Source organism: Sprattus sprattus (genome assembly GCF_963457725.1).
Source record: "Sprattus sprattus genome assembly, chromosome: 5".
Classification (NCBI taxonomy): Eukaryota; Metazoa; Chordata; class Actinopteri; order Clupeiformes; family Clupeidae; genus Sprattus; species Sprattus sprattus.
The window spans coordinates 395252-467340 of NC_137924.1; the positions used below are offsets into that span (position 1 = coordinate 395252).

The 72089-nt window shown below is 43.8% G+C and overlaps 1 protein-coding gene across 1 annotated transcript; it reads right to left on the minus strand.

Moving 5' to 3' along the window:
• Positions 1-7127: 7127 nt before the first annotated feature.
• Positions 7128-41769, minus strand: LOC308365539 (guanylate-binding protein 6-like; the record flags this gene model as incomplete). Its single annotated transcript, XM_080839006.1, has 10 exons — positions 7128-7133; positions 8729-8941; positions 12770-12811; positions 13004-13284; positions 37011-37253; positions 38066-38250; positions 39835-39944; positions 41022-41071; positions 41318-41395; positions 41580-41769. 10 exons carry the CDS (start codon positions 41767-41769, stop codon positions 7128-7130), a joined length of 1398 nt encoding a protein of 465 aa, XP_080695132.1.
• Between the last annotated feature and the right edge of the window lie 30320 nt (positions 41770-72089).

Consider the following 72089-nt stretch of genomic DNA (forward strand, 5'->3'; position numbering starts at 1 on the left):
AGCGTGCAGACAGACGGTGACAAGACAACGTCAAATAAACAGACTGGGAGCGACTGTCCGACTCAAGCTGGAAAAAAGCTGTGAAAGTTGCCATAATCAGCTGCTCGATACAAAGGTATATACAGCGCATTAAGTTTAAAATGGTAAACTAAACGAAATGGTTAAATCATTGCGGATTTATTATAGATGTCGTGGCTCTTTTGATCATGCCGGTTCATTGATCCTGTGGGTATGCTAGCCTACTCAGTAGCTCAGCCAGATATAGCTAGCTAGTGAATTCCAGCCTACAACGTTAACCGTTGATGCCGCTCCATGTTAATAGTTTGAATTATACTGAGGATTGGAAGAAGAAAGCGCCGGAGAAAAGTACTCGGACTGCCTTTATCACTAAATACACACACCCAACAAGGCCCGCCCATTACAGCTGCCCCATCGTAAGTCTGAGCTACAACTGCAACTAATCTGTCTCTTTTCATTAAATGATTATGCTACAGTATAATAAGCACCTCTCAGCAGATGTCTTCAATATGTTGTTGTGCCATATTTTAAATCTAAATGTGTTAATTTCTCACCTAAAACCCACTAGAGGACACTATTTAAAAGAATATTTTCAAAAAAAATCTTCTGGGGGAGCATGCCCCCAGACCCCCCTAGTTCTGTTGGGTTACAGGAAAAAGAATAGGATTTCTCTAGGGGCTTAGCCCCCCCAAAGGTCGGAACCTAGATTCGCCGCTGGTTCACACCAATAAGCAGCCCAATGCTTCTATCAGTGGCAATTCAACCTCCTTCAAGTATGGCCATTTTCTTACGTCTTCCTCTTTGAGTATGTTTTCTTTGGTGACAGGGATTGACTTTTGTGTATACACATCAGGCAGTTCCAGGTAAGTATTTTCATTTAAAGCAGAAACTGTCAATCCAGAGTGTTTATAGTGTTTATAGGTACTTACAGGCTTTTCCTGTCCCATGGTTTTAAGCAGTATTTCCTCTTTCTTTCCAATTCCATTTAACTGCATCATCAATGCCCCAGTGCAAAATGTGGCAGAGCTGCCCGGATGGAGGAAGACATACGTCTCCACAATTTTGGTTCCTTTGTCCAACTTTACTTTCACTGGGACAACAGACAATACATCCTCTTTTGCTCCGGCCCCACTATTGTTCTCAGCTCCGAAGGACACCAGAGCTGTTGACATTAATGTTAACAGGGGATTTCTTTGGTCTTTCCACTGTTCTCAAAAGCTTTTGCACAGTTTTGGGTGGCAAAAAAGACTGTGCTAAAGCCTTTGAGAAAAAATGTCCAAAACGGCTACAACATAAAATGGCAAAGTAAACATTTGCCGATAACACACGCAGTCCGAAAATTAACACCATTACGATAACTAGCTAGCTAGCAAATAGCTAACATTAGGGATCTTCTTAGCGAGCAGGGGCGCCTGCAGCTGCAGGGGGCGCCAATTTTCAAATTCCCCACACATTTTCGCATATGTCATGAAAAAGTGCCGCCTCGGGCGGCTGCCCGGTTAGCCCGTGCCTAATACCGCTTACACACTCTATGCACACACACCCAACATGCCTAACACACTCCATACACACACACACCAAACACTCGCCCAACATGTCTAACACACACACCAAACACTCGCCCAACATGTCTAACACACACACCATGTTCTACACCCACAAACATAAGAAACACGCACCAAGACTGTGACTGTGATTGGCTACCTTAACTTTAGCGTTTAGCACCCTGGTCTGTGATTGGCTACCTTAACTTTAGCGTTTAGCACCCTGGTCTGTGATTGGCTACCTTCAGTTAAGCGTTGAGCACCATGGTCTGTGATTGGGTACCTTCAGTTTAGCGTTGAGCACCCTGGTCTGTGATTGGGTACCTTCAGTTTAGCATTGAGCACCCTCGTCTGTGATTGGAGCACCCTGGTCTGTGATTGGAGCACCCTGGTCTGTGATTGGGTACCTTCAGTTTAGCATTGAGCACCCTCGTCTGTGATTGGAGCACCCTGGTCTGTGATTGGAGCACCCTGGTCTGTGATTGGGTACCTTCAGTTAAGCGTTGAGCACCCTGGTCTGTGATTGGTTACCTTCAGTTTAGCGTTGAGCACTCTGGTCTGTGATTGGTTACCTTCAGTTTAGCGTCTAGCACCCTGGTCTGTGATTGGGTACCTTCAGTTTAGCGTTGAGCACCCTGGTTTGTGATTGGAGCACCCTGGTCTGTGATTGGGTACCTTTAGTTTAGCGTTGAGCACCCTGGTCTGTGATTGGTTACCTTCAGTTTAGCGTCTAGCAGGCGCTCCAGATCCTCCTTGGCTCTCTGGCGCTCCTCCGCCATCTTCTCGGCCATCCTCCGCTCGTTCACCTCTATGCTCCTCTTGTGGTCGAGGATGGCCTGATCATGGATACGGTTCTGCTCCTCCAGGAGCATCTGCTGCTGCTTCTCCGCCTCTCTCCTCCTATTCTCCTCTGCACAGAGGAAGACAGGAAGAGATGAAGGGACAGAGTGATAAAGGAAGAGAGGGATGAAGGAAGAGAGGGATGAATGAAGAGGTGAAGGAAGAGAGTGATGAAGAAAGGTGTAGGAAGAGATGAAGGAAGAGAGTGATGAAGAAAGAGGTGATGGAAGAGATGAAGAAAGAGTGATGAAGAAAGGGATGAAGGATGGAGGAAGAGAGGGATGGAGGATGAGATGAAGGAAGAGATGAAAGAAGAGAGGGATGAAGAAAGGGATGAAGGAAGAGAAGGATGGAGGAAGAGAGGGATGGAGGATTAGATGAAGGAAGAGATGAAAGAAGAGAGGGATGAAGAAAGGGATGAAGGAAGAGAAGGATGGAGGAAGAGATGAAGGAAGAGAGGGATGAAGAAAGGGATGAAGGAAGAGAAGGATGGAGGAAGAGAGGGATGAACAAAGGGATGAAGGAAGAGAAGGATGGAGGAAGAGAGTGACAAGAGAAGAGATGAAGGAAGAGATGAAGAAAGAGATGAAGGAAGAGGTGAAGGAATAGAAGGATGAAGAAAGGGATGAAAGAAGAGAAGGATGGAGGAAGAGATGAAGGAAGAGATGGAGGAAGAGAAGGATAAGGGAAGGAGAGAGAGACTTTCAACACCCCACTTGTAGTTCTGCTAGTGTAGTGTAGTGTAGCGTAGCGTGGCGTGGCGTGGCGTGGCGTGGCGTGGCGTGGCGTGGCGTGGCGTGGCGTGGTGTGGTGTGGTGTGGTGAGGTGTAGTGTAGTGTAGTGTGGTGTGGTGTGGTGTGGTGTGGTGAGGTGTAGTGTAGTGTAGTGTGGTGTGGTGTGGTGTGGTGTGGTGTGGTGTGGTGTAGTGTAGTGTAGAGCAGTGTAGTGCAGTGTAGTGAGGTGCGGTGAGGTGAGGTGTGGTGTGGTGTGGTGTGGTGTAGTGTAGTGTAGTGTAGTGTAGTGTAGTGTGGTGTGGTGTGGTGTAGTGTAGTGAGGTGTAGTGTAGTGTAGTGTAGTGTGGTGTAGTGTAGTGTAGTATAGTGTAGTGTAGTGTAGTGTAGTATAGTGTAGTGTGGTGTGGTGTAGTGTAGTGTAGTATAGTGTAGTGTAGTGTAGTATAGTGTAGTGTAGTGAGGTGTAGTGTAGTGTAGTGTGGTGTAGTGTAGTGTGGTGTAGTGTAGTGTGGTGTAATGTAGTGTAGTGTAGTGTGGTGTAGTGTAGTGTAGTATAGTGTAGTGTAGTGTAGTATAGTGTAGTGTAGTGTAGTATAGTGTAGTGTAGTGTAGTGTAGTATAGTGTAGTGAGGTGTAGTGTAGTGTGGTGTGGTGTAGTGTAGTGAGGTGTAGTGTAGTGTAGTGTGGTGTAGTGTAGTGTGGTGTAATGTAGTGTAGTGTAGTGTAGTGTAGTGTAGTGTGGTGTAGTGTAGTGTAGTGTAGTGTGGTGTAGTGTAGTGTAGTGTAGTGTAGTATAGTGTAGTGTAGTGAGGTGTAGTGTAGTGTAGTGTGGTGTAGTGTAGTGTAGTGTAGTGTAGTATAGTGTAGTGTAGTGAGGTGTAGTGTAGTGTAGTGTGGTGTGGTGTAGTGTAGTGTAGTGTAGTGTGGTGTAGTGTAGTGTGGTGTAGTGTAGTATAGTGTAGTGTAGTGAGGTGTAGTGTAGTGTAGTGTAGTGTAGTGTAGTGTAGTGAGGTGTAGTGTAGTGTGGTGTAGTGTAGTATAGTGTAGTGTAGTGAGGTGTAGTGTAGTGTAGTGTAGTGTGGTGTAGTGTAGTGAGGTTTAGTGTAGTGTAGTGTAGTGTAGTGTAGTGTAGTGTAGTGTAGTGTAGTGAGGTGTAGTGTAGTGTAGTGAGGTGTAGTGTAGTGTAGTGTGGTGTAGTGTAGTGTAGTGTGGTGTGATGTTGTGTAGTGAAGTGTAGTGTAGTGTAGTGTAGTGTAGTGTAGTGTAGTGTAGTGTGGTGTAGTGTAGTGTAGTGTAGTGTAGTGTGGTGTAGTGTATTGTAGTGTAGTGTAGTGTAGTGTAGTGTAGTGTAGTATAGTGTAGTTTCGTTGAGGGGAGTAGTGTAGTGTGGAGGGGAGTAGTGTAGTGTAGTGTAGTGTAGTGTAGTGTAGTGTAGTGTGGTGTAGTGTGGTGTGGTGTAGTGTAGTGTAGTGTAGTGTAGTGTAGTATAGTGTAGTTTCGTTGAGGGGAGTAGTGTAGTGTAGTGTGGTGTGGTGTAGTGTAGTGTAGTGTAGTGAGGTGTAGTGTAGTGTAGTGTGGTGTGGTGTAGTGTGGAGGGGAGTAGTGTAGTGAGGTGTAGTGTAGTGTAGTGTAGTGTAGTGTAGTGAGGTGTAGTGTAGTGTAGTGTAGTGTAGTGTGGTGTAGTGTAGTGTAGTGAGGTGTAGTGTAGTGTAGTGTAGTGTAGTGTAGTGTAGTGTAGTGTGGTGTAGTGTAGTGTAGTGTAGTGTAGTGTAGTGTAGTGTAGTGAGGTGTAGTGTAGTGTAGTGCAGTGTGGTGTAGTGTAGTGTAGTGTAGTGTAGTGTAGTGTAGTGTAGTGTAGTGTAGTGTAGTGCAGTGTAGTGTAGTGTAGTGTAGTGTAGTGTAGTGAGGTGTAGTGTAGTGTGGTGTAGTGTAGTGTAGTGCAGTGTAGTGTAGTGAGGTGTAGTATAGTGTAGTGTGGTGTAGTGTAGTGTAGTGTAGTGTAGTGTGGTGTAGTGAAGTGTAGTGTAGTGTAGTGTAGTGTAGTGTAGTGTAGTGTAGTTTGGTGTGGTGTAGTGTAGTGTAGTGTAGTGTAGTGTAGTGTAGTGAGGTGTAGTGTAGTGTAGTGTAGTGTAGTGTAGTGTAGTGTAGTGTAGTGTAGTGTAGTGTAGTGTGGTTTAGTGTAGTGTGGCGCGGCCAAAGGCAGCTCACTGCTCCGGGTTAGTTTAACTTCCCTTCACTGTGTGTGTATGTCACTTGGTGCTGTGTGTGTCACTTCCCTGGATGGGTCAAACGCAGGGGTTGAATTCAGAGTGTGTGTGTCTACACCAGGGGTTTTCAAAGTGGGTGCCGTGACGCATGCTCAGGGGTGCCGCGGAATGGCCCAAGGCTTGATCATTTGATGACATAAAAAAAACATAATATCAATTTCAAAATTAATTGTATTGTTATTCTATCAATTCAAATTGTATTTGAAGCACAAACAACAATAGGCTACAGTTTACAGTTGATTCAGGGCGTAACGTCAACAGTTCTTTCGTTGACTTCGTTCGTTATTCCGTATTGACAGCAGGTGGAGGAGTGCAGGTAGGCGCGATGGATACGTTTTTAAAGAGAGTGCATCCACCTCCAAAGAAACAGACATCGGATTCGAATTCAGCTAAGAGAAACGATTATAACGACTCGTACCTCCAGTATGGTGTCACTTGGTGTGGCGAGGTAACTTGCCCCACACCAGTATGCTTGTCTGGTCTGCAGGGAGACGTTGGCTAATATAGCCATGGTGCCCAGGCGTGGGAGACCAAGCACCCGGCACACCAGAACAGACATTGAATATTGCAAAAAACTTGAAACACAGAATACCACACAGAGTGAACGTATGCTGTCTACCGTGAGTGTGTCTGAAATGACACTTAGCAGAATCGTTCATATTACCAGCCTGCAAAAAAATTGGCAAGGTAATGCTAGGGCCTGATAACATGATCAAACGTCGCATTGATTATATGTCGGAAGACATGGAATCTGTACTGAATGAACTACGGCTAAGGGGGATATTTGCGCTACAAATAGACAAGTCCACTGATGGTGATGACCTCCGTGTTGCACTGTTCACAATCCCATTAACAAACTCTGCAGTCAGAGACAGTCACATGTGTCCCCTTAAGTTGATAAGTTGTCTGTGGAGACGAGTATAACTATATTTTTGTGAACTTTCTATTGAAGGTTTGTTCCTGATATGTTTTGTTACTGCCAGCTAATTTCTCGATTATTACCAATACGTATTTTGGCTGTGATATAGTTGTGAGAGGGACAGACGTTGTCTGTTCATATTCTGTTCACTATTTATTCAAAAGTTCTATTAAATTAGTTGAATTAAAGAGAGTGTTTCATTTGAATATAACAGAAATTAGATAAACCTCACCTTCTCAATGTAATGCCTATAATAAAAGCAGTTATAGCCTATTCAACATATCACAAGGTTAAATCAAATGACATAAAGTACAAATATGATACAAGGGATGCTGAGAGAAAAAAGTAACAAAATTTTTTTTTAAATAGGGGTGCCGTGGATGGAGAGAGATATGTTTAGGGGTGCCGTGAGCCAGAAAAGTTTGGGAACCACTGGTCTACACCACCTCTGCCATAGAGTCACTTTCACTTTTCACTTTCACTAGTGTAGTGTAGTGTAGTGTAGTCAGGAGGGGAGTAGTAAAGCGTGTTCTGCTGCTGGTACCTTCCATTCTCTGCTGAGCCTCAGTGAGGGAGCGGTCAGCGGCCAGGATGCTCTCACCAACAGCACTCTTATCCTTCAGATAGTCTGTCAGAACCTCCTCTCTCTGGGAACACACACACACACACACACACACACACACACACACACACACACACACACACACACACACACACACACACACACACACACACACACAAGATCAGCCTACCACCTTCCCAAACACAGCGTTCCCCTTCTAGATCTGAGAACATCTTTTCCCCTCTACACCTGAGAACAAACACACACACACAAAAACATTACCACACACTCTCACTGACACACACACACACACACACAAACATTACCACACACTCTCACTGACACACACACACACACACACACAAACATTACTACACACTCTCAATGACACACACACACACACAAACATTACCACACACTCTCACTGACACACACACACACACACACACACACACACACAAACATTACCACACACTCTCAATGACACACACACTGTAACGCTCCTGGATAGGAGACGCACCAAATCTTGCACACACGCCCATTCCCCAATGACACTCACCTGCAGCCAATTGACCACACGCGGTTATCTTTTAAAATACCGGCTGCTTCCGCAAACTCAGGGTGGAGACACGATTGCCACGACCAGAGAGAGAGGGGTAGAGACACGATTGCCACGACCAGAGAGAGAAGGGTAGAGACACGATTGCCATGACCAGAGAGAGAAGCGAGATATCCACGACCAGTTCATGGAAACGTATTACCCAGTCGCCTCTAAGAAGACACCTCTACAGAGAACGCGAGTATTTCCGTGCCCCGGCGCAAATCCCTTAATGTTTCGCCGAGTGGCCTACGGTAACTCAACTCTGAAAGTTGTCGGAACTAGTACAAGAAACCCGGTCCCGGTGCTAATACTTTTGTTACGCCGAGCGACGAAGTGTCTTATAGTTGGACTTGACTTTGGACTGATATTTTCCCTTTAATGAATGGTTAAACGTGGTGTGGTTGGGTAACCTCTGCCTTCTTTGTTGGTGACCCTAGCGTGTCTTTATTGCCCGACATTCTATTATATGAGACGTGGGCTTTATTTGGTTGTGCCTTCATGAAATGTTTTGTTACATTGACGTTATTTTGTTTTGTATGAGCCGGAGGCTTTATTGCATTACATGGTGAGAGCATGTTGTATGGGCCATGGGCTTTATTTTGTTTATTTTGTGACCACCTGTTTGTATTTGCTGTGGGCTTCATTTTGGTGATTGTGGGTGCTTCAGAATACTATGAATAGTTTCCCATACAGAGACAAAGACATGGACTACCAAATCTCTGAACTCTGAACTTTTGCACCCAGCCCTGGACATATCAATTCCCCTCATATGCTTTCTCCCTCATTACAGACTGTTGCACCAACCAAAACTGTGTTGTATATGAATGATATTGTGTGTTTATTGTGCTTTTGAATATAATACTGCAATGAAACCTTGAGTCTGTGTTCTGCTGAATCCTGAAAGTCAATAGTTCATCTCAGTTCTAAACAAAAAAAGGTTCAGTTAAGCCCTACACTGAATGTTGTGCATTGTGACTAATTGATTCCTGTGTAATGGTTGATTTGTCGCCTAGTCCTAGTCAAACCGTTACAACACACACACACAAAAACATAACCACACACTCTCACTGACACACACACACACACAAAACCACACACTCTCACTGACACACACACACACACGCACACACACACACACACACACACACACACACAAAACCACATAATCACAAACATACACACACACATAACCACACACACACACACACACACACACACATAATCACACATTCACTGTTCCTACCAGGAGTCCTTTGCCCTTCTCTTGTCTGTAGAGGCGAATGGCGTTGGCCAGTGCAGTTTGGTAGTCCTTATACCCCCCCGGCTTCATGAAGGACCCCCCCGACACAGCCTCCTCCAGGGGCGCGAACACACGGGAGATGACTGCTCGACACACACGCCGCGACTCTTCAACGTTACGCCCACACCACTCCTCGTACTCCTTCAACACACTCCCCTATGGAGACACACACACACACACACACACACACAGACAGATACACACACACACACACAGATACAAACACACACACACGCCGTGACTCCTCCACGTTACGCCCACACCACTCCTCATACTCCTTCAACACACTCCCCTATGGAGACACACACACACACACACACACACACACACAGATATACACACACACACGCAAACACACACACACGCACACGCACACGCACACGCACACGCACCCACACACACACACTTCGTGACTCCTCAACATTACGCCCACACCACTCCTAGTACTCCTTCAACACACTCCTCTGTGGAGACACAGAGAATGCCTGAGTCTGATAGCATGTGTATGAGTGTGTGTATGGAGTTAGATTAGTTTCATAATTCACAAACCATCGAAACGCGATTCAAACCAACGAAACGCGATTCACAAATGTATTTCATGTTTCACAAATGTATTTTGTGATTCAAAAATAAATTACACCATGACATTTGTTTGCAACCTGACGAACACGAGTTACAAATCCCTGCATTGGTTGGTGTGGATTTTTGGAACTTTCCTAGCGCACGTAGTTTCACAAATGCATTTTTTCTAAAAGATATTCTCTGCAGCCTATCAGAGCTCTTCTAATTTCAGCCAATCACGTTATTGTGTCTATATGGACTACAGCCAAGGTTATAAGACGGACACATCCTATTTCCCTATACCCTCCCAGCAGCGGTAATCTGCTCTTCTACTCAAATGCGCCTCCTTTGTAAATACAGTTGTATGTTTACACCCGCTATTTTACGCCTGATATGGGCGTAATCCTGTTAGTAAATGAGGCCCTTAGAATCTCGATACTTAGACTACAATCGCCAAAGACCTACTATAAAATAGGGGATATTGATTGAATCCCAAAAAGGACTGTATGACTGATTACTGAAAAGTGAGTGATTAATCGCCACAGGTCTGTCCGGTTAGAACATGAATTGATGATACCAAAGTTCCAATGATTTATTTCCACACACACACAGGAGACATGACTTGAACGTTGCTGATGATTGAATAATGCCAGTGAATACAATTATCCTTGTAAGGGAATTGTATACAACTGGATGACAGTGAATGATTGAAGACCGTGAACTAACTGATAGAATCCGTGAACTGATATTAATCCATGAATATAATTATCGTTGTAAGCAACTTATATCCAAGGAAGTTGACCCGTGGTTTCTATGAATGACATGAATCACAAGACGTACAGATATTAAGAATTATATATACAAGAATGAATATAGTATACACAATGGATGTTAGTATACTATGATTACTATGATGCGGATATGTTCCTTTCACACCGTGCGGCGTAACGGTGAACATTCCATATCTCCATAACAAAAGAAACTGATTGAACTGACAAGAGTGAAATACAACTTACACAGTTGACATGATAACTACACTAAATGACTTACATATATGATATGCACTGATATTAAGACCCGCCACTAAAACCCACTTATGACAACAGAACACTCACAATCTTATCGACGCAAGGCAAATGAATGATCGCTCTGAATGATTTGATTGTCCAACGAACTCCTTGATGCTCCTCTCTCCAGCTCTGCTCTTCACCCACAAAATGGCCAGAGGAGGGTTGGCCTTATATACGCTAGAGGGGGGCTGAGAAGCACCTCATTGTGTGGAGTCGTAAACAGTGAGGGTCACTGGCCATTTGCTCACCCCATGCTGGGTTTCCAGGCATGCCTCAGGAAACCCAGCATGTCAAGTATAGCCAAATATTAGTAGTTAAAGATGCACTATTTCGATAGTTTAGATTTCTTTTCAGTATTTCAAAGTGAATGAGCTCTAGGAGCACAAGAACAGTGAGCATCTAGGAGCGATGATCATAGACATATACGTACATGTATGTAGGTGTTAAAACGGCTGCCTCCACCAGATGCATCCAGGTGTGCACCTCATTGCCTCTGCTGGCCCAAGGACACAAGAAATGATTGTTTTTGCACACATGTGCATTTGTTTTGACTTGTGTCATTCACCTATTGCCCATTGTGTGTCACTCACCTGTTTGTAATTACACACTGCTTGCCAGTTAGCCAGGGTATAAATACCTGGCTAGTTTATCTGGCCCTCATCGGGTCGTTAGATTGTTTTTGTGTCATGGTTGTAGTTAGTGCTCTCAAGCACTTTGTCTTTGAAAGTCTGTGCGCAGGACGCGTAGCCCTCTTTTGCACTCAGATGCCTCTAGCTATAGCTATAGTTTCGGGTTGGTGTTGTGCTGCGGTTCTCAAGACGCTTTTGGAAGAGTGCTTCAAGTAACCATCCGTGTTTTTGCTTTCAGTTTTTTCTGCCTTTAGAGTGAGAGATACCTTTTAATTCAATTCAATTCCATTTTATTTGTATAGCGCCATAACAATACAATTGCCTCTCGGCGCTTAACAGAGCCCAGAGCCTGAACCCCCTTAGTGCATGCACAACGGCAACAGGGGCAAGAAAAAACTCCCTGTTAGGCAGGAAGAAACCTTGAGCAGAACCACGGCACATAAGGGGGGACCCATCTGCTTGAGGTCGGCCGGGTGGAGACAGGAAGGTGGGACGGGGGGAAGGGGGGAAGGGGAAGGTTAGTGTGGCAGAAGGGGAAAGGAAGCAACAGGGGCAATACACAGCCAGCATTTGGTCACTGGACATATGTGTACATACATCTGGTGGTAAATACATGATACAGACAAGACCAGATTACTGTGGCAATAGGGTTACTGTTACAGGGGTAGGGGATGTAGGGACAGAGAAACATTTTATAGCTTTGAAGTCTTAACCCTTTTACCTCCATCTCCTTTTGTGTGAAATAAATAGCAACTCTCAACAACATCCTGCAATTGGTTCAATCCCTGAGCAAATAGCACTCTCTCCTATCATTATTCTACACGTCTTGCGCGGCAGGCAAAATCAGTCTTTTGGCAATTGTATGGGGTTTGCCAAGCTAAGCAATTCTATGAGCAACTACATACGATGCCACCAGACACTGCTTTAAGACAGTGCTATGCTTGGAGATGGTGGTCTGTTGTTGCCGGGCTTCTTCCACAGGCTTCTCTTTTAGGTCAGGGTGTTATGTGTCGAGGTGCCTTTTTAATTTGCATGGCTTCATGCTGTATTTGCCAGCACCTCGGCACACAAAACACACTGAGGACGTTGCTCAGACATACCACTGACGGTGAAACCAAATGCAAATAGCTCCCTTCATATTTGCGAAGCTTTGGCTTCTTCGCAACTGGTGCATTGGTTGCCTGACTTTTACTAATCAGACACTTGTCCATAGTTGTGTTTGTTTGCTGATAGTGTGTGTGAAGTAAATAAAGTTCTAATTTCAACGGCGTGGTCTTGGGAGTGTGTTTTTATGTGTGGCTGTAAACGACTTGCACACGGATAAGGCTATGCTAGGCAATGGTTCCAAAACGAACTGTTCACAAATGTTTTTTTGTTGCAACACGGTGGATGATCAAAACATATAAAGGTAGGTGTTAGGAGAAAAGGGCTAGCTGCAGTTGGAATAAGGTAGCTAGCTAGAAAGCTAGCTCTCGAGCCCACAAGCTTTTTAAAAAGACTGTGAAGCAAATTACTCCTTAGGGTAGGCTACGAATAGACTTACTGCAAGTTCAGGAAGGAGTAAGTCTTTAAAAGGACTGTTTATAAAGCAATGAATATCTGAATGATTGCAGAAATTGTTCGATTTCTCTTGTTTCTTCCACGTGTTGTGGCGATGGTTTGCACTGTGTGCGTAGTTAGCCTACTAGCTAACTAACAACGACCTGGGCTTCTTGATAGCTTACTCTCTGGTTGTTGAAAAAACTACGGATCTCTTTTGCTGGCATCTACACAAAAGGGTCAAAAATATCAATGCTGAGACCAAAGGAAATACTAATGTGAGGCTTTATTATTTCCTGGCGTTTTGAACTGTTTACCGTGTCAGACTACTGCCAGCTCTCTTTCTGCTAGTCACGATTCACTCTGTAGCTCTGCTTTCAAGTGCTGTGAGTGTGTGTGTGTGCGTGAGTGTGTGTTACCATGAGCTGCTTCTGGTACTTGTGTTCATGGTCGTTAAAGGAGCCTCTGAAGAAGATGTCGACGGTCTGTTTCTCTGCAGCAGCGTGGATCTTAGACAGCGCCTCCTGTGTCTCGGAGGGTAAACGCACCCAGCGCTCCATCTCTTTCCGGTAGAACTGCAGAGCCTCTGTGATGGCACGGCTGTTCTGGATCATCGCCAGCGACTCCACTGCGCTATCCAGACACGGCACCTTGCCACTGCGGATCGCCTCCACATACGTCACTGCCAGGTTGCCCAGCACTGCAGGACAACACACACACACACATATTACAGACCAGTTAACCCTAACTAACACACACATATTACAGACCAGCTAACCCCTTACTAACACAAACACACATTACAGCCCAGCTAACCATAACTAACACACACACACAAACACACATTACAGACCAGCTAACCCTTACTAACACGCACACACACATTACAGACCAGCTAACCATAACCAACACACACACATTACAGACCAGTTATCCTTAACTAACACACACACACATTACAGACCAGCTAACCATAACTAACACACACACATTACAGACCAGTTATCCTTAACTAACACACACACACATTACAGACCAGCTCCAGTGTGTCAACTCCTTCAGATATATTTTTTATAGTTCAAAAAATAAAAATGGTATCTGTTTCATTCCTTGAAGGATATTTGTTCAAAGATTAACACATTTCCAATGTAGATGTGTATTTTTAATGCTTGGAAATGTCTCTGTTAAATCTGAAGGTCTCCATTTGACATAAATGTAATCATATATTTTGGAAGTTATCCAAATATTTTTTGGGAAAATCAAAACCTGGTTTGTCCCTTATCTCAAAAATCACTGACCTCTCAGACCAGCTGACCCTAACTAATACACACACTTTACACTCCAGCTAACCATAATTAACCCATCTAGTGTTGCTCGGTATACCGGTAATAGCCCAGGGCATCAGAATACCCTGCTATTTAAACTGGTATGATTCCTATATGTTATAAGTAACCTATCGGTATTTTACTGGTATGATTCACCTATGTTATTAGTATCAGTAGTTTAATGTTATTCGTATCTGATTTATCTATCTATAGTCTTAGTACTTTAAGGAGGATGGTGTTACAGTCAGTGTAAGATTGTAAGGGGCAAGCGATTTACTTTGACTAGGATGCTTTGGCTAGGATGCTATGATGCTAGAATGCTATGATGCTAGGATGCTTTGGCTAGTATGCTTTGGCTAGGATGCTAGGGTGCTTTGGCTAGGATGCTTTGGCTAGGATGCTAGGATGCTTTGGCTAGGATGCTAGGAAGCTTTGGCTATGATGCTTTGGCTATGATGCTTTGGCTAGGATGCTTTGGATAGGATGCTAGGATGCTTTGGCTATGATGCTTTGGCTAGGATGCTAGGATGCTTTGGCTAGGATGCTAGGATGCTTTGGCCAGGAAGCTTTGGCTAGGATGCTTTGGCTAGGATGCTAGGATGCTTTGGCTATGATGCTTTGGCTAGGATGCTATGGCTAGGATGCTAGAATGCTTTGGCTATGATGCTTTGGCTAGGATGCTAGGATGCTTTGGATAGGATGCTATGATGCTTTGGTTAGGATGCTTTGGCTAGGATGCTTTGGCTAGGATGCTAGGATGCTTTTAATAGGATGCTAGGATGCTTTGACTAGGATGACAGGATGCTATGGCTAACATGCTAGGATGCTTTGACTAGGATGACAGGATACTTTGACTAGGATGCTTTGGCTAGGATGCTATGGCTAGGATGCTATGGCTTGGATGCTTTGGCTAGGATGCTAGGATGCTATGGCTAGGATGCAAGGATGCTATGGCTTGGATGCTAGTATGCTTTGGCTAGGATGCTAGGATGCTTTGGCTAGGATGCTAGGATGCTTTGGCTAGTATGCCAGGATGCTTTGGCTAGGATGCTTTTTGGATATACTAGGATGCTAGTATGCTATGGCTTGGATGCTTTGGCTATGTGCTATGGCTAGGATGCTAGGATGCTATGGCTAATATGCTAGGATGCTTTGGCTAGGATGCTAGGATGCTTTGGCTAGGATGCTTTGAATAGGATGCTAGGATGCTTTGGCTTGGATGCTTTGACTAGGATGCCAGGATGCTATGGCTAACATGATAGGATGCTTTGACTAGGATGCTAGGATGCTTTGGCTTGGATGCTTTGACTAGGATGCCAGGATGCTATGGCTAACATGATAGGATGCTTTGACTAGGATGCTAGGATGCTTTGACTAGGATGCTAGGATGCTTTGGCTAGGATGCTAGAATGCTATGGCTAACATGCTAGGATGCTGTGGCTAGGATGCTAGGATGCTTTGGCTTGGATGCTTTGGCTAGGATGCTAGGATGCTTTGGTTAGGATGCTAGGATGCTTTGGCTAACATGCTAGGATGCTGTGGCTAGGATGCTAGGATGCTTTGGCTTGGATGCTTTGGCTAGTGTTATGTATGTGATTGCATATGATGTGTGTGACGTATTGCACCCTGTATGGTTACAACGCACCTGCGCCTGGCTATGTAATGAGATTCACCTGCCTGCCTGATGATTGAAGTAAAGAGAGCGACACGCTCAAGTTAACTAGAACTATGTGTCTGTGCCGTGTTCTTAAATGTTGAATGTGTGTGTATATAGTAATAGGAACATACACAACAATTGGCGACGAGGTCAAAGAGATGCACACTCGGGAGAAGGGAAACTTTACGAGGATCTGAAACGATAGTTGGGAGAAGTTCGTCGATTCCGAACGGATTGCTGGAGGAAACTAGTTAACAAACACTGGAATGAATGTCTGAGGAGGAACTAAACGAAGCGGAATATAAACCAAGGATGGCAGGAGCAATCGGGAAATTGGACGGTTTCGACAGCTCATCGGAGGATTGGGCAACGTACATCGAAAGGTTAGATCAGTATTGTGTAGCCAACGACATTGCCGAAGGTAAAAGAGTATCTGTCCTTTTGTGTGCAATGGGAGCTACAACGTATACATTGTTGCGTAGCCTCTTAGCGCCCATTAAACCAGCAGAAAAGTCTTACGGAGAGATAGTACGTGTCTTACAAGAACATCTGAATCCGAGACCACTTCTCATTGCTGAACGTTTTAGGTTCCATAAACGTAATCAGCTAAAAACAGAATCGATTGCTGTCTTTGTAGCGGAGCTTAGGAAACTGTCTGAACATTGCGAATTTGGGGGTAATTTAGCAGAGACTCTGCGGGATAGGTTTGTGTGTGGATTAGACAGAGAAAACATACAAAAAAGACTGTTGACTGAGAGAGATCTGACATTCCAACGTGCCATAGAAATAGCATCTTCCATGGAAACTGCTGCAAAAGACACGGTGGAATTGCGAGAGCAGATGGGGCAAGAGCATCACGTACAGAAAATGGAGTGGAGGCCACAGAGAATTAGGCCATGTTTTCGCTGTGGAAAGAATTCACACACTCCAGATGATTGTTGGTTTAAAGAGAAAGAATGCAGGCAGTGTCAGAGAACAGGCCACATAGCGAAAATGTGCAGAACCAAAGTGAAGGAGAAAAAGGGTTATCAACAAAAATGGAAAAATCAAAAGATCCATGATGTTGAAACATGCGAATCAGACTCTGATCAAGATCTAGCCTACTTTGATGTGTGTTCATTGAACAAATCCGACAGGGGAATAATCTGGGTTTCACCCAAAGTGGAGGAGGTTACATTGAACATGGAGTTGGATACTGGGTCCGCCTTGTCTGTGATCTCTAACAAAGACTACAAGAAGCACTTTGCACACCTGCAATTGAAATCTACTGCTGTGATGCTGAGAACATATACTGGGGAGAGGATTACACCACTGGGCGTGATCACAGTGAATGTTAAGTATGCTGACCAAATGCATGTGCTATTGCTGTATGTTATTGAAAAAGGAGGTGCACCCCTGTTTGGACGTGAGTGGCTGCGTAAAGTACAACTGGATTGGCAGTCAATTAAAGAAATGCAAACAGACACTGCAAAACAGAGCTGCAGCTCCACAACTGAAAGACTGAGAAAAATACTGATGAACACCGGAGAAGTTTTCCAGGAAGGCATTGGGACGTTGAAGCACATGAAAGGCCAGATTGTGTTGGAAGACAATGCAGTCCCCAAGTTTATCAAGGCTCGCCAGGTACCATATGCCCTTCGCCCCAAAGTGGAGAAGGAGCTCGAAAGCTTGGAAAATGCGGGCATTCTATCCAAAGTGGAGTGGTCAGAATGGGCGACGCCTATTGTTCCAGTAGTAAAGGGGAATGGATCAATACGCATCTGTGGAGACTTTAAAGTAACCATCAATCCTGTCTTGAAAGCTGAGCAATACCCCTTGCCACATATCGATGACATCTTTGCAGCATTGGGTCAAGGTAAGCGGTTTTCCAAGATTGATCTGGCACAGGCGTATCTACAGATGGAGATGGATGAGTCTTCCAAAAAGTACCTCACGATCAATACCATGAAGGGCCTTTATCAGTACAACCGCCTGGTGTTCAGCATAGCTTCTGCTCCAGCTATATGGCAGAGGGCAATGGAACAAGTCCTACAAGGCATACCAAGCACACAGTGCTATCTTGATGACATAGTGATAACAGGAGCCAATGACGATGCACATCTTGAAAATCTGGAAAAAGTTCTGAAGAGATTAGAAGATTTTGGATTAAGGGCCAACAAATCGAAGTGTGAGTTTTTCCAGGATTCTATCAAGTACTGTGGTCATAAAATTGATAAACATGGTCTACACAAGTGCAAGGACAAAGTTGATGCAGTTTTGAAGGCACCACCACCACAGAGCATTACTCAACTGCGCTCTTTCTTGGGCTTGGTAAACTATTACAGGAAATTTCTCCCCAATCTATCATCAGTGCTTCACCCACTGCATGGGTTGCTCCAAAATGGCACTAGATGGCACTGGTCAAAAGAATGTGAAGATGCCTTCAAACAGGCAAAGCAGTTAGTGATATCTGACAATGTACTTACACACTTTGACCCCCAGTTGCCACTTAAATTGGCATGTGATGCTTCCCCATACGGGATTGGGGCAGTACTATCTCACAGGTTCGCTGATGGAGCAGAGCGACCAATAGCATTTGCTTCAAGATCTTTGAATGCAGCAGAACGCAACTATGCACAAATTGATAGAGAAGCTCTTAGTCTAGTCTGGGGGGTGAAAAAGTTTAATCAGTATTTGTACGGCAAACACTTTACCCTTCTCACAGACCATAAACCTCTTGTGTCCATTTTCAATCCAGATAAAGGAGTCCCCGTCATGGCTGCTGCACGTATCCAGCGGTGGGCTTTGTTTTTGGGTGCACATACCTACAGCATTGAGTACAAGGGCACTAACCAGCACGGGAATGCTGATGGGCTTTCCCGACTACCTCTTCAGTCCCAGCCCCCAGAGAGAGCCAAAGAATTGGTGGACATGTTCCACATGGCGCAGGTGGAGCTAGGACCTGTAACAAGCCAGGAGATTGCACGTGACACAGGCCGTGACCCTATCCTCTCCAGAGTGTTCGACATGACGCTGAACGGCTGGCCACACGAGGGTGATACATCATTACCAGGTTATTCCAGTCGACGTGACCAACTTGCAGTGGACCAGGGATGCATCTTGTGGGGAGCGAGGGTGGTCGTTCCGCCAAACCTGCGTTCCCGGGTCCTGGCTGTACTGCATGAGGGACACTTAGGCGTAGTGAAAATGAAGTGTCTGGCTAGAAGCTTTGTGTGGTGGCCTGGAATCGATGCACAGGTGGAGGCACTGGCCAAGACATGCAACGGGTGTCAACAGACCCAAAAGTCACCAGCATCAGCACCATTACATGTGTGGGAGTGGCCTACCAAGCCTTGGCAGCGGTTGCACATAGATTATGCAGGACCCTTCCTTGACCGCATGTACCTGATTGTGGTTGATGCACATTCGAAGTGGCCAGAGGTTTTCTGTACAAAGACTGCAACCTCTGCAAAGACTGTTGACCTCTTAAGAACCCTGTTTTCACGCACAGGTCTTCCACATCAGATAGTCAGTGATAATGGAACGCCTTTCACTTCTGCAGAATTCCAGCGCTTTGTCGGAAAGAATGGCATACAACACACCACTATTGTGCCATATCACCCTGCATCTAATGGACAAGCTGAACGCTTCATTCAGACTTTTAAGCAGTCCATTAAGGCCATGGACAAAGACGGTGGATCGATTCAGCATAAGATTGCGAACTTCCTGTTGGCGTATCGAAACAGCACTCATGCCACAACTGGACAGACCCCAGCGATGCTCTTTCTAGGACGTCGACTGAGATCACGTTTGGACTTACTGAAACCCAACCTACAACATCATGTACAGCGAAAGCAGTCTGGTGCTGCCTTACCTTCAAAAAGGCGGTCTTTGCGCACCTTCCGTGTTGGACAGAATGTGCTGGCCAGAGACTACCGCAACAATAGTCAGAAATGGCAACCAGGTACCATCGCATCACAGACTGGGTTGTTGACCTACACCGTCAGCGTCGGCCAGGACGTGGTCTGGTGTAGACATGTTGATCAGCTGTTGGATGCAGCTGAGCAGACAGGCAAGGACTTTGAGCCTACCCCTAGCTGGGATGGACTTGCGTTCAAAGATCAAGTCCCTGACAACAGCCACACCCCTGAAAACCAGGCAGATGCAGTAGGCCCACCTGTAGTCCAAGAGCCTGCTGAAAATGTGACTGAGATGCCTGCTAAGCGTTACCCGGACAGAGTTCGTAAACCACCAGAGAGATACAGTCCACAAGATTAAGGACCGGTAATTATGTTGTTCAGATGTAGTTAAGTGCTATACCCCTCCTTAGTTTAAATAAGAACATCAATGCTGAAAGGGAGGAGTGTTATGTATGTGATTGCATATGATGTGTGTGACGTATTGCACCCTGTATGGTTACAACGCACCTGCGCCTGGCTATGTAATGAGATTCACCTGCCTGCCTGATGATTGAAGTAAAGAGAGCGACACGCTCAAGTTAACTAGAACTATGTGTCTGTGCCGTGTTCTTAAATGTTGAATGTGTGTGTATATAGTAATAGGAACATACACAACAGCTAGGATGCTAGGATGCTTTGGTTAGGATGCTTTGGCTAGGATGCTAGAATTCTATGGCTAACATGCTAGGATGCTGTGGCTAGGATGCTAGGATGCTTTGGCTAGGATGCTTTGGCTAGGATGCTAGGATAATTTGGTTAGGATGCTTTGGCTAGGATGCTAGGATGCTTTGGCTAGGATGCTAGGATGCTTTGGTTAGGATGCTTTGGCTAACATGATAGGATGCTGTGGCTAGGATGCTAGGATGCTTTGGCTTGGATGCTTTGGCTAGGATGCTAGGATGCTTTGGTTAGGATGCTTTGGCTAGGATGCTAGGATGCTTTGGCTAGGATGCTAGGATGCTTTGGTTAGGATGCTTTGGCTAACATGCTAGGATGCTGTGGCTAGGATGCTAGGATGCTTTGGCTTGGATGCTTTGGCTAGGATGCTAGGATGCTTTGGCTAGGATGCTAGGATGCTTTGGTTAGGATGCTAGGTTGCTTTGGCTAGGATGCTTTGACTAGGATGCTATGGCTAGGATGCTAGGATGCTTTGGCTAGGATGCTATGGCTTGGATGCTTTGGCTAGGATGCTTTGGATAGGATGCTAGGATGCTTTGGCTATGATGCTTTGGCTAGGATGCTAGGATGCTTTGGCTAGTATGTCAGGATGCTTTGGCAAGGATGCTTTTTGGATATACTGGTCAAAGGTGTCCTCACCTTCATACATACTGTGAAGATATGGAGGAGTCATACCAGCTTGATCTTCCGATGGCGCCACGGACGGCTGCCTTTGTGTGTTGGTGAGAAATGTTTTGTCTTGTTTTGTTAGTAAATTCAGTATTTTGTCTTAAAACCGGGAGCTCTTTCAACTCCTGAGAACTTATTTCCGACTTTCATCGCCTCATCCGTCTAAATATTGCACATTCTGGTCAAAGGTGCCCTCACCGTGATACATACAGCGAAGCGACGGAGGAGAGGTAAACGTGCTGGAGGGCTTGTGCGTCTCCGCCGGCGGGGAATTCGCACACCGCTACCAGGGATATTCCTCTCCAATGTGCGGCCACTGGGAAACAAATTGGATGAACTCCAGCTACTTGTTGGTTAGAACAAAGATACCGGACTCTGCGCTGAAGTTGGCTTCCAACTCCACAAAGCGGACCGCCACACGGAACTCTCCGGAAAGACGAAAGGTGGAGTAATCTGTTTCTATATTAACTTTGGCTGGTGCAATGACGTGACAGTGATTCAACAGCACTGTTCTCTTGACCTGGAATATTTAGTTAACAGACTATTCAAGAGACAGAACCCCCGCAAAGCTGCTGGGGCAGACTCTGTCATCCATCAGTCCTGAAGCACTGTGCCGATCAGCTGTCTCCTGTGTTCACAGACATTTTCAACACCTCACTGGAGACATGCCACGTTCCAGCCTGCTTCAAGACCTCCACCATCATTCCTGTCTCCAAAAAACCTAAGATCACCGGACTCAATTATTACAGACCTGTCGCCCTGACCTCTGTGGTTATGAAGGCATTTGAGCGCCTTGTGCTGGTTCACCTCAAAGTCATCACTGACCCCCTACTGGACCCCCTGCAGTTTGCCTACAGAGCCAACAGGTCTGTAGACGATGCAGTTAACATGGCCCTCCACTTCATCCTCCAGCACCTGGACTACTCAGGAACCTACGCCAGGATCCTGTTTGTGGACTTCAGCTCTGCCTTCAATACAATCATCCCAGCTCTGCTTCACGGCAAGCTCTCCCAGCTGAGCGTGCCAGACTTCCTGTCTGACAGGAGGCAACAGGTGAGGCTGGGGAAGCAGGTCTCTGACTCCCAGAACATAAGCACAGGTTCCCCTCAGGGCTGCGTTCTTTCCCCTCTACTCTTCTCCCTGTATACCAACAGCTGCACCTCCAGTCACCAGTCCGTCAAACTCCTTAAGTTCGCTCTGGTGGGGACGAGTCTGCTTACAGGTGAGAGATTGACCATCTGGTGACCTAGTGTGGTCAGAACAACCTGGAGCTAAATGCTCTGAAAACAGTGGAGATGGTTATAGACTTTTCTTGATAATAATTTAGGCGGCCCATTCAGTAGTTACATTAAGTTAGACGATTTACTCATGCAGCAACACCTTTTTGTCCACTATTGGCAGCAACCAACAGTAATATGTCCCCTCTTTCTACATAGCTAGAGTTGCAAGTTACAGGTGGAACGCTATGGAAGAAAGTTACATTCAGGAGCCTTAATAAGCAAACATGATGTGGCTCCACATTAATTGAAGTCCTAATCGTTTTTTTGGTCAATGTATCTTCATTAGTACGCTTACTAAAAAGAAGTTCCTGTCAAAGAGCGGATGGAGTTGTTGTACTGAACAGGTGCCATCTTGACATGTCTCTGTCGAATCTGTGTGAAGTCCTTATTGGCTTTTACCATAGGCTTTTACATCCATTACTTATGACACGACATGGAGGGGCGAGCCATAGAGAATGCATTGAGAGCTCTGTTTTGTTAAAATGTATTTAAAATGGGAGTCAATGGGAGAGGCCTGGGGCGGGCCATTTGAAGCACTTTTGCCTTGACTACCTGGCTGTTACCTGATTGAACAATGACATTTAAAGGAATATCAGACAGTCTAGTGGTAGGATCCCACAGAAAAAAAATATGACATTTACATTTACATTTAGGATTCTTTTTTCTTTTTTGGGTGCGTCGCCCCAATCGCCCTTATGGACAAGCCGCAGAGAAAAGTGCACAAGACTTCTGTGGTTGCCTTCTGATTGGTTTACCTAGCAACGGAGCAGTCAAGTGTCTAGATTGAACAGGGGAGACGTGAAGCTACACTGTCACTATCCAGTGGATAAGGAAAATAGATTGAAAGGCTACAGTAACATAGATATTGTCGGGGATATTCCGGGCGGTGATCAGTAGGGGAGAGTGGGGTGAGTTGTGCCAGTTTTTACTTAAAGTGACTTTAAAGTGAGGCCATGACAGTAATGCTTCCAACTAAAATATGTACATATATTTCAGGATGTGGTGTTAAATATAGAATTTAAGGAGTAAAGCTGTCAGGTCCCCGCGGAAATCTGCTCCGACTACGCCCCTTTCAGCTCGCTCACTCTCCCAAACTGCACAGTCACAGTCACGTTAGGTCACGTCAGTCACCAGCAGCACTCCGATTATCACCTACACCTGTCTCATTCTCTAGCCTCAGTCACCTGCACCGTGTTCATAGTCACTTCAGTTTAATCATGCACACCTGCGTCCGTAAGCACTTCCATCACATTCACCCTCACGTTAGGTTTCATCATTCACACCAGCCTCAGCGATCACCTGCACCCGCACTCAGATGAGAATGAGAACCAGCGAAAGTGAAAAAAAGTATAAGCAGTACAAGAATATATTGACTTCTATTATGAGAAGACAGAGGAAGGAGCACTATAATAAACTATTAGAGGATAGTAAAAACAATATTCAAAAGACTTGGAAAGTTATCAATCATATTATTTGGAAATAAACATAATAGAATAGAATTCCCAAGTTGTTTCCTAAATAGCTCTGGTGACACAGTGGATAGTCTACAAAACATTGCTGAAGAGTTTAACCCTTTCATGCATGAATTATGAAAATAATTGTCTAGATTTTTTTGGGATTGATTTTCTTACTCAAAATGAACCTAAACTTGAAATAAAAAAAAAATAATAATAATAATAATAGCAGGTTATATAATTAGATTTAATATCATCCGATACCTCTGATGCATGACGTCCACATACGTGGACAGTTGGTTTTAGGGTGTACAAACTATATTTTGCATCAAATTTCATTTTTTTAACACATATTTGTTCAACACACTTTCCCCTACATGCTAATGTTTTTTTGGGACTGATTTGGCCTTCTTGGGTAGAAGTTTTTAACAGATATGCCTGGAGTATTCAGCACATGTTCAGCACCGTCAGCCATCTTGACTTAATGATGTCATTACACAGTTAACATTCCAAATACAAGATTATACATATTGTTACCCTATGTGGTTTGGAGAATATTACTATGATAATGCGAAACAAAATGAAGTTTAATTAACTGTTAATTTAATTAACATCATGCACGAAAGGGTTAACAATTATTTTGTGGGTGTTGGTAGTAATTTGGCCAGAAAAATTTCAACATGTGACAACAAATCAAATATGTTTGATAATCTCATTAAGGATACTCAAAATTCTATCTTCCTCTGTGGGATCAATGAAAGTGATATATTTGAAATTGTTAGAAAACTCAAAAACAAAACATCAACTGATATAAACTCTATTGATATGGCTATAATTAAAGAAGTCTTAGATCTTATTGTAAAACCTCTGACCTATATTTGCAATCTGTCCTTTCAAAAAGGTATTTTTCCAAATAAGATGAAAACAGCAAAGATAATAAATACTAGAGAAACTATTTGCTAAACAATTGGACTTTTTCTGTGACAAATATGAATTGCTCAGTGAGCACCAGTATGGGTTTAGGGGAAACAGAACGACTACACATGCAGTTATGGAGATGGTAGAAGAAATAACAAGGGCAATTGAAAATGATGAGTATTCTGTAGGAATTTATATTGATTTGCAGAAGGCATTCGATACACAGCATATTATTGAGAAAAATGGAGAAGTATGGATTAAGAGGGGTAGCTTATTCTTGGCTGAGGAGTTACTTGGAAAATAGAGAGCAATGTGTGGAAATCAATAACACTGTTTCACAATTTGGGAAAGTCACCTGTGGTGTACCCCAGGGATCTGTAATTGGACCGAAGCTTTTTTGCTTTACATAAATTATATTTGTGATGTTACAGATCAGTTGAATTTCATTATTTTTGCAGATGATACAAACATGTACTGTTCGGGTAATAATTTACAGCAACTCTTGTCTTCTATTGAAAGAGATTTAGAAATCCTCAAAACCTCACTCAATAAAAGAAATAAAAACAATCATGGTCTTTGGAAATCGAAAAGAAATAGGTAAGGACATTAAATTAAAAATAAGTGATGCTGAAATTGAACGAGTGGCCGAGATAAAATTTCTAGGAGTGGTCATTGGCCATAAATTAACATGGAAACCACATGTTTATTATATCAAAGGAAAGATCTCTTAGACGATACCAATTTTGTACAAATCAAGAAGCATGTTAAACTATAAGGCCTTACATATTATTTACTGTTCACTTATACTTCCCTACATATCATATTATGTGGAAGTCTGGGGATTGACATATAAAACAACTGTCAATGAAATAATTATTTTACAAAAACGAGCTATAAGGATAATAAATAAGGTTGATTATTATGCACACACTAACCCATTGTTTATGAAATCATTTGTTATGAAGTTTAATGATCTGGGGCCGTATTCACAAAGCCTTTTATCTTACCACTAGGAGTGCTCCTAACTCGCGCTAAAACCTTTTACGTAGGAGTAATTTCTTAAAAGTGATTCACAACGGCTCTGAGACCTACTCATACTAAGGATAATACCAACTCCTAAGCTTAAGATAAAAACTCTGTTGCTATGGATGACGTCGCTTCTCATGCACGAGTTTAGAAGGGGTGAGGACGGTGATTGGTTGTTGACAGGCTCTCTCATTAAAAACTCATTCGTGACGTCTCTCTAACAATCCCACTATATCGACTGAAAATAAGAGAATAACCTAGGCTTCAAATTAAGTCATATTAAAATAGTTATGGACAGTGCAGTTAGCAGAATGCACACGCATGATAACAAGTTTGTGCATCCAACGGGAATGACACTTTGCACGTTAAGAGAAATATAAAGCGATCAATATAAAATATGGCAATTGCATGTAATCAAGACAGTAATAATTAAAGCACCCAGCAAACTGTAAGGCTATTATATTTCCAGCCCTTGACCACTTCAAATATCAGCACATGCGGCCCTTTAAGCCCTCCAATCTTAATTGATCAAAGCGAAACGAACGTGAAACGTATAGCCTAAGCAAGCCTACTGGTCCCAGGACCAATAGCCACTGTCACCCCAGCGGCATCCAGCTGGTAAGTTCTCAAAAACCTGCTGCAGACCGCTCTAAGTTGAAATGCACAAGTCATCGGTACATCCAACTGTTGGATGATGTGGGGTCTACAGTGCGTTGATAGTTTGATGAATTAAACGGCTGAATGATGATCCCCAGTGTCGTCATTTGCGTTTTCCGCGAAGCCAAATAGGCTATCTTTATGTGTCCAAACATTTCACTTCGGGACACATCGTTGTTTAAAGGCGTCATTGCATCCCGCGCTAATTCTACGACAATATTAATACCTTCACGGTTTAAGCAATGTCTTTTATCCATCCAAGTCGGCTGCAGCCATCTTACGATTTTTTGTGAATAGGTCTTAGTGACTTAGGAGTCCTCATGAGGAGTTTTAAGCTGTCCTAGACTTAGGTGCTACTTTTAGGGATAAAATATTTTGTGAATTGCTCTTAGTAAAAAAAATTAGGAGTCCTACATTTAAGACTGACACGCCCATTATTTTTAGGAGTTTCTCCTAAATTCGCCACTTATGAGCTACTTTTAGCCCTAAGATTCTTTGTGAATATGGCCCCTGGTATATTATAAAATAATGCAAATAATGTATCGAGCTAACTCAAACCAACTCCCAGTCAGCATACAAAGGTTTTTTTCATTTCAAGAGACAAAATATAATCTCAGAGATGTCTGTAAATTTACTGTACCAAATGCCAAAAAAGAAATTAAAGATGTATATCTGTTGTTGGAATTTCATAATGGAATGATATCATAATCTTAAGAAAGTGTAAGACATTTTTTATTTTCAAAGGGATGGTAGCTAAAGTCATTTGTGAGCTCTGCTCACACTGTTTCTTGCCCGTGCTTACCATTGTTCGCTACCCTCTGTGTTTTGTTCGTGTTTGCCTGAAGATTAGTTTTGTCCCTGCCGAGTTAGACTCGTGTTTTGTTTACCCTCCTGGTTTAGTTTGTTAGCCTTTTCCTTTCAGAGTTTTGTCTCTTTGTTTTGATTTCGCGTTCTTGTGAACCCGTTCCTTATTTCACGCAGTGCTGTGAGCCTGCGCCCCTCCAGGGCTGGACTGTCCCCGAGGAGCGAACGCGCCTTGTTTAGCAGTTCGGTATCCTAGTATATCTTTGCTGTTTACCCATTCTCAAAATAAACACCCCTTTTCCCAAAACTCATTTAGGGTTTATTTAAAGTTATACCTCCAGACACAAAAACAGTTTCTTCCCCCTTGCCGTCTCACTATTGAGCAACTCATAGTAACATACTGTATATATGTATCCATGTAGCATATATTTTTTATCCCTGCACTTCTTGCACTCTCCACTTCTTTTTTGCACTATTGTAACAATTCCCAGCTCCTGTATATACTTTCTCAAACTTTCATAGACCATTGCACTATTAGTTTTTGCATTGTGTTTGCTTTTGTATTGTGTTGTGTTTTAATTATTGGATTGTATTGTGTTTTTTTTGTATTGTGTTGTAATGTTTATTCAGTGGTGGTCCGTCAGGGCCTTCAAGGCCTTCTCTGCTGGCCTAAACATCATCAGAAAATAAATGTAATAAAATACATTTAATTTTAATATTTCCTTTTCATAAATATGTATTAAATTATTCCCCATAGTCCATTATCTTCATTTCATAGCTTCCAGCGTTGTTAATTTATGTTAGAGCTTTCATCCAATCATATTTCAGCTATCATGTGTTGCCACGCTCGGAGAAATCTTCCCAGAGAACAGAAATCTTCCCTGAGGCCTTCAGAATTCACATTGAAGGCCCGTGTACATCTGATTGGTTATCACAACTGGCTGTTTCAGTTCATTTAAGTTGAATGAACTGAAACAGACAGTTGTGACAACCAATCAGATTTCGAGTTGGCGACACTGGGCCTTCTAGAAGGCCCGGAAGATTTCTTTCCTCGCGTTGAACGTGACACGTAAACGTCCTTTGATTGGATACTGAGGCAGACCGGTGCAGTGCTCAGTTTAGCTGGCTAATGCGAAAACGACGTACATCGGTTTCAATGCTTATTATGCTAGTTGTTTCAATTGGTAAGACTTAATATAATTACATTAACCAACTCAAATAAACTAGTTTACACCAACTTGATAATTCCAGTTTTTGATACAATTACAACGCCATTTTCAAGACGGAACTTTCAAGAAAAACTGGATATCGTGAGGATGGGAAGTTTAATGAAACTGCTTTGCAGGTGGGACAATGCGATGTTTAGTGGACAAACTTGTTATAAAGCTCACATAGGCTACTTTCGGTGGACTTAATAAAACTTTGTAGACTTATCCCTGAAAATCGCTGATAGAGATCATTTCCAAACACTATTATATTCTAAGGTCATTAATAATCAAGTGCCTTGTATTAATATATTCCTTGTATGAATGATGTGCTTATGAAAGAAGGAGCACAGCTTTTCTCTGTGTGTGTGTAACTAGAATATTAGGTGCCACTAAGTCTGCCTATGAACAAGAGCATGTTTAGACCAGAGGAGATAAGAAAGGAACTGTGCTTCTTCCGACCTTGTGCAAAACTGCCACCCTTGCAAGACAGGGGGCCTCGGACGTGAGAAATCCACCACGTGATCATCCCTGCTGAAAGCCAAACTTCTTACTATATAAACCCCGTGCAAAGGGTTTATCAGGGCCTTCACTGTCAGCCTCGGCTGGGAGGGGAGCCCAATTGCAATTGTTGTTGTTTGTCTGTCTAATAAATATACTTTCATGCAGCTCCGGAGTCCTGAACTAACTAGGGTGATCTTTCACCTATCAATCGCCTTTTATTTTTAAGTTGTGACAGTAATATCCAAGCGATCATAACTGAGAGTTTACTACTCTTAATGTATTGTTTATACGGGTGTATTGATTTTAAATGCTCCGGAAATATTAATAAAGTCTGTTGTACTCGACTATGTTAAGGTGATGCAATGCTCACTTATACTGCCTTTCTGTATAAATATAATGGTTCGAGAGCCATGGCGTCATGATGATGGTATTAGTAGGTGGATTCACTCAGTTTAACATCGTGTAGAACATCGCTGAAGGCCTAGTCGTGAAATGCACGGACCGCCACTGTGTTTATTATGTGTAAGCACATTGAGAGTCAGTTCACCAGGACAAATTCCTTGTTTGTTCAAACTTACTTGGCCAATAAAATCTGATTCTGATTCTCAGATGAGTCAATTCTATTTAGAGGTAATTTACATAAACAGAACAAAATGTTCAGAACAAAATTAAATTCATATGAAGACCAAATTGAATGCAATTCTCTATACAGATAACTGGCACAACTTAACCCAGGCCCTTTGCCACAAATCACCCCAATCCCACCTTTTTGGGGAAAATGCATCTTCAAGCTGTTTTGAGCTCAAATCTGGCTAGCTATATAGACTCATAGTGTAGCTTACCAAAGCACTAAAACATGTGTGAAATGTTTCAAACTTGTCTCTAACTGTTTAGACACAACAATCAAAAAACCGTGATCAAAGAAATTATACTTTGGAAGGCATAAAACTGTTTTTTGAACTTAAACGTGCTTATCTCTCATGCAAAGAGGCTCTCTTCTTTGCAGGATGAGTTAAATGGCTGACACTTCAAAAATGTGTGGTCACTTGACCAATTCTTTCTATGGTTCTGTCATGCTTAAAAGTGACCGGGTGCCAAAAAGAGCCCGGTTGACGTTATGTTGAGTTTCCAAAGGCTCTTGAGTGACAGTTGCTATGCCAACGCTAGCAATACATCGCCCGGGCTGTTTTTGGAAGCCACAACCTGGTGCTGCATTAAATTCCTCATAACGGGATTAACTTCAGAGCATCTCCCATTGTACTTCGCTACCTGAGACCAGCTTGCTTGTATTTGACCCGCAATAAACCAACCAAAACAACCATGTGCTTGATGTTTGACTGTGGTAGGAAAGTTGTTGAGTCGCTAGTTCATTATAGTATCAAAGTAAGCACATTTCATCAGATAGCATAGCTATAAGCTATTCATCTGTTGTTATGCTTAAATTAAGAAAGTCCTTAATGTGTTGTGATTTTAAGACACATCTGACGGCACCCATAATTACATTTTAACAAAACGGTTGTAGGAGCCAAATCAAATAAATAGTTTTGTTAATATTTTGCAACTAAGTGTTTAGTTTAATTAAGAATTGATAATGATGTACAGTAGTCTTTAGTTAATGGATAACGTAGATCCACATGATATGCTCCACATGACGTAATTGACGTAACTGATGTTGAATGTTTGACTAGTTCAGAATAGACATGTGAGCAGCTGGAAGCATACAACTTTTGACCATTGTCTGTAATTTGAATATTGAAGTTTTGCAATTATTGATTTATTTTGAGATTGTTTTTATTTACAACTGCTACAAGATTGTGTTCATTGGTAAAGGAGAATAAAAGACATCAACGGTCAGTCGTCTTGTGAGTATAAACTGGATATCAACAATAGCAATTGCAAGATACGGACATGAGTCAGAACCTTTCATACTGCACACATGATAAGTGGTGGAATTGTAAACGAAAATGAAACCTGGAATTTTGCCACTACAACGGTATTGTTTGCACAAAATTTTACTAAAGAACAACGGGGGATTGCTAACAGCTTACATGCTAGCGGCGAAACCTATTGACATTGCTTACTTACAGGATACCAGCAGGCAGGTGTAGCTAAAACTTTTAAGTCGCTTAATATTGTGCCTAAACGGAATCTACGTACCCCGACACTTTTTGGCTATCAGTCAGAGAGTCTCAAGAGTTGTTCGAAAGCCATCAGCTACTTTTTAGTTTCTTGATATTGTCGCACAAAAGGAGGAATTGCTAATCGCAATATAGATGCTAGCGGCGAAACCGGTTGATATGTGTTTACTTACAGGAGACCGGCAGCCAATGTTAAGCGGCTAAAAAGTACCTGATGGCTGTCGAAAAACTCTTGATACTCTCTGACTGATAGCCAAAAAGTGTCCTGGTATGTAGTGTCCGTTTAGGCACAATATTAAGCGACTTAAAAGTAGCTGATGGCTTTCAAATGACTCTTGAGACTCTCTGATTGATAGTCAAAAAGTGCCGGGCTATTTGGTGTCCGGGTTAAGTAATGCTATCGTTGGTATAGCAACTGTCACTCAAGAGTCGTTCGAAACTCAACATTACGTCACCCGGGCTCTTTTAGCCACCCGGTCACTTTTAAGCATGACAGTTCCCTAGAAATAAGGGGTGGCACAAATCCCCACTGGCACAAATCACCCCACTCTCCCATACTCTCATAGTCTGTCTAGTGAGAGCCAGAGATTGACATCGCGGAATTTAGTCTGTCTAGTGAGAGCTGACATTACAATAAAAGACTTGACTTGACTATTATATCATGCATTAAATGCACTGTTGTTGCCATGTCGCCGCCGCGTTCGGACGCCTTTCTGTTGGCTCCTACTAAACTGTGCGATTATTTCATTTTTTTCATTATTATATTTATTTTATTTACACCGACTTCATGGTGTCATGTAGCCTACAGTCGACAGGCATTGATTGACATCGGCCTTTCCTACAATCACGAAGTTTTGGACAACTTATGTCTGGATTCAACCTGACCGACCGAGATTCTCAGAAATGCGGAGCGCAACTTCAAAAGATGCGCTAGGAGAAAGCACCGTGGAAAGCGTGCTGGAGTCCGAAACCGGCTCAGACTAAGGGCCCATCACACACCATTGCCGAGTGTATTGTTGGCTAATGTCCAGTCTTTGGAAAATAAGCTAGACGACTTGAGAGCAAGACTGAAATATCAGAGAGACGTGCGTGATTGTAACATCTTCTGCCTAACTGAGACGTGGTTAACACCGTCAGTGCCGGACCATTGTTCAGCCTGCGGATTCTCTCTCTGTACATCGCATGGATAGAACGAAGGATTCTGGCAAAACCAGGGGAGGTGGAGTATGCATCTTTGTGAACAACAGTTGGTGTAATAGCCGGAATGTAAAGGTACTGGCAAGACACTGCTCACCCGATTTGGAGCTTATCACTGTAAAATGCAGGCCTCGAGAGTTCACGTCAGTCATCGTCACCACCGTTTATATCCCACCTCTAGCGGATACTGATACCGCACTGAAGGAGTTGTATGGGACTCTCAGTAAGCAACAGAAAGACAACCTGGATGAAGCTGTGATAGTGGGTGGTGACTTCAATAAGGCCCGTCTCAAGAAGGTCATGCCGAATTTTTACCAGCACATCACATGTAACACCAGAGGGGAAAGGACACTGGATCACTGCTACACCTTGATCAAAGATGGATATAAAGCCAAGTCTCTTCCTCCTTTCGGCAAATCAGACCATCCCGCAGTATTCCTCATGCCAAGGTATCAACAGAAACTGAAACTTGAGCCTCCAGCTATGCGTGAGGTGACTCTATGGTCAGAGGAGTCTGAGGACATGCTTCAGTCTGCACTGAGCATTGTGGACTGGGAAGTTTTCAGATCTGAGAACATAGATGAGTTTACAGAAGTAGTAGTGGCATTCATAGGAAAGCTTGTGTGTGACACTGTCCCCAAAGCCATCAGGAAGACATACCCTAACCAAAAGCCATGGGTAAACCACATCATCCGCGAAGCTCTGAATGAACGAACTGCTGCTTACAATTCAGGACTTCTATCTGGAAACATGGAGGAGTATAAAACTGCCGCATACAATCTACGGAGAATGGTGAAAGAAGCCAAGAGAAGGTATGGGGAAAAGATCCGGTCCCAGTTTGAACAGTCAGACTCCAGGTGTATGTGGCAAGGACTTCGGGCGATGTCGGACTACCAATCACCAACTTCCACGATTGTGAACGCTGACCCCTCGCTGGCAGATGAACTCAATACCTTCTACGCGCGATTTGATCAAAAAGCAGAGGAAATCACCCAGGCGCATGTTGCGTGCGCATCAGTCTTGCCAGGCCCAGCGGAGAATGCGTTCATGACGCTATCAGAGCATGACGTACGGAGAGCGTTTAGGAACGTGAACACCAGAAAGGCAGCAGGTCCAGATGACATCCCTGGACGAGTATTCAAAATCTGCGCAGATCAACTTGCTCCTGTATTCACAGTAATATTCAACCTCTCTTTGGCTCAGTCAACTGTACCAACTTGTTTAAAAAAATCAACAATTGTTCCTTTTCCAAAGAATTCCCATCCTGCTGGCCTGAATGACTACCGTCCTGTTAATCTGACATCTATAGCCATGAAATGCTTTGAAAGGTTGGTCAAAAATTACATCTCCTCCTCATTGCCTCTAAATCTAGATCCCTTGCAGTTTGCATATCGGACTAATAGATCAACTGATGATGCCATTAATTGTATACTACACACTGCATTAGCCCACCTTGACAACAGGGCAGGGAATTATGTGAGAATGCTGTTTATAGATTTTAGTTCAGCATTTAATACGATCGAACCTGTGAAACTACTCACTAAGCTGGAAAATCTTGGACTGCATCCATCTCTGTGTAAATGGATTTTCAACTTCTTGACTGGTAGACCCCAGGCCGTGCGGGTGGGTTAGTTACACCTCTTCATCCCTTACCCTCAATACAGGAGCGCCTCAAGGATGTGTTTTAAGTCCATTGTTGTATTCCCTCTACACATATGATTGCACAGCAGTACATGACTCTAACATCATTGTCAAGTTTGCTGATGACACAGCAGTAGTTGGTCTCATTTCAAAGAACAACGAGCAGGCTTACATGAGTGAAGTAGACATACTATCCTACTGGTGCAAGGAAAACAACCTCCTCTTAAATGTAAACAAGACCAAAGAGATGATCATAGATTTCAGACGTGATCAGCACAAGATTTACCAACCTCTTATGATCAATGACACTCAGGTGGAAAGGGTAGAGAGTTTTAAATATCTTGGTGTCCATATTGCTGAGGACCTGACTTGGACCAAGCATATACATTCATTGGTGGGAAAGGGGCATCAGCGTCTGTTCCACCTCAGACGCCTCAAGTACTTTAAGTTACCTCAACAGCTAATGAAGAACTTTTATAGAACCACCATCGAAAGTATTGTCACCGGGAATATAACAACTTGGTACGGGAACAGCACTGCATTAGACCGTAAAGCCCTAAAGAGAGTGGTGAGATCAGCTGAACGAACCGTTATGAGTGCCCTACCCAACGTAGAAGACATTTATACCAAGAGATGTAAGTCAAGAGCAAGGAACATTATCAAGGATCCCAGTCACCCCAACAACTGCCTCTTCTCCATCATGCGGTCTGGGAAGCGTTACCGCTGTCTCAAGGCCAGTACTGAAAGAATGCGGAAAAGTTTTTACCCCCAGGCTGTCAGGATTCTAAATGAGGATTGTTGTCGGAGCACCAGCACATAGCCTTAACACTTTGCACTTTGGACAGTTCTTTCTTTCCTTCTTCCTTTATTTATTAATTTGCACAGTTTTGGAGTCAGTGGAACAAGCATTTCACTACACTTATAGGCTACCTATATATGTATGTGACAAATAAAAATACTTTGATACTTTGATTAAGTTGCATTATTACTTCAAATGCTCACGGAGTCATGCATAATATAGAGGTGGTGAATTGAATGAATGGTGCTGAATGGTGAAAAAAATGTATATGTATTGAAGTCAACACATACTGTGGCATCCTAGTCTGGAGCTGAGCTTTGCACCAATATTATCCAGCAAATACGAGTAAGATTCATTTGTCACTCTTTCAGAAAGGACACTGTAGCCTACATTAACTTTAACACTCGTAAGTCCATATCCCTTGTCCGGGATATTATAATTTTTTTGTAAAAAAAAATGTAAAGCTCCGCGAGTTTTCGTCTAAGAGACAAAAAAAAGAACAACCACGGATCTCTGTATGTTTTCACCAACAAGGAATTTGTCTGGGTTGTGTGACACATACAAGTTAACATCTCTTAATTGTTTACCTTGTGATGTTCACATAAATATGATGTGTCACAACATATCAAAGGTGCTGAAACAGCAGTCAGTAAACTTCTTGTTTATTTTCCACGGACCGTAGCCTAGCTAAAGCTTTTGATGAACATTCACCTTCTGAACAAAGCGTTTATTTAAAAAGGCTATTCATAGCAATGTGCTGGACTATATTGATGGACATTTATTCTTTTTAACTGATATTTATGCTGAACAATATTTATGTTTGAATGTTAATTGATATGTATCCCCTTTGAATATGTATTCTAACTGATTGATATCTATTCTGATTGCTATTTATTCCAATGGATTTCTAATGAAATGTATTCTGATTGCTATTTACTTTAATGGGTATGTATTGGAATGTATTCTGATTGCTACTTATTCTAATTGCTATTTATTCCAATTGCAGTTTTTTTTTATGTATCCTATTTTTCCTATCCTTTGTGGTGCCTATGCTGTTGTAGTTTATAGTATATTCAGTGTAATATAAATGGGATCCCATATAGGCCTAGGCTAATGGAAATCAATGGTATTGTTTATTTGAATTGAAAGCTGGTATGAAATTCTGACATTCCCCAAGGCATCTTATACATTTTTTTAACATATTGATCATTTTAATACATTTGATGTATTGAACAATTTGAAGTTGGCTCTGTTGATTTCCGGAACTCTGTAGAGTAGGTAAGTACAGCGATAGGCTACTATTATCTTCCTTCCACTGACGGTAGGTACTCCATAGCTACACACACTAAGGGAAACACATTTCCTTGTTGCCCTCACGGTTACAATTGGCTGCAATCTGCCACCTCTACAGGACCTGTTTGCCTCCAGGACCCTGAGGCGTGCGGGGTAAGACTGTGGCCGATCCCTCCCTCCCTGGACACAAACTCTTTGAGGTACTCCCCTCCGGCAGGAGGCTGCGGTTCATCGGACCAAAACCTCACGCCACAAGACCAGCTTCTTCCAGGCTGCACTTGGCCTCATCAACAAGTGTCATATATGTTGGCTATTCTGTTCATAACTGGCAGCAATTTCATGGTGCTAACTCTCATACTATTTGTATGTACTGTACAATCTATAAAGTATGTAGGTAGATGACCTATTCATTTTTACATAGCATGTATAGTAACGCGACCTATTATCCCGCGGGCCACCAAAATATCCGCTTAACAAATATGTTTTCATCAATATAAATATGGTTTAATGAATCAACCTTACATATTTCAGAAGTGACAGGTGTGTAGAACATGCACGAAGTCTTGTTTGACTCTCAGCAGGAACATTTCTTAACGTATTTTCCGATTTGTTTTGTACAGTCGTGAAATGGCAACAAAGTTGGCGACGACCTATTATCCCGCATTGATGTAAAATGCCATTGGGAATCAAGCTCAACAAGAAAAAGAATTTACACCGAACGTCGCGAAATCAAAATTCTACTATTTGTATCAGGCTGGTTTGTACACGCAGTATTACAACACTATCTTATACACTTCAATACGCTGTATATGTGCAATTTTTGCTACAAAGCTAATTTAAATACCCTTTTTGGGCAGGGACTTGAGTTTTCCGAAATCTGCGATCCTGGATGACACCGAAATCAATATTAAGTAACGTGTACCAGCGCTTGCGGGATAATAGGTCGTGCGGGATAATAGGTCGGGCTACGATAATGTAGAATGGTTTACAGAAAAGGGAAACTGAAATATGAAAATCAATGGATACCATGGAACAATGGTTAGGGTATATGGATACGGAAGCTAGGGTATTACTGACGGGGCATTAAAGGGAGGGTATTAGTGATTGGGCACTAACACTAGGGTACTTGTGATGGGGCATTAACACTAGGGCAGAAGTGATAGGGCATTAACATTAGGGCAGTAGTGATGGGACATTAACACTAGGGCAGTAGTGATGGGGGATTAGTGATGGCAATACCCACTTCTTCCAGTGACTCCCAGGCCTCCCCTCATGGCTTTGGGCTTGGAGTTGATGAAGATGTAGCTGCAGAACTTCTGGGTGTCCTCCACAAAGCAGGGTTCTAGGTCCGCATCCGTGAGTTCCTCCATGCGCTTCATGTTATCGCGGTTGGCCGGGCGGTCGAATGTGAAGCAGTGTCTCGGTGCGAAGAAGTCCTTCAGGCCCTGGCGCACCCCATTGTGTCTCGTGATCTCAGGGGAGGAGCCTATTCAAAACAAACAACAACACTTCCTAAACCATTCATCAATGTGTGTGTGTCTGTGTGTGTGTTTGTGTGTGTGTATGTGTTTGTGTGTGTGTGTTGTGTAACACTGTGTGTGTGTGTGTGTGTAACTGTGTGTGCGTGCGTTTGAAAATTAATTGTAATATGCAAATGAGCTATACACTAATCGAATATGCCCAAAATACACCCAAATAGGCTTAATATTTTCCTTTCCTCCTACCGCAATAAAACTTTACATAGTAAAAGTATACATGAAAAGTAACTTTTTTGTATTACAAGTTTAGGAGGTTTCTAGGATTTCTTAGGACTTTTCGTATGTTGTTCACCACAACTCATAGAAATGATCTATGCTGAATTATTTTTTTTTTTTTACAATTACTTCTATTTTTGGCTCCAAAATGGGTTACTTTGCCTGGACTACTATATGGGACAGGCTTTAAGACCCTGGGGAGATGTTCTGGGGAATAGGCAGGTAGGGCCATTCCCTAATTGAAAGCTCACCTGCCGATTGTTTAACTATTTGCTGCTCAGTGCCAATTTAGTAAAAAAAAAGAAGGGTTTAAAGAGTCAGTAAGAAGGACTGACGAGAGAGAGACGAGGGGTAGGTGCCGTTAGCACTGGGTGCAAGCCGGAGGAGTTACCCCGTGTCCTGTTATGTTTGAGTACCTTTGTTGGTGATTTCAAGAGTTAATAAAGAACCTGCCTTTGAGGAATTCCCTTGTTGTGTCCTTCTAAGAGCTGGGCTGCCACAGTGTGTGTGTGTGTGTGTGTGTGAGTATAATTGTGTGTCTCACCTAATTTCAGCTTCAGGGCGTTCTCCAGGTACTCATCAGCAGTGATGGGTTTGCCGTTCAGCTTCAGGTCCAGGGTGAAGTCTCTGACCGTCCACAGGAAGGAGGGGAAGACCCGCATCAGCTCCGTAGTCTGGTCATGCTCACTCGACTTCACCTTGATGTGCTCCGTCAGTTCCGTCACGTAGCTGTTGGGGGAGCTGTTCAAGAGAATGTAACCGGTTCCACATGTATTGCAGGAGTACAAGATCTTGAATAGGTACACGTGTGTGTGTGTGTGTGTGTGTGTGTGTGTTTGTGTGTGTGTGTGTGTGTGCGTGTGTGTGTGTGTGTGTGTGTGTCAGTGGCGGCTGGTGGTTTTTAAAGTGAGGGAGGAAGGACTGTGCGCCTGGTTGCCATTGGCCTGCTTATTCCGTTGGTGGCATAAGTATGTGAGATACAAGTTGTTTCAGGGTGTTTTTGTGGACTACAGTACTACAAAATAGCAGGCAGGGATACAATTGATACAAAGCCACCAGTGTGGCACCATTGTACTTAAAAAGCTGGTGGGCAGCATGTCCTTGGACTAGAGAAGGCCAGAAGGAAATGATGCAAAGCCAATTAGTCAAATCAGGCCTACTCTTGATTTTAAAAACTACATTCTAAATTTTGGGCCTACCATTTGGCCTATTTTCCCCCTCAATTACTAAAGCTATTGGTTATTATTTGACTAATTTTTTTTTAGCTGCAATTGTTTTAAGAAAATTAAGACACAAGACCAAAAGTGATGCCATTTAAAATGCTCTGAATCATTCACTAACATCCTTTCCACAATATTAAACAACAAGTTACAAAGGCAACAAGTAAGAGAACATTATTTCAGAACTATTAACATGGGCTGTTAGCCTAACATTGTTTGTGGCAAATGTGTATGTTAATGGATGTTTCAGAATGTTGGTCAATGTGTAGGCTAATTAGAATAGATACGAAACACATCGCGATCTGAAACATTCGTTAACAATTTCCATTCAGAATGTCAGCTGAACGTGAACAGTCAGACTAACAATAGGCGTTTGAACGATTTAAAAACAAAACAGTACAGCCGATTGTTTTTTTATGGTACCAGTGAGCTATAAGTATTTCGCATACCAGTTAGCATTAACGGCAGCGGTTTTACCATTGGGTTTAGTGACTTGGATTTTTGGAACAGGTTTCCCTGTTGTTTTGATAGTAACCTTCTCTCTGTAGCTCAATGAATGAAACGGTTTGTTCAATAAAACATGAACAATATCTTCGTTTTCCATTGCACATCCTCTTTATTTGCCATCTTTCTACAACAATCTTTAAGGGTGACATGTTATCGATATCCTTCTGCAGAGAATGGTATTAATGTCTAATCCCCTCCCTCCAACGCCAAATCCGTTGTTTATTGGTTAAGCGATGTTGGCGCAGACTCAGACGCTAGGGAGGTCTTTCCTCCCCTGGGCAATGTAAGTGAATGAGCCCCAAGAACCGCCAGTATCAGAGACAGATTACATTGATCTCAATGGGAGCCAAAGGGAGGACGTCCTCCGTGCAGTAATTTCTTGTTACGATAGGGGGTGCTAATGTTATTTTAACTCAGGGAAACAAATTATAATATGCATAGTATTAAATACTGATATCAAACTGCATTTTTAAAGGAGTTTAGTCAGTTCAATTACAAAAATACATTTCTCAAAAAGTTTGGGGAGGTTCTTCCTCCGTTTCCTCAATGGAAGAACCTCCTCTGGTGTGTGTGTATAAAAGGATACTGCAGTTTCTCCAGGGCGTTGTTGTCGATGGTGCCCAAGCTGTTGTAGACCAGAGTGCTGCTGAGTAAAACAGCCAGACAGAAGATCCAGGTGTCGTGTTTCTCATCGCCCTGGCAACCACATTATCATCACATATCAGAGAGCATGCTGGGAATAATGTTCAAACTTCCCTTAACTTAAACACACACACAGAGACACTTACACAGACACACACACACACACACACACACACACACACACACACACACACAAACACACACACACACACCGCGCATAGCCAGTCTGGAGTGGCGCATAGACAGTCATCTGCGCCAAAACTCCCTGGGATCTCAGAAGGCTGATGGACACAGATAACACTATGAGTGCAGCAGCCTCTTTATCACCTCCAAGGCTCAGGACAGGTCATGTGCCTCAGTATGGCTCTCTGTGATAGGTGGCTCAGTATGGACCCTTGTAAAAGGTTAAGGGTCAAAGGTTAGAGTGCGTAGAGTCAGGTCTGACACTGTCCTTTCATACCAGTAGCACATAACAGGACATTGCCTGGATCAGCCCTAACCCTTGGATGAAACCTGGATCAGCCCTAACCCCTAATGACCCCTGGATCAGCCCTAACCCTTGGATGACACAGGGGAGAGACACAGGTTGCTAATGGGCATTTCCGGTTAACAGGCTATGGAACTAAACGCTTGACCAAGGACTAGACATCAGTTAGCTCTGTGTTTATTGTGGTATGTAACTATGCTCTGCAAGCTAGCTCTGAGACCTACAAAAACGCAGCTGACTACCAGTAGCAGGTTTGCAATTGTGAACCTTTTCTTGGTAGCCAAAATGGACAACTAGCCTCCTAGCTAACGAACATGAACAACTATAGTCAGCTAGGTGGGGTTATGCTAGTCAGCTAAGTGGTTTTGCTAGTCAGCTAGGTAATTGTGCTGGTCAGCTAGGTAGTTGTGCTAGTCAGTTGGGTTGTTGTGCTAGTCAGCTAGGTGGTTGTGCTAGTCAGTTGGGTTGTTGTGCTAGTCAGCTAGGTGGTTGTGCTAGTCAGTTGGGTTGTTGTGCTAGTCAGCTAGGTGGTTGTGCTAGTTAGATGGGTGGGTATGCTAGTTAGCTGGGTGGTTGTGATATTTTAGCCACAATGCTATTCTTGTTGGGTTAGGTTACAAGCCCCCCCCCGTTCACACACACACCTTCTCAACGTCTCCCAGTCCTTCTGTGTCCAACAGCACCAGAGTGTGTCCTGTAAAAAAAAACTTTTACATGTGTGTATTTATGTTGTTGTTGTTGTTGTGTGTGTGTGTGTGTGTGTGTGTGTGTGTGTGTGTGTGTGTGTGTGTGTGTTAAAGTACCTGGTAAGAGAGTGTGTGTGTGTGTGTGAGTGCTTGTTAAAGTACCTGGTAAGAGTATGTGTGTGTGTGTGCTTGTTACAGTACCTGGTAAGAGTGTGTGTGCGTGTGTGTGTGTGTGTGTGTGTAAACATACACACCTGGTTTAGAGGGGTGAGGTACACACCACATCCAGATTCCTTTGGTTTTGGACTGTATGGTGCTGCCAAGGGCAAACCCTGAGAGGTCAAGAGGTCAAGTGGAGCATAATTTAGAGACGATGAGATGTGCTGCAAACCTGTTCTGTATGACACACCCCTCAACATGTCTCCACCAATCACACACACTGGTTTACCCACCCATCATACCTCCACCAATCACACACACTGGTTTGTCTGCTGCCTTTACACCCTGTGATCTGACCTGTTTGTTTGCCGGCCAGTCGGTTCATGAGGTAGGACTTCCCCGTGCGGTAGAGCCCCACCACAGCCACCACCACCACCGGCTCCTGAATCTGCTCCAGGATCTGCAGCGCCCCCTGCTGTACACTCATGCGCCCGTCTGTCCCATTATCAATCAGACACACCGGGGCCTGCATGGACACTGGTGCCATCTCTGACACACAGCCACACACACACACAAACACATGTACACACACACACACACACACACATGCACGCACACACACACACACACACACAGACACACACACACAAACATGTACATACACATGGACACATACGTACGCACTGTTACGAACCTGTGGGTCTGTCTATGTATTTTTGCCCGTGTGTTCTGTTTTGTCTTGTGTGTCTTGCAGGCGGGTTGGTGCGCAGCTGATTGGGGCTCTAATCCCATTGGGTTTATAGAAGTCCCGGCCCTTTAAAAGTGGCCGGATTACATCACACGTGGCTTGCTTTGGGAATTGCGCATTTCTGTTGTCTGTCACACCTCGTTGCCGCCAGGCCCAGTCTCAGGCCTTGCCTGCGCCCTGTGCCATCTTATATGCTACTCACCGGAGTGAGAGACCGGGAGAGAGCGCTAGTTCAGAGGTATAACATTAAGCACATTGAGGGGTATGGTTTGAGTGTGTGCGTCCAAACAGCGTCAACGAAAGAAACTATGATAAGGCAAAAGCCATGTGGGGCGCAATTCAAAAAGAAAAGAAAGGAAGAAGAAGAGAAACGTGCCAAGGAGTAAGGCAAATCCTTATATAAGGATTAAATACCGATAAAATAATAAAATATATATTAGATACCCTGGAGGCAGTTGCGGAGGAGAGGACGAGGAGGAAGATGGATGCTATCCTGAGGAACCCCTCCCATCCCCTCTATGACGAAATACTACATTCAGCCACAGACTGATCCCTCCTCGGCACACCACAAAGAGCCTTGGCAAGTCCTTCGTGCCAGTAGCCATAAGACTTCACAACCAACACAATCAAACATAAGTTTTATATAATATTTATATAATTTGTCTATAATTTGCTATTTTGTCTATTTATTTTATCAATTTATTTTATTTCTTATTCAAATTTTTGATGATAATCTATATATAGATACTTGATTCCTATTCCCACTACCCTGCTGCTTTGCAAATTGATTTTCCCGCACGGGATTAATAAAAGTTTATCCTATCCTAACCTATATCCTGTTCTTAGCCAACAAAGAATCCCAGATAAGAAAACTTTCAGATGCCAGAATTACCCTGTGCACTTCAGTGGAGACAAGAAGAAAAGTTAAACCTTATTGTTGAAAGCCTTCTTACTCCCTGTCACACAGTTCTTTAAGCATTTTACAGAGTCGGGTATATCAAAAATAATATGTCCATTTATTATACATTATACAAAAAAGACATAAAATATTGAGGGCCAGCCAGTCATAAATTACACCAGGGCCCTATTAGGCGTAGCTCGCGAAACGGTTTAACGAGTTAGATTCCATGCTAAAAATGGCAAAGCAATTTCCGATAAATTACCGTATTAACATATCACTTAGCACTAACCTGCTCCAGGGCAGGCTAACCTAAGGCCGAATCTCGATTCTTCTCCTTGCCCCTTTTGCTTAGTCTTGTCTTAGTCTTAACCCTAGCACTTGCAAGTGTAAGGGCTGAGATCTTTCCCCTATGAAATGAGACGCCACTCGGTTTCGGTAACGTCATGCGTGACTGTATGAGCTATGAAACTAGCGATTTAAAAAAAGTCTAATGAAGAACATGGTTGCAAATATATATGTATACAACTGTGTAGAGCACGAAACAAGACTGTCGTCATTTTTAAATTAATTATAAGCCAAAAATACTTACATGTAGTGTATGTAGCATGATAGCTGGCAAGCTACCATATAAGCCAATGGAGTGGTGGTATACGCGCTAATTGTATCCTAAAACTACCGTTTGAAAGCTTCAGTTAAGACCGACAATACTATGCATTGTTCGAGTAGCACATTTCAGATCAAACCGAGTCATTATAAACATATAAAAAGTTGTGTAGATAGCTTTATTCATGTAAAATATTCCTCGCTTCAAGCAGCCATGTTTTTTTGAAAATTCCCGAGCTGGTTTCGCGGTGTGCTCTGGGATAGCCCTTGGAGGAGCAAGGTAGCTCTCCGATCATCTCAAAAACGAGGGCCATACACCCCTTAACCTTACCCCTTAATCTTGATCAAGTTGGGTATTGAGACACCACTAGCTCTCACATGAACGCGCAATTTCAAGGGTAAGGGGTAAGATAAGGGGTAAGGGGAAGTATTGAGATTGGGCCTAAGTTTAGCTTGATAAGCTTGCCACACCCCCGGCAAAAGGAAGGATCCCATTGACCAAGGAGTCATATTAATTCAATTCAATTCAATTCAATTTTATTTGTATAGCGCCATAACAATACAATTGCCTCTAGGCGCTTAACAGAGCCCAGAGCCTAAATCCCCTTAGTGCATGCACAATGGCAACAGGGGTAAGCAGGCAATATGGCTATTTTATCAGTGTTATTATAGGCATAAGCAATATGGTATAGTAAGGAGAGAAAGAGAGAGAGAAACTCTTTTTCTTTGAGTTTTGACTATTGTACCGTTAAAAAAATCATGGTTTTGGTGATCGACCTTTCCTGCCTATTGAAGTAGGACGTGCACAAGTATGGACTCCCACTAACTAAACCCAGAGTGTGGCTGGAACAGGGACTGTTGGATAATTAGTATGTATTAAACAGTTAGTATCACGAGTCACGTCACTTGATATTTTTCAAAACCACATTTGATATATGCTTTAGCAGTTCCAATGGACCTGGTAGGGTTACTCAGGGGGTTTGGAATCCTATTTGTTATTGCAACAATATCACTGAAGCCAACAATACCAATCCTCACGCGGGCTGCACCAAATTATGTAGGTGCAACCAGGGTTGTTACATTAGTTTAATTAAATCAGTCTCATAGAATGTAATAATCATTAAATTTAGTAGTTCATATTTTATAATTAAATTACTTAAATAATGGAAAGCTCTAGTTGTACCAATATGCTACAGTCTAAGTATGGTATCACAATACTATCGCACTACAATATCACTACAAAGTCTATAACACTTCATGGAACAACCAGAGAAGTGAAGGCAATTGGAGTACTTGATTGGCGGAAAATGGCTTGGAATATTGGAAGAACAGACAAGACAATTGTTTAAGTCTAAATAAACAATTTATTAAAAGTAACAGACAGTAACTAATGGCTCATATTAATCACATAAACAACGAGTATAACAATGAAACCAGGCACAAAGTGGAGTTGGGATTACAGAGGAGGGGGCATGAGAGCCTGCTCGTCTGTGTGTGTGTGTGTGTGTGTGTGTGTGTGTGTGCGTGTGCGTGTGCGCAGGTATGTGCGGTTACGCAGTAAGTGGAGCGAAGGGAGAGAGAGAGGAGTTATGCGCAAGTGCACAGTCGATAGATGTTATATGCGTGAGAAGTAGTGGGCATACGTCTGTGTGAGAGACGCCAACTAGCTTGGTGGCTGCAACAAATGTTAGTGCAGGTCCAAGGCCAGCGTTGCCTGTTTAATGCGCAAATATTAGTTGGAGGATGGGCACAAAATAAAATGAGTAGGCTACAGACAAAGGATTTTTATCTTAAGGGTAGAATCGGCATTTAACTTGATACAATATATTCAAACAGCGCTGGACTAGCGATGTGAACGTGTATATGTTCAGATGGTGATTGAGGGAGTTAGAGAGAGAGAGATTAGTTCAAACAAGTTAGCGAAGTAAACAAACGCAAGATATATCACGGTTACAGACTGTGCACTGTGAATTACAAAGTAAGCATTCAAATCATAAATCAAATAAAACAATAATACTTTAACACATATATACATATATTAACACATATAAGACTAATCTCTGCCCAGATGTCAGCCTTATGTGAAGAACGCTCTTGCTTGGCATTCAACGGTGTTTTGCGGAATTCCTTGTGAACAACGCGGAGACGTGGAGAAACGCGGAGAAACGAATAAGGGAAGCCTGTCGCCTTATCCTACTCACAACACTGCTGGGCTGCAGTAATATACTACCGGTATAACTTGGTTGCAACTAGACAAGTCAAAGTATTTTCTTAACTTCGGCCAAAAGTTCAATACGACTGTCGTGGGTTGTCCTTTGTTCTGCGGAGAGGGTATCTCTTAATTGAATGATGTTCACGTGCTGTGAACCCATGCCAGAGAGAACGATATGTGGGTAAATCGCTGTTTTAAGGGGCAAAATGAGTCACCTTTTTATGACTTTGCTGTGACCAATGCGAGATCACTGAAATGTAGATAAGGATTGAAATGTGATAAGGGAATTGTGGGTAATGGAGTCTATGGTGGGACATTCACTTACACTTCTAAGTAGACAACTCAAGATGAAACTAGACGTGGGTTTGAGGTTGGCATTGTTCCAGTACAAACAATGAATTCTCCACAAGATAACTTGCTTAACAGGTCTGATCACCTGTAAAGAGGTTTAGGAACTTAACGAGGAAATGATTCAAGTACTTTTTTAAATGAATGCAGTTATTATAATTATATCATTGAATTAGCTTAAATGCTCCTTTATCGCAAAAAAAAACCCAGGTCACATTTTAGATTATATGGTATCCCTTTCTATTTATATGCTTTTCTCTGAATATGTTGAAGCCCCTCTTCTGTTATTTACCTGTGTTAACTGTCTGTTACTTAGTTACAAATTTTACTCTAAGAAAATTAAGCAAATAGGGCAAACTTTTTCACCAAGCATAGGTTCATTATCTCTCCACATGCAATAAAGAGTTATTTAACTACTTCCTGCTCAGAAACATCAGGAACACCAACATGAAATGAGTCTATTGCAGACTCTTGCAGACATCATAACTTCACCATTATCCCCACTAGAGACTCCTGTATGTATTTTGTGTTTCTCACCATGTTTCCTTTCAGACAGTAGTTAGCTTTTTGTCTGCCTTCTGTGAATAACACCCGATCGAAACAAAGAGCAAAGTCTCTGTCATGAGAATCTGGTTCATCAACATTCAGTTTAGGCAGTTTAATGACGTCCAACGTAAAGAATGCAGCCGTACAGGATCACCTCACCTACATTCATAACAGGTGTACACCCTGCTCAGAGCTTACTGGCAACAACAACTGGCACAGGGGCGTAACTATAGGAGGTGCAACAGGTGCGGCTGCACCTGGGCCAGTGGGGTGTCGGGGCCAGTAGCCGGGCCTTAAGATTCACAAACGTCTCTCGACGGGCCCCCTCAGTACTGCGTCATATTTTCGCCTCTCAGATAAGCTTGTATTTAAAGATGAGCTGATATGCATGAATGGCAGTGTCTAATGCTATATGCTATTTTTTCAGTTTCTCCAGGCAGGGTCTCCGAGGCACTGGCTTGCCCAGGAGGATGCACTATGCTGACAGGCACCTTCGATCCCCCACGGAGAGTGGGAAAACAAATATGACTCTCTTAAACTGAGTCCCCTGTGGTAGTCCTTTGGTGTTAACTGCTCAGAGCCAGCCCTGTGATGGTGTGCTTTGCTCGGACACCTGTTAGACACCCTCCTGCCCCCTCTGGAGGATGGGGAACTATGACTCTCTTAAACTGAGTCCTCTGTGGTTGTCCTAGTCTGAAGCTACTCAGGGCCAGTTCGCTGATGGTGCGCTTTGCTCGGACCCTGTCACTCAAATCCTGTCCCCTCTAGAGGATGGAAACAAGGCACTAGCTGCTCAGGGCCAGTCCGCTGATGGTGTGCTTTGCTCTGGACACTTGTCACTCACATACTGCCCCCTCTGGAGGATGGAATGGGAGTGAGAGAGGAGCTATGCACGAGCGCCCAGGCAATAGATGTTATACGCGTGACAAGTAGTGCGCATACGTCTGTGTGAGAGACGCAAACTAGCTTGGTGGTGGTCAACGAATGCGAGTGCAGGTCCGAGGCCGGATTTGCCTGTTTAAGGCGCCAATATAAGTTGGAGGATGGGCACAAAATTAAATGAGTAGGCTACAGACAAAGGATTCTTATCTCAAGGGTAGAATCGGCCTTTAACTCAATACAACATATTCAAACAGCACTAAACTTGCGATGTGAACGTGTGTATGTTCAGATGGTGATTGAAGGAGTTAGAGAGAGAGAGAATTTTTTTTGAATTTTTACAAAAACATTTATTAGAGAAACATAAATACAACCCAATACATAAAAACAATGCGCAGAAAAAAACCTAAAGAAAAGAGAAAAAAGGGGATAACCCCAGAGATGGCCAATCACTGGCCAATGATAAAATTGATAAGTTCACACTTTGTTCTGTGCCTCTGGTTGTAAAAAAAAACAAGAATAAAACCTTGTTTAGTAAACACCACTCCAAAAGAAAAGAGCAAACAGCATAGCAAACTAAACAGGGAGCGAAGCCTGTCACACTCCAGGAAACAGTGATAAATTGTCTCTCTTTCCGTACAGAAAGGGCAGGTATCCGGTAATGTCGAGTTCATCACTGACTATGGCATTCACCGCAATGGCCCCATGCAAGATCCTCCACTGAAGGTCCCCCGTCCTTTTTGTCAGTGGAGACTTATAAAGAACTCTCCACACCGGCTTGATTTCATCAGTAATCCCCAACTTGTCCCTCCACACATTGTCCATTCTACCCTTCAGGTTAGCCCTATTAGCCACTTTCACCAGGTTCTTATACATAACCTTCCCCGTGACTATGTCCAAAAGCATCTCATCACCTTCCCCAAGTGCTAGCAGAGGGCTAGTATGACCACATTCAAGTACATCAGGAAACAGTCGCATAAAAGGAAAAACATCACATTCAGACCCTTCAGTATCATCCTGCAGGAGACTTTTCTCCTGAGAACTTAACACACCACTTAGTTTGTCCAAAAAAAGCTACCTTATACCTAAAAAAAAGGCTGCCGCCTGCACATTCTGTAAATCACAACCTGCTATGCGCACAACATGTCTCAGTTGCAGGACTCTTTTTTTGCAGAGGAGAGTTTTAAAACCAGGAAAGTCAAAAGATATGTCGAAACGTGACCCCATAACAATAGGCTCCTCCAGTAGCCAGTGCACAGATGATAGTCCTACTGCCCACTCCTGCTTGAAAAGCCCCCAAATCTTAAAAAGGCTCCTGTAGAAAGGACTCAGTAAATCAAGCGCCAGTTGTTTTGTGTCCATCTGGAAAAGAGCAGTGTCCAGGCCCCGGTTGCTGACTCCGTGCAGAATGCCAAGAGCCAACGGTTTCCAGGCCAGAGTCCCTGGAGCAGTGAGCAGTCGCTGAATGAACTGCAGCCGAAAAGTGTCCCTCCTGCAGGCAAGATTCACGAGTCCTTGTCCCCCATCATCCTTTGATAGGAAAAGGACAGCTTGAGGGACCCAGTGTAGCTTGTTCCAGAAGAAGTTCACCACTTCTTTCTGGATACTCTCAAGTAGACCAGCAGGGGGATCCAAACAAGCAAACTTGTGCCACAAGGATGATGCCACCAGGTTGTTGATTACAAGTGTGCGCCCCCTGTAGGATAGTTGAGGGAGCAACCACTTCCATTTCCCCAACCAACACTTTACCTTTTCCACACCAACCCACCCGACAAAGCAAGGCACCTTTTCCCCCACTCCCCAACCCAAATAGCTTCAGACTTCCCCCAGTTTACTTTGGCAGAAGAGAGCACATTAAATTCCCCAACAATACTGTGTAGCACATTCAAGTCCTCTCTGTCATTCACAAAAACAGTTACATCATCAGCATAAGCAGACAAAAAAAACGTTCATCACAAAATGGCAAAGAAACACGCCTCAAATCAGAACGAAGCTTGTGTAACAGGGGCTCAATTGCAATAGAGTAAAGCATACCCGACAATGGACACCCCTGCCTTACCCCTCTTTTGACCTTGAATGGGGCACTCAGGCCTCCATTTATTTTCAGCAGGCTCTCAATGTTGCAATAGATGGCCTTGACCATTGCTGTGAAAGTGACACTGAACCCAAAAGCCTCAAAAGTTGCCCACAAATAATCATGTTCAACACGGTCAAACGCTTTTTGTTGATCAAGAGAGATCAGCCCCATATTAATGCCTGAATTACTTGACACAGTCATTAGGTCTCTGACTACAGCTATGTTGTCAAAAATGGATCGGTCTGGTATACAATAAGACTGATCTGTGTGCACTACTCGACCAATTACCTCTTTTAACCTCATAGCCAGAGCTTTGGATAAGATCTTCAAGTCCGAGCACAACAGGGAGACAGGGCGCCATTGCCAATTTCCTGCAAGGTTCCCTTCTTGGGCAAAAGTGTTTTCACAGCCCTGCGACAACTAAAGGGAAGACACCCTTCCCTCAAGCTCTCACGGAGTACTTCAAGGAGGTCCTCCCCAACACAAGGCCAGAGCGCCTGGTAGAACCCAATCGAAACGCCATCAATCCCCGGGGCAGAGCCACAACGCAGGCTCATAACAGCCTGACCTTGCATAGCTGCGCAGGCTCAGTCAACTCCTGGCCTGATTCAGACCTCAAGGAGTGCATTAACCTGCTCTGACCATTCTGCCTCTCCAAACCAAAGAAAAACTTAGACGGAGCATCCATCAGTGTGATGCTGCAAAAACGAGAGCGAACCAAAGCCCCTTGTGCTCTAACATCCAACAGCTCTTTTAGCCTGCCCTTTCTTTCATGCAGGAGTTTTAGGTGGTCCCCATCTCCATTAGGTGTTATCAGCCCTTGCAGACGCAGGATATCATTTTCCACAACCCTGAGTGAGGCAATAATTGTCTTAGTGACATTAGCTGTGTAGTGCTGGCAAAAAATCCTAATCTGGACCTTGCCATAGTCCCACCACTCCCGTAAGGAGGCAAAAGAGCCCTTTTGCTTCCTGAAAGTCTCCCAAAAGAAAACAAAGGTATCCCTAAAGTGCTGATCCTGCAAAAGCGACGTGTTAAAACACCAATAAGCACTTCCAGGCCTAAAGGCTTTAACACTCAGCACACAAGCCACCGCACAGTGATCAGAGAAACCAGTTGGCAGAATAAGGCAACCTCTTAAGGTGTTACAGTGGCTCTTCTGGGTGTAAATCCTATCTAACCTTGCAAAAGAAATATAATTCCCTCTGCTTTGAGACCAAGTGTACTGCCTGACACCTTCATGCAGGGATCTCCATGTGTCACACAGGTCATGAGCATTAATCAACTTAATGACAACGTTCTGAGAGGGAGCATGAGGCTCGAGGTGATTCCTGTCCATTTTGTCATCCACTGTGCAGTTAAAGTCACCTCCCATGAACAGAGAACATTCTGCCTCCATATCATTTAACACCTCATCAATTTTACTAAAAAACATAACTCTGTCAGCCCCATTTGTTGGAGCATAAACATTAAAAAAAAACATGGTTTGACGTTCAAACACTGCTTTGATCAACAACAGCCTCCCATCCACAATCTCCTTCACATCAACGGAGAGTGGGAGCGAATCTCTGGCAAACAAAATCGCCACACCCCCACTCACGGAGGATTTGTGACTAAAAAAAATCTCACCATTCCATTCCTTCCTCCAATCAACTTCAATTGCTTTGTCACTGTGCGTTTCCTGAACTAGCATGACATTAATCTGTTTCAACTTAACGAAATCTATCAAAGTCAGCCTCTTAGTTTTATCTCTGGCACCATTTAAATTAAGAGTTGCAATTGTGAGGGTATTCATGATCATGGTTACGAGGAAGACATAGACTGCTCCTTAACTTTTTTTCTCAGTTTGGTCAGGACTTTACGCAAACGCGCAGCCTCCGGGCCAGATAACACGTTATCTCTCAAAAAGCAAACAACGTCGTTAATGAGTTGCTGCCGATCAGGAAAAAAGTGTTCAATCTCCACATTGCGCTCCCCCTTTGTATCGCTCAAAAACCGACTTATATCCTCCGCCTTATACTGCAACGGTAACACCCCACCCTCACCTAACGAACATTCAGACGCACTAGAGCCAACAGATTCATTGTCACTTTCGTGCTCAGCCAGCTCATCCCCTTTCTGAGCTTTTGACAATCTGCTTGCACTGTCATCCATCCCTTTTCTTTTGAAGGGTTGCTTGAAAACACCACTCATTTCCACATCTTGAACAGGCTCTGGGATCAGCGAGCCCGAAGCTTCGGCGCTGACCTCTACCAGTTCTGTGCGTCTTTCAAAAACTCCACCGTCTGTCTTACACTCACTCAACGCAGTCAACTCCTTCATAATCAACTCGTTAACTGTATTAACATTTGAAACAGTTGGAGAAGCTCCGGCTCCAGGCTCCTCAACCACTAGATCCACATTAATCAAAACATCATCCGCACCACCTGTATTAACGACAGGAGTGTCTTCCACGGCTCCTTGCGCAGAGGCGCTGCCTTCGGCGGGTGAGGGGGCAGCCGCGGGGGCTTGTTTCGGTGTTTGATCAGTGCTCTTTTTCAATGGGCAGTCGCGGACAATGTGGCCTACACAACCACAGTGGAAGCACTTAAGCATTGCATCAGTCGTAGCATACCACATCTCCAACAGAAAGACTCACCTCTTCCACACTCGCGGGACAATTAACCTTCAGTGTGGACACATGTGTCCAATTTCCGATTTCAGTCCGATTTAAATTGGATATTGGACACATGTGTCTCCCCAGAACTAGATTCATTGTGTACGACTTGAGTCCGACTGGACTCCGATGTAAACCCCTGGACACACGATTCGATTCCGCTGGTAATTGGACTGGGCGCGCATGTGTCTCTCGTATCTGATTCAAATTGGACAACAACAACTTTTGCACGTGCTTGAGATCGTGCCCACAGACATATACATGCATCATTTATAATGTATATGATATGATAAACGCTGCTAGACGCTCAGTTCTTGTGCTCCCTCTCATTCACGTTGAAATACTGAAAGCGAAACTGAAACTTAGAAACTGAAACGCAACTGTTTGGGACAGAACGCGCTAATTCAGTGAACAAATATTTTCATTCTACTTTTCCACCGGTTGTTAGTCATGTAATCCATTCATATCGATGTGAATCAATCAATACTAATACAACTTTAACTGTGGTGTGTTTTTGTTTCATTTCACAACGTATTTACTGCATAATCAACGGTTTTGTTTCATTTCACAACGTATTTACTGTATAATCAACGGTAGCAGATGTAAACATTCCGCATTTGATTTGAACTGATCTTGATTTGTCACTTCCATGTGCTTTGAGATAGAGCAGTTAACCCCCCATGGAGAGAATCGGATAGGATCGGAGTGCTGCCATCATGTGCCCGCACTGACAGTGTGAAGGACCCACAGGAATGTTGACCCGCACTGAGTAATCCCATGTTGTCTCGTTAAACACTGAAACGCCATTATTCCCGCAGGCCGCAGCAGTCACGCTTCCAGCCGAGCTGGCTGCCGACTCCACAGGAAGAAAACTGATTTACCAAACAAACTAAAAACTATCTACAGCGTCTGTAGAGCTAAAGAAAGGCTGCGATACTTCCAAAAAGCAGTTACAAACAAACATAAAAAATTGACACACAAAAAGTTAGAAAAGTTTGTTAACAAGCTCACGTGCAGACGCTCCGACACTCACTCGCACATCCACTCAGAGAGAGAGAGAGAGAGAGAGAGACGGTGTATGCACGTTCTAACAAATTATTAAAAGAAAGCAAGATATTGTCACGGTCACAGACCGAACTGTGAATTACAAATAAACATGCTCTGTCTGGGCAACTTAACAAATAATTACTATGGCCTTTTAAACAGGTACTGAGCAACGACATGGTGCAAGCATTCGATTTAGACAGCGTCTTTCCTCAGTAGAAGGAAAACATTCCGTTACGTTTTAGCTAGACCTCAGTGACACCGAACTGCCTAGGAAGCACAACCGTAGCAGGCGTGACCCTCTCTACCTTTAAGAAGCTTTTGAAGACCCAACTCTTCCTAACTGACACTTCGATTAGTGCTTGACTTGCACTACCTCGTTTTTCTATTTCTTATGTAAAGTAGTATTTATTGTTACACTAGGTCTCTATTGCTCGTAGCTTGACTGCTCTCTCCTTTGTACGTTGCTTTGGACAAAGGTGTCTGCTAAATGACTGAATGTGAATGTAAATGTACACGAACACTGCAAATGCAAGTGAATAAATAAATAAACACTAAACCCAATCGCGTTAATAGCCATAGTGGAATAGAATGGACACATACAGTAAATCCTGCAGTGCCTACATGTCTGCACCGGTTAAGTTAAATCTGCGTTTCTTGCTCGCTTTCCGCTAGAAATGACTCGCCTATACGAGGTGCTTTCATTTGGATTCGGGAGATTCTGACAGCCCACGTTTTTACGGTTGCGGCCCTAATAAGGAGCTGGCGGGGTGTGTATATGCAAATCCACTTTCAAGAGAATGCACATCAATTTAAGAAACTAATCCGGGGAAACACCGCTGAGAAGACTTCGGCCGCTTAAGAACGCATTTTCAAGCGTGCAGGAATGCGGCGGAAGTGTTTCCCTTATTGTTTTTACGAAGTCGTGTAAGACACATGTAGGTAAAACCAGGGTTGTTACAATAGTTTAATTAAATCAGTCTCATAAAATTTAATAATCATTCATTTTTAGTAATTAATATTTAATAATTAATTTACTATAATGATGAAAACTCTAGCTGTACCACTATGCTACAGTCTTAGTATAATATTACAACACTAACGTATTACAATTAAAATACAAGTCTATAACACTTCATGGATAACTAGACAAGTGAAGGCAATCAAGAGTATCTGGTTGGCGTAAAATGGCTTTCAGTGGAATATTGGAACAATAACAGGCAAGACAATTGTTTAAGTAAAAGTAAACAATTTATTAAAAGTAACAAAAGGTAATTAATGGTCGATAATGAATCAGGTATAATCACTTAAACACTGGAGTAAAACAATTGAGTAAGGCACAAAGTGGAATTGGGATGAGGTAGTTTGTCTCCGGAATGCAGAGGAGGAGGCGTTAGCTTCCCGTCTCTGTCTGTGTGTGTGTGTGTGTGTGCGTGTGTGTGTGTGAGAGAGAGAGGGTGCGTGCGTGTGTGAGCGGGTGCGTGTGTGTGTGTGCGCAGTTGCGAGTTAACGCGGTTGCGCGCTCAATGGAGAGATGGGGAGAAGTGAGAGGGAGACTATGCGCGTGCGCACAGGTGATAAGCAGCTAAAGAGCGTGGTATGAAGGATGCGCAGACACAAATTAACTTTCGCTGCGGGACCGAAATCTGAGCTCTTTGTTTCTTACGCGCCAACTTCGTTGGGGGAAGGGGCGCAGAGTAAATAGTGTTAACAAAGGAATTTCTTGTCTTAAGGACTAAATCTAAGCTAGGCCTTAATTTAACACAAGATATTCCACAACACTGAAATCACGATGTGCGTGTGTGTCTGTTCAGGTGGTGATGCAAAAGGGAGTTAGGGAGAGAGAGAGAGAGATAGACGTGCATGCACTATCTAATTAAAAGCAATAGAACCAAGCAAGATTATAAACGGTCAAAGACCGTGTAGATTGTGAATTTAAGATTGCATTTAAATCTCAATGAAACAAAATAACAATACTTCTCACATAGATTAAAACATACATATAAAACTAAATTCTGCCCAGATATTTAGCCTTAATGATCGCTCTTGCATAGCGACCAAGATGTTTTCTGCTGGACTTCCGTGGAGCAGCGCGGAGCACAGGCTTTGTGGAATGTCCCGGGGCCTTCTGCTTCTTCTCGTCAGATGAAGCCCTCGGACGGCCTTGAGGTCGTCAGTGGAGAATCGAAGGATGAATGGTCGTCGACGTTGAATGGATGAGAAGGGAGCCGGTCGCCTCGCTCGTATTCAAACAAAACTGCTGGGCTGCAGTATATAGTACTATCGATATAAACTCAGGTTGCAACTAAACGATTTCAAATAGTTTGGAACTTTGATCAGAAGTTCTGAAGGCTATGATTCGTCGTGTCGTCCTTTGTCCTGATGAAGAATTCTTTTAGAGAGTTTGGTGTCCCTATTTCGAATGGTAGTTACCGATGTAATTACCAAAACCAGAGAGACTGAATTTGAGGCTTGCCGCTGTTTATATGGGGAAAACGCGTCATTCTTTTTATCACCTTTGCCGTGACCATACAGAGCATGAGAAGAGTAGATAAGGGAATTGAAGAGATAAGGGAACTCTGGGTAATGAAGTCTGTGGTGTAATGTAGTCTATAGTGTGACCACCTACACACATTCTTTTGTGTTCTTTTGAACGCGTTCATTCACATCAATGGCTATTATGTTCTGTTCTGAGTTAATTAAGCTGAGTTAATTTGTTGTTTCAGGCTGAAATGTCAGTCTGAATACCAAATACAGATCTTAGAACACTAACCTTCTTCACACATTCTAGTGGTGGCGCTTTGATGGACAGCTTATTCACAAAAAAAATGATGCTTAAGAAAACCGTCTTAACAATAACCAAAGAGTGTATGCGTCGATTTTGACGTTCACTGATGTGCACTTCACAATGGTGGGTAGAGTACTAAAAATTGGTACTCAAGTAAAAGTACAATTACCTCCTTCAAAATCGACTTGAGTAAAAGTAAATATTCCAATTGGAAAAGTTACTCGAGTAAGAGTAAAAAAAGTACTCTGTTTAAAAGTTACTCAAATTACAAGTTACTTTTTTGTGTTGGAGTGTTTGGATCAATGCAAAACATAACATGAGTATTCAGGAAGAAATGCACTCTTGAAACATTTCTTCACAAGTTGCTTCATTGTATCATGTATTTGTTTTTCATTACACATCTCATAGATCACACATACATTACTTTTATTTTCATTAAACCTTATTACACGCACACTTAAAGCTGAGCCAACCAGACAAGATGAGACTACATACGGTAGATCTGATATCAGATCAACTCCAGAGATGTAAACACACACACGCAGACAGACACACGTTTTTTATTAACCATACCAGCGCTATTGATGTGATAAATAATTTTAACATATTGTAGCCTAGGTATAGCCTACTTGTTTGCCCTTGCATATTATAGCAAACGTGCATTCGGACGTTAGCTGGCAACTAGGCTATGTCAGTCAGTCAAACAAACCGCTAACTTTGTGGCCATCTAGTCGTTACGCTAGCTGCTAACATTCTAACGTGACTACTGCAGCCAATGTAGCCTATAACGTTAAATGGAAACGTCTTAGCAGTATAGAGTTTTATCAGAGAGTATAGATTAGAAGTACCTCTATACTCTTTGGTTTTATGTGCAAGAGTTTGCACTGCGCCTTGTGCATAGGATGTGAGTTTGTAAAATGGTAAAGGATGTAACATCTATCTCCAGGACTAGCTGCAGTACAGATAAAACGAATGAAACTTACCTGAACATGTTTGCGAAGGTTCGATGTAGAGTTTTTGAACGCTATGAAATGACAACAATGCTGCGACCTGTGGAGGGCGCGTCGATAACGCATAGCTAACTGACCTCTCCGTTTTTACCCTCTGGTTGCCGTGCGCTTGTATTCCAGTAAACAAAGATATGTGTACTTTTATCACAATATCTCATTTTAATGAAAGCACAATGGAAATGTAACGGAGTAAAGAGTAGAATTCTAGTTCAAATATTTACTCGAGTAAGAGTAAAAGTGCAGACTTTATAAAGGAACGCAAAAAGTACTTGTTACCCGAAAAATTTACTTTTTTACTCATTTGCGTTCCTTGTAACGTGTTACTACCCACCACTGGCACTTCACAAGAGAATCAGTGGAATACGCTATGACGTCTCATAATTCCATGTATCATTGATTGACTACAGTGTCTTTGAGTCGTCTTGTGAGTTATATATAGTCTCATATTGCAATGCATTTGTCAGGAGATGACAAAAATATTACAAAAGTAGTATATGATTATTTTACACTCAGGTCAATTTAACCTCTGGGCGCATTCCAATCTGGTCCATCTACAACTGCTTTTCTGCGTTCTTAAATCATGTTCTAGGCTAAGAATGATTGCCAGAATTGTCCTAGGAACTTTATAAGTGGAGAACTTTTTCTTAACTGTGTTTGAGAATGAGGTCCATTATTAGCAGACATTGCTGTGCTATATTGTCTGTTGCCTGTTATAGATGCAATTCACCAGAGTTAAACTGGCTTAGATTTCCACTAGTGTGCATTCAGTATATTGTATGTTGTAAATATCTGTATACCTTTGGAGACTGAAGAAGGATGAGTCCATTGTTCATGTTGAAACTTTGGGGCTGGTGTCTGGCCTCTGCCACCTGTGCTGTGAGACTTGGGCCAAGTCCTCTCACTCACGGGGCGTAGAAATCCTGGTTTAGTCCACTCCATTGGAGAGTGATGAGCCAAGCTGGGCCAAGCTGGTGACTTGAGATGCAGCTCTCACAGATCTCACTGTGGATGCCTCTCGGTCTCTAGACCGTTGCCCTGCACACATGTTCATGTAAAGAGTGCGAGTTAATGTGAAATTACCTTTTTATTTCATCCAATTCCTCCCTTTTTACCTGCTGTAAATGTTTTAGAGATGGGTTTGCCTTGGCATCCATTTTGAAGTATGGAGCATGTAAGGTGTCCTCTGTGCCATGTTGAATCCCAATCAACAGATATTACATGGTCAACAGGTGCTTTGACACATTTATATGTCAAAGGATTCAATTAAATTAAATATAAAAGCACAAATTCTTTATAGTCACAAACACACTTCAGGTCTAGCAGCAGCCTTGATATATTCCAAAAACATTTAAAGACCCACCTCATTAAATTTCCTCTGACATGCTTTTACTTTTTGTAACATGCTCAATAATTACATCATTTTATTATTATTATTTTGAGTTGGTGCAATAAAAACCGTCAGGCCCAGAAACTAATCCAACTGTCCGACTCGTAAGTTTCGCGGAAGTATGCCTACCTGTGCAGTTGTGCAGCCAGCTCACTGAGATGCATTGTAATGTCGCATTTGACACTGTCTGTCACACCGAGGTGATTTGCCCAAAAAAAAAATCATGCAACGACGGAAAGACCTCTGTTTTGTTGTTGTTCATGCTGTCTTCCCCCAGAGCTTCGACTTCTTTATCATAGTGTAACGACCAGTATGTTTAATGTGTTCATGTTCATAGTGTTGTCTGTGTGCCTGTGTCCTTGCTCTCTGTCAGTTGCAGCAGCTCATGTGTTGCTATGCGCTGCGGGGGGCTGGCAGAGTAGCCAGGGGGCGGGGGCACCTGGTTAAGAGAACGTTTAACTTGCTGTTATGCCTCTTGTGCTGGAAGTTCTGTGAGAAGCAGCCACAGAAACGTATGTGTTCGGCCGAAGTTATAACGGCCAATAAAGTCATTGTTGAATCATACTAGTAGTGTCTGTGAGATCGCTACAATAGCCTCAATTTTATCTCGTAGATTGAATATGGTTGTGGAGACCTCCTGCAATCCAAGATTAAATTCATTCAGACGAGATAAAAAATAAATTGTGGTCAGTAAAGAAAATTTTAAGCTCATATTTCAATTCAAAGAAACGAGTCAATACTTTGCCCCTTGACAAGTCGGTGTGCAGTAAGAGCGTAGTATGGTCGCTACCCATTTCTCTGCATAATGCAGTAAATATGCAAGAGTTCAGGTGCCTGGCTTTAACAAAGTTCACCGATTTGACTGTAGTGTCTAAAACGTCCTGACAGGCATTCCCTTGGCAGCATAGGCGGAGATCCCGGGGGGGACACGTCCCCCCCCTCGCATAAAGTTGTCCCCCAAAAAAACTAAAAAAATGGAAATATGAAACAAACGCACGACGACACAAGCGGTGCTTATTATAAACGTAAAATAATGTGCTTTTTAAGTGTTGAAAAATCATTATCCCCCTATTCCTCAAAGTGGTTTGGTTCACATGCTGTTTCCAAAGGGCGGGGCTACAGCTCCGTGTTCCAGTCAGTACACGGTCAGGTTGTGAGATTGTTTCTCGTCCTCTCTCGCCTGCACTACAGCAACGGCAGTACCAGTATTAACCTGACCGGTGGGCTATCGCACGCCCGCATCATTGAGGCAAAGGTACGGAGTGCCTCACCTCCGTGCTTTTTCAATGTTTTATTTCAGACCACCAAGACTGAATAGGTTCTACGCATGTGCACGTTTCTGGTTCAATTCTACCGACTTCCTGGGATTTAAACAAATAAAATAATAATAAATACGAGAATATGTCTACAGTCATTGGGCCTCATTCTCGACCTTTTTCTGTAATTCTTCAGAAATGTTTCTTACACGACTTCGCAAAAACAACGTAAGAGAAACGCTGCATTCCCGCACGCTTGAAAATGTGTTCCTAAGCAGCCGAAGTCTTCTCAGCTGGGTTCCTTCCGATTAGTTTCTTAGGTTGATGCGCGTTCTCGTGAAAGTGGATTTGCATACATACACGCCCTGCCAGCTCCTTATTAGCAGACGCAATTTTAGAAACGTGTGCTGTCACAATCTCCCGAATCCACCTCGTAACAGGTGTTCATTAATAAGGTGTAGATATTGTATTACGTTAAACGTCCGAAGTCCGTAAAACACATTTAATTAGTCACTTTTTTTTTTTTTAATCGAAAAATAGTCACCATAGGTGTGAAGACCGGTCCCTAGTACGAGTATAAAAATTGCAATGAATTCATGCGTCAGTGCTTGGAGATTGGGTTTAGTGTTTATTTATTTATTCACTTACATTTGCAGTGTTCATGTCATTCACATTCAGTCACTTAGCAGACGCGGCCTTTGTCCAAAGTGACGTACAAGGGAGAGAACAGTCAAGCTACGAGCCATGTAGACCTAGTGTAACAATAAATACTACCTCGTATAATTATGACTATAAATGTGAAACGTAATTATTAATGATACAAATATTCTCGTATTTATTATTATCATAATTATTTTAATCCGAGGATGTCTGTAGAGCTGACGTGAACGCAATCACCAACGGGTTCTCACAAATTCAACCGTTAACCCTTTTACTGTAATACGGAGTTTTTTTCAAATGTCATTCCTCAACGCGATTCCTCAAATAACCACAAGATGGCCCGTGGAATCCCATTTGAGAAGATTCCGGTAGAGTTACGACTGCTATTTCGAGTTCTGAAAGTTGTCTGAAGTTCAGAAGAAAGCACAGAAGAAAAAACTAACGAGAATGCAAATGTTTTCATAAATGTTTCCGAAGTGGAGTTCCTTCTGAAATCCTTCGGAAAGTCTTCCCAACTGCTGTCGAGAATGAGGCCCATTGTTTCTACGAGCCATTGTGATGGTCTAACATAAATTAAAGTACTACACGAACTCTGCAAATGCCATTGAATAAATAAATAAGCAATAAAGTCAGTCAATCAGCCCAGTATCCTACACGGTCAGATTGTGAGAAAAACAACTGTTCAGAAAGTTGACGCTACCAGCGGTATCAAGTGGCGTGTTAGTGCACAGAGAGGTCATCATCCAATCCGATGTTCCCAGAGTTCCGCAGGCCTCTTCTCCAGTGTGCTTGCCCCCCCACTTGCCACCCAGGTTGTCAGAAGTGTCTCCTATAATATACTATTCATTTATTGAATGGTATTATATTTTTGCTACTTAAGCTGTTGATCTCTTTGGCAACTTGTTCTAAAATCTTTAAGTTCCCCCTCCCCTGTAAAATGGTTGAGTCCATGAGTTCGCTTTGCTCCGTGGTTGCCTATCTCCCGCTACATTCCAGTGAAGGAAGCATTTGAGAAGCTAAAAACAACTGTAGGCTTGCAGTGATAAAAGAATCTACAGTACAGCTGAATCGTGAATCAAGAAAATGTGATGGGTGGTCATATGTGATAGACAGTTCCGTTGTAATTTCAATCGTTTATTTAGTGCTAGCTTGCAAAAATCGGTAGCATACAGTAGATAGCTCGCTATACAGCTTGCTTGCGCTAGCTAACCTTGAAGTTACCACTGTTAGCTTAGCTAACCAACGTCTTTAGTAGGCTACAGTAAAGTGGACTGACAGAAAATGTTATTGCAGTTTTTATTTTCATTACGAGAAAAGCTTAAGAGGGCAAACATCCCTGTGAGAGGGCAAACATGCCCCAGGTTAGAGGGGGGTTCACCCCACTGTGGGTGACAACTCCCTCCATTTGGTTGTTAATGTGTGACTCTCATCTTGAGAAACCTCCTGGGGGTAATTATTAGGCCAGATGCAGGACTAAAATGGGTACTTAAGGCTAAGACAGTCAAAGATCTGGGAGCATTCTGCATTCAGAACTCCCTCACACACACAATGGCTGAGTAGCCATTTCGCAGCAGCCAGGTATGTTCATGTTCTTTAAGTGTTTTTATGTTTCTGGTAGTATTTTAGACTAAGTATTCTTTAGGTTAGGCTTTAGTTCAGACTTGATTGAATGTACTGTAATTAAGTAACCTGTGCTTGTTATAATAAATTGTTAAATTCTGACCCACTTTGCCTCCTTAAGAAATTCTTAACTAGAGAAGGTACAGTGTTTCCACAGAAGTCGAACTACAGGTGGCTTCAGACCCACAGTGGCCGTAAGCGTAAACCTGTGAGGCAACTGGCTATCCTCAACTGGGTTTGACATGCTATAGTGAACTGCTAGTGGTATTATATAGTGGTGGCTTACCGACCAGCCTCTGCTCTAGATCGAAATGGTTATACGGGATCGTACTACAGTTTGGCACCAGTCACTGAACCACGTCGACTATCAAGCTGCAAGGTCCCGTAACAGCATTATAGGACCTCTGAGTTAGACCAAGAATAGTTACAGCCTGTGCCGTGGGTATGTCAATCAGCTGTGGCATTATCCTAAGCGACACTAGTCCGAGACAAAACCGGTTATTAAAAAGTAAGGGAGGATTTCATATTACAGACGATAGGTGTACAAATAAATGAGTTGGAGATCAGCCTACAAAACCCGGTATGTATATGCATTAAAAGTAAGGAGCTAAGACTGAGTTCCCCAAAGAGTGGGGTCAGACAAGAAATGGAGTCAGATAAAAGGTATTAAAAAGAATGGTGCTGTAATAAACTGTTACATTTTCAGTGAAGCAAAGCAAAGATTTCACTCAAAGCCTTCCAGGCGCCTGGGCCAGTGGGGGTAGCATAACAATCGCAATAACACAACAGTGTAGTATGGACGGTGGGAGAGGGGGCGGACAGGTATTGCTTTATTTGTATAGGTAACTGGGCATCGGGAACGGCCTAATTATTGTTAATTTGACGTCATTGACGCTGCCGGTTTCCGTGAGTAGCCTGTGTGGTTGCCAGGTTTGTGACCGATCCTCGTAAGTCACATTGACAGTATTAATGATTGCCAGACATTGTGTTTTAGCTGCTATTTAAAACAACTGCTGTTATTTATAGTATTTATTGTCTGTACCTGTACATGTATTGGGGGCCCGCTGTCCCTTATTGGTATTTGTGTATCTGCTTTTACTACTGTGATATTAAAATTGCCATTTATTATACTTTTGCCTATTGTGTGCGTTTTAACCAGCCACAAGCTTGAACGAACCTGTGCTCAGATAAGAATTACTGCCCTTTTGGGCTGGCGTAGTCGGCCTCTTTCACTATTACCTAGTGGTAATTATTAGTATTTGCCTTTCCGGCCCCTTACAGAAGATCCTCAAGTTACATAGAAACAGACCAAGAGGAGGATCTAGAATTTGCTTGTTTTTTGTGCTTTCACTTGTTAATTTGTCAATAATTGTTAATTTGGGTATCTGACGCTGAAAAGCGTACGTGGTTGTGGTTTATTATGGTTCCTCTTTGTCAGGAATTATGTTTAAGTGCAGATTTCAAATTTGAAGGCAATGTCCCAGCAAGAATGGCAAAAATCCGACAACAACTTTGAATCGGTTTTACCAACCTGGCTAATTTAATGCTGGACTCTGGACAAGATTGGAATTAAAAGGGGGATCGGTGACATCTATCCATCACAGTACTGCAGACAAGGGAAATGTAAGTATTTCTTATACAGTATAATTCAGCTATTTGCTTCTTTTGTCTATTTAGTGTGGGGGTTCAAGATGTAGCATATTGTAGCGTCAGTGTGAAGGGGGACATGTAGCATGTAGTGGTTGGGTGAAATGTGTTAGAAACAATTACTTTTTTTGCGCTGAGTGGGCCAGCTGGTGCATAGCTGTAGCAATGCATTCACTAAAAATGTGGCCAATGTGTTGCTGTCCTGACGGGGCGAACACATGCCAGAGATGCGACGCAACAGAAGCGAAACTCTAAATCCCATTTATTTCAGTTAGGAGGAAAATATGCAAATGAATGGCGAATTTTGCCAGCAGTGGCCAATCAGATTTTTTGACGGTTGAAAATTGCAGGACAATGGCGTTGTTTGCTTTAAAAAAAGGGCTTACTGTATGGACAGATGCCAGTGATGCAAAACCCTTTCTTCGCTTTGAGTGGGTTTGGCGTAGCATGTGGAAATAACATAACAGACAAGACTAGTGGCTTAGTTAGCAGGCTAACCACCAAGTAGGTTATTTAGTCACTTGTCTTTATATAAAAACTGTTAAACTAAGCACATGATTAAATATCTAAAATACCAGGATCAACAACAACCCCTTATAAGGCCATCCATGCCTTTCTCTTAGAACATTAAATGACCAAGGCAGGTTGCATCTCCACTCCATTCCAATTTAAAACTACTTCAGACCAATCAGACCAAAAAGTAGACACTGTATCAAATTTAACAAACAATTTTTTTTAAATATGGACATATTTGCAATAGTCACCTTAGCCAGTCATCAATATCAGAAATTAGAGAAGTCTGGCTAGCCAGCCACGTCTGTGATCCCATTAGCTTACAATGTGTTGCTTTAGATACAGTTATCTTGTATTTCACACCACACACAGGTTAGAGTGCAGCTTAGCCTTCGGATGCAGCTTAGCCAATGGAAGTGGCCAAAGTCAAGTCCAGTCAAGAAGGGACTCAATCCCTATTGGAAATTGAACTTGTGCTTTCAGTGTCGGATACACAATTAAGTGAGTAAAAATGACTTTTTCGTCAACTTTGGCTGCAGCAACAGGTCTAATTAGCTACCTGTTAACTAGCGTAGCTAAAATGTTTTTTTCAGCCAACTTCAGTCACAGCAGAACACATTTTTGTTGAAGAGAGCAATAAATGTTGGGGGAAGTTTAATTCTATGCAAATGAGGAGCAAATTTCCGCCACCAGCGGCCAATCAGATCCGTGCCGTTGGCCTTGCGACAGTCAGAGCTGCGAACATTCTCGCCCTCAAGAGGCCGCGCCGATCGCATTGGATAAGTACTTTGGTCTTTTCTCAATTTATTGCTGGTTGCAACTATTGGCATCGCCTGCGCGTGCTGACAGGTATGCGAGGCCGTAATTAATTATGCTGTGGTTTAGGTAGCATATTCGCCCCTTCCCACCACTTAGGCAGTTAAATTACGTTGCCTAACAGGCTGATGCCGCTAAAAAGTGTTTGATATCGTGGTGACAGCGGCGTGTTCGCCCCCTCTCCCACCATTCATTGTGTTGCGATTACTACCTACTGGTGTTGTAGTTCGCTCCTTTTACCAGCGCTCATAGAAACGCAGTTACAATTCCCTAGGGGGATTACTTGCGTATAATGAATGCCTACGATAGCCTTGGTAATTCAAATCTGTAACCCATTGAGCTGGCTTAGCCCACTGGGTAAGTCGCCGGTTACTACGCAAGCGACCAGAGTTCGCATCCGGCGCTCTAATGTGAAATTGGATCACCAATTTTCAAATCGCTGGTCTGTTTGGTAATTGGTGAAGGCTTGCGTGTCCGCCCCTCTCCCACCGTCCATACTACACTGTTGTGTTATTGCGATTGTTATGCTACCCCCACTGGCCCAGTCTAGTGGTGGAGTTGGCAGAAGATTGCTTTATAGTGGCTAAAAAAGATTAATTGTTATAGTGGTTGTCCCACACCCATAGCCGCTGGAAGGACGCGCTTTCGCTTCTTCTTCCAGTGCTCAGAGGAAACGCAATTGCAATTCAGCTAGCTGAATTACTTGCGCATGGTGAACGCCTATGTCACTACAGTTAACTATATTTTCTTCAGTGATGCTTTAGCCCACTTGAAAGGCCGCTGGTTTACCACGCCAGCGATCAGGTTCGCAACCCACATCCGGCGCCCTCACTCAAAGCTGAATTCACGATTTAATTAATTTTCTGGTCGCTGGTATACCACGCCAGCGACCCGGGTTCGCATCCCGCCTCTGGCGCCCTGGCACTAAATTGAATCCTCGATTGAATTGAGTCAGATTCATTAAAAGAAGTTTTCCCTGCAATAATTGTGGGAAAGCCCAGTATTATACTGTTGTTTCAGTTCATTGTGTGTGGCCATCCACCCTCTCCTGGAGAAGGCAGTGTGCTCGCTCCCCGCTCCCAGCACAGGTGTGGTCTGTATCAACCAGTCGATCAATTCAATTATATAGTGCTTCTCTAAATACTCGAAGACGCTTTACAGAGTAGTCTGGCCTAGGCCATCCATTCAGACAGTCATACCAGTGGTGGTAAGCTACATCAGTAGCCACAGCTGCCCTAGGGCAGACTGACGGAAGTGTGGCAGACAGCCAGCGCCAAACGGCCCCTCCGACCCACCACCAACGTTCATTCAGTTCAAACCATGCTATGCATGTATTTGTAGCTGTTGGCCTGCAAATATTTGTCAGTGATGGCAGCGGTTCCTGCCTCCCTCTCCCGGCATCTATTCTGCACTGTGTAACCCATTGAGGGTGGCCATTCCCCTCTCCTGGTGAGGGTAGTGCTCTCGCTCCCCGCTCCCAGCACAGGTGTGGTTTGTAATTGTTGGTTGAGAACATTGGTCGGTGAGGGCAGCGGTTCCTGCCTCCCTCTCCCGGCATCTAGTCTACACTGTGTAGCTCGTTGTGCGTGGCTATCCACCCTCTCCTGGTGAAGGTTGTTATCTCGCTCCCCGCTCCAAGCACAGGTGTGGTTTGTAGTTTGGCCTGCAAATATTTTGTCGGTGAAGGCAGCGGTTCCTGCCTCCCTCTCCCGGCATCTATTCTGCATCTATATCTATTCTAGATTTATTCTGGTTAACCCATTTAGTTGGCTATTCCCCTCTCCTGGTGATGGTAGTGCTCTCGCTCCCCGCTCCCAGCACAGGTGTGGTTTGTAGTTTGGCCTGCAGGTATTTTGTCGGTGACGGCGGCGGTTCCTGCCTCCCTCTCCCGGCACCTGCTTTGCACCGTGTAATTCGTTGTGTGTGGCCATCCACCCTCTCCTGGTGAAGGTAGTGCTCTCGCTCCCCGCTCCCAGCACAGGTGTGGTTTGTAACTGCTTGCCTGTGAATATTGTCGGTGGAGGCAGCGGTTCCTGCCTCCCTCTCCCGGCACCTAGTCTATTCTGATTGTCCCCATTATGTTGGGACCATTATCCACTACTGAGGCTAACTACTACCGTTCTCTCTCAGTGGTACGTGGGTTGCAGACATGGTGGGCAACTACTCTTGCACGGCCTGCATGGCCCTCTGCAGGTGGAGGGTGGCCATGATCGGTGCCCCTCTTGTCTCGGTGTCGAGCACCTGAGGGCAGGGCTTTCAGACGACCCCTGCATGAATTGCAGCTACATGCCGCAGGCAGTGAGGGCAGCTAGATTGGCTGGGGCGGAGCAGCTGTTGGGTCTGCCACCTGAACAGCTGACAAGAGGTTGCTAGTTCGATTCCCTGTCGAAGCGCCCTTGAACAGACACTGGACCCCTGATTGCTCCTGATGTGCAGTGTGCCATCAGGGTAAATGTAGAAATCTGTATACATTGTATGTCGCTTTGGATAAAAGCGTCTGCTAAATGACTGAATGTTAATATAAATGACCCCGGCCCAGCGATGCAACCAAGCTCTGCCGATCCGACTTAGGCCCGGAAGGTCTGCCCCACGGCGCAGCGCGCAGTCACAGGTCCACCCAAGGGGTCACTACGGGGCCCAACGCCCACAGCCTGTTCAGCGGCAAGCGCCTTTCAGAGTCCAGAGCGACAGCCCTCGGGCCAACCTCACGCTTCGTGCGCAGCCCATCGTCCCCCCAGAGCCCCTAGGGGCGGGGGGGCCAGGCGCCGAGGCCCAGTGGCTGGCCGTCTGTGTTTTTCCCAGCTGCAGCTCAGCTACTGGGCTGCTTCTATCAGGGACCCGGGGTGCTTTCCACCTAAACCCACTGATGCCAACTTCAGTTCCGACGCAGGCCCCCAGCCTATGGCCGGGTCAAAATGACCATCATGAAGACCCGGCGAAAGCCCGGGCCCTTACCCAGGAGCTGTCCGCCCTCCTGGACAGGGTTGCCATCAAGCCGGTAGACCCCCTGACACAATACGGGGGGGTTCTACTCAACCTACTTTCGAGTATCAAAGAAAGATGGCAGACTCCGTCCCATCCTCGACCTGAGGGGCCTCAACAGCTTCCCGAAGGTCTTGAGGTTCCGCATGCTGAGCATGGCAAGAGGCTCTGCCCCAGGGGGGAGTGGTTTACGTCATTAGACCTCAAGGATGCCTACTTCATGTACCCATAGCGCCACACCACAGACGATTTCTGCGATTTGCTTTTCAGGGACATCACTTTCAGTTCAGGGTGCTCCCAGTTGGCCTCTCCCCTCCCCACGTGCCTTCATCAGGTGTGTGGCGGCAGCCCTCTCACCCCTACAGTCGCAGGGCATGACAATCTTGCCGTACCTGGACGACTGGCCCCTTGTGCCCCGTCCCGGTCTCAGATGGCCCTGGACACGACGCATATCCTTCAATTTAACAAAGAGCTGCCTGGTCCAATCGCAGATCACACTCTTCTCAGGGTGACTCTCGATTCAGTCACCATGAGGGCTTGTCCACCGCCATGGCGATTGTACGACAGCCTACACCTTCTTCCTCATTTCAGGAAGGCAGGCAGTTACGTTACGCGGAATTTTGCGCCTTCTAGGGAAGCTGACAGCAGCTGCTGCTGTGGTTCCTCTAGGCCTGCTGTCGCTACGCCCCCTCCAGTGGTGGCTTCACAGTTTTCATCTGGGCACCGAGCAGCACCGGCACAGGAGACTCAGTGTGTCACCTTGTTGATGTTCTGGGGCTGCGGGCTGTGCACAGGGCATTGCAGGCTTCTGCCCTTCTTGGAAGGCCGACACGTGCTTGTGTGGTCAGACAAGGTTTCGACCGTCTCCCATATCAATCACCAGGGAGTTGCGTTTCCGCCAATCCCGTTGATTTTTCCAACTCTACAGGGAGTTCTCCAGCAGGGCCACAGACTGCTGCTGGTAGCCCCTTCTGGCCAGGGAGGACGTGGTTCCCACTTCTGTGCAGGCTGCAACGGGGTGCCGCTGCGCCTCCCCGGCAGGAAGGATCTCCTGTCTCAGTTACAGGGTCGGATATGGCATCCCGACCCTCATCGGTTGCAGCTGTTGGTCTGGCCGCCGCAGGGCCCAACCCACTGCTGACAGATGTTCGGGCGTTGTCCGTAATACCATACTGAATGCTGGGGCACCCTCTACCCGGGCGCAGTATGAAGACAGATGGCAGCTGTGGCCGCATGGCGAGGGCCCCGTGCGTTGCGTGGTCCCGAGCTCCTTAGAGTTCCTCCAGTCACTCCTGGATGGGGGCCGGTCCCCGGCTACCCTGGGGGTGTATGTGGCAGCTATATCCTCCCGACATGCTCTGGTGGATAATAACACGGTGAGGAGCCACAGGTTGGTGTCCCTTTTTTTATGAGGGGTTCATTACAGCTGCGCCCCCCACAAGCACGGCGCGCCCCAGCATGGGATCTGCACCTTGTGCTTGATGCCTTTTGTTGTCTCCTTTTGAACCCCTGGCCCAGGCAGAGCTAAAATGGGTCTCTAACAAGACGGCTTTCTCGTCGCTGTCGCATTGGCGAAGCACGTTGAGAAGCTCCATGCACTGTCCATGAGCGGCTACTGTTGAGATGAAGTCTGGATGGCCCAGGGGTTACCCTGTGGCCGAATTCAGTTTCTTCTGAAGGTTTACACAGTCAACCTCAATTGACCTATCCACCTGTCGCAACTTATTCCCCCTGAGGGGGAAGACAGGTTGAAGTTACTGTGCCCTGTGCGGGCCCTGAGGGCATATGTGGCTGCGACCACAGGTATTCGGCGGTCGAATCAGCTTTCCTCTGCTATGGTGACCCTAGGAGGGGCTCTGCTTTTTCCAAGCAGCGACTGTCCCACTGGGTGGTGGAGGCCATCACCCAGGCGTATAAAGGAAGTGGGCACCCCCTGCCATCCGGGGTGAGGTGCCACTCCACCAGGGCTGTCTCGACATCCTGGGCAGCCTCGCCGGGCATTCCCCTGGAAGATGTCTGCGAGGCAGCGTCATGGACATCACCTAGTACCTTCTCCAGGTTCTACCTGTTGGCTGTGGTCCTGTTGCGTGACTCTGCTGCTTCCTCTCAGTAAGGCAAGTGCTGGAGTTCTTCGTGACTTTGTTGGTATATGTCATCCAGCTTGAAAGCACCGTCTAGCGGTCAGTAAGGATGAAATAGAACGAAAGTTACGTATGTAACTACGGTTCTATGAATCACTGGATGAGCGCTAGACCGTTCTGTCACTCAGAATCCTCGTGCTCTCGCGAGAAGATTGTGTAGGAACAGTTTCCCTGACCCCACCGGAAGATATAGACTATCCGGGGGTCATCGGGGTCGCGAGGTGACAATGTTGGTATTATTCCTCGACCTGCGCGTGCGAGAGATGGATCATCCAGTGCTTGAAAGCACCGTCTAGCGGTCATCCAGTGATTCATAGAACCGTAGTTACATACGTAACTTTCGTATTATATGTTCAGTATAGCTCTAGCAGTTAGCATAAGACATGTAGGTTTGTGTATCTGTTTAGTATGTGTATTTATGTTTAGTATCTACAGTATATTGCATATTTATTGTTTATGTAGTAGGTCTACTATTTTATGTTTAGTACTTATTGTTAAGTTATGTTATGTTATATCATATGGAGTACTTATACTTAGTACTTCAATTTGAGTCTAGTTTTAGGCACATTTAAAAGTCCATCTCAAATTCACATTAACCCTTGGGGTCATTTTCCCACTGGTAGTATTCAATATGCCTTTAAAGCAGGGGCGTAACGCCGGCCTTTTGGAAGTCTATGGCAGCCCTTTAACTTTTTTCATACCTTTCGGGAGGGACAGCTTCTCATTGGCGGATTGAAAGAAAATCCTGACCGATGACATCGTTTCCATTCGTTTCTTATTTCAACGTGATTGGACTGTTCGGCGAATCAGAGACCACAAATGATGATGTGATGTCATTCCCTCAAATCCCATAAGCACTTAGGAGAGTAGGTGAGCAGCACAGTGGCGGTTTTAGGCACGGGCCACCCGGGCGGTGGTCCGGGGCGGCACTTTTTCAAGTCATGTGAGTTAACTATGGCAAAAATGCGATTAATCGCAATTAAATATTTAAATCGTTTGACAGCACTAATATATATATATATATATATATATAAAATAAAATCAAAATGGGGGGCGCTCGGAGGGGGTCTCGCTCGGGGCGTATTCCATGTAGAACCGCCACTGGAGCAGCATATCTAGCAGAAACGTTGGTTTTGTGAATATGGCAACATCGGTGACTGAAAACTCTGGGGTATCTTTATGTGGAACACCATTTAATCAACGATTAGATGTTGACAAGAAGAGAGTGAAAGACTTGGGACCACTTATTGCACCCAGGGCTTCTCTTCAAACCTGTAGGCTATGCTAAGCAGAGTTTGTTAGCTGGTTGTTCAGTTAGTAATGCATTATTTAGCTTCCCCTCTCTGTTGTTCCAAAGTCCTGGGTCTGAAACACTCTGGATTACAACGGGAAAGAGGGATCTAAAAAGTTTTACTGAAAACTGTAAAAGCATGAATCTGGCCTTCTAAATAACAGCCTGACGCTAACCCTCTTTGGAAGACAGAGTATTGCAGAGCAGTTGGACGAACGGTACCGAATTGGACACTGTAACACTGTAAACCCAGACAGTTCTACTAACTCATTAACATTATGTATTCAGTACTTAAAACCTGGTATTTAGTTGACCCAACTTAAAATGTATTCGTTTTCTGAGCAAGTGCAGACGTTTTAATTGTATTGGAATGTATTTGTTTGAGTTAACATTGCCTGATAACTCAAAAAATGTTAGTATCTGACGTCATCAACGTCGTTGAGAACACCATTGCAAAGCTCTTGTGACGAGAGACGGACACAGCAGACTTAATGTAGAGGAGTCGTTTAGTAATCCAGAGGTTGGAAGGTTGCTAGTTCGATTCCCCACTCCTCCTTACCAAGTGTATAAGTGTGGACCCCTAAACTGCTCATGATCTATAAATACAAAATTCCTTGTCAATCGCTTTGGATAAAGGCGTCTGCTAAATCACAGATGTAAATGTAAATGCAGTGGCAACACTGGGAAGGTGGTCGACCAATGACAGTTCTCTCTACAGTAAGAGCTTGCGCAAGAAGCTGGA